At 46.6% G+C, this 71,490-nt stretch overlaps 1 protein-coding gene across 6 annotated transcripts; it reads left to right on the top strand.

Moving 5' to 3' along the window:
- The first annotated feature begins 22,660 nt into the window (after positions 1 to 22,660).
- Positions 22,661 to 68,159, top strand: ETV4 (ETS variant transcription factor 4). Of its 6 annotated transcripts, none has more exons than XM_043503455.1 (13): positions 22,661 to 22,849; positions 23,241 to 23,343; positions 23,461 to 23,554; positions 23,820 to 23,867; positions 44,973 to 45,026; positions 52,145 to 52,268; positions 53,647 to 53,721; positions 54,138 to 54,388; positions 61,713 to 61,787; positions 61,900 to 61,968; positions 63,496 to 63,665; positions 65,034 to 65,135; positions 65,994 to 68,159. In XM_043503455.1, exons 2-13 carry the CDS (start codon positions 23,287 to 23,289, stop codon positions 66,213 to 66,215), a joined length of 1,341 nt encoding a protein of 446 aa, XP_043359390.1. In that variant the 5' UTR covers positions 22,661 to 22,849; positions 23,241 to 23,286; the 3' UTR covers positions 66,216 to 68,159. The 6 variants fall into 6 exon arrangements, with proteins under 6 accessions (XP_043359390.1, XP_038241481.2, XP_043359388.1 ...); XM_038385553.2 differs by having other exon boundaries at positions 53,563 to 53,721; XM_043503453.1 differs by having other exon boundaries at positions 53,563 to 53,721; positions 63,493 to 63,665.
- Positions 68,160 to 71,490: the final 3,331 nt, after the last annotated feature.

Raw genomic sequence — 71,490 nt, 5'->3', positions numbered from 1 at the left:
ATCTCAGAGTCCCCCAGACCTCAGCTATCTCCCCTCAGTCTGCTCTGGTTCTGCTCAAAGACATGGAAAAACTCCATGTTACAGAGAGAGAGAGAAAGAGAGAGAGAGAGAGAGGAAGCCAGAATGCGGATGGGGTGTATGAATGAGTGGGTGAAAGTACAAAGAGTTACTGGCCTTAACTGGGAACACAAGGTACATGAAGTACCATCCCTGAACATTTCAGTGACATGTGGGCCTTTGAGTGCTAGATATTGCTTCCAATACTGCCATCTGGTGGTGGTGACTTATAGCACATAAATCCCATCAAACTCCTGTCCAAACGCACACTCACCACAGAAGTTAGAGAAGACCCGTTAGATCAGTCAGTCCATCTGACAGTACAGGATTGATCCCTACTGGGCATTTGCTAGTATCTTTTTCCATTACTCACAAAGATTTTCCCTGGCTTTTCCCATACAAATAAATCACTGCTCAGGGCAGATGACACCATTTACACACTGCTGCCAACATCCCTACAAGTAAAAGTGCAGACCACACACTACCTACAAGCGCAGCCTGAATTAAAGCTGTCTTTCATGGAGTCAGTCAAAAATTTTCATATGAATTTTTGTTAGTTTTTCAAAACCAAATTTTTTCATGCACAATGTGCCTTTCTTGTTTCAATACATTTTTACTGAATTTTTAAAAAATATTTTTTGCTTTCTGCAAAATCAGTTTTGGTACATGAAAGATTTCAATCACCATTTTAATAATGTTTCCTATAAAATGTTCACACCCTCCCAAAAAATCCCTTTAATTAATTGAACGTTTTTTGAAAACATGAAAAATGGGTTTTTTGAACATTTTAAAATTAAAACAAGTCCAAAATTTTACAACTTTTTCATTAAAATAGGTTTTAATTTTTTGACCAGCTCGTCTTTCAGATTTCTTTACAAGATGCATCTCTGCAGTTGGGGACACAGTCACAGTTTTTAATGTTACAAAATGTGTCCTGTCCAGATACCAACATAATCCCGACTATCCAGAGAGGAGGAGTCACTGGACAAACATAACAGAAACACAGTTTATTGGTCACCAGTGCAGTTGCTGCAGAGAGTGTGGCCCTGAGTAAATCTCTGGGGTTTGTACATTTCATGGACTCTCAGAAAATAAATGCAATCAACAGCTGATAACTACCTCTTAATCTTAAATGTGTGTTGGGAGTGAGGAGGGGGACCAGAGCACCCAGGCCACATGGAAAACCCAGAGCTGTGAAAAAAGTTCTTAGTCTCTGCACATCTTCCTCAGGCCTTGCAACATGGCTGGATTCCTGGCCATACAGAATCCCAACCCACCAGCCAACAGTCAATACCCCCTGTGCATTGTGTAAAAGCCATGGACTGGGTCTTACTGCTGTTCAGAGATTTCTCCCTTGAGTAAAGGGACACTACTGTGACAGCATGGAAGGATCCTTGCCCCTTCCCTCACCCCATGAATCAGTCCCTTTGTGACTCAGAGCTGCGTATACAGTTTCACTTACTCACTTTCTAGAGGATAAACTTGCAGTGTCTCCATTAAGCTGCAGTGCTCTAGAGCAGCGGTTTTCAACCTTTTTTCATTTGAAAACCCCTAAAAAAATTCAAATGGAGTTGTAAACACCTTTGGAAATCTTAGACATAGTCTGCGGGCCCGCAGTGATCCGCGAACCACAGGTTGAAAACCACAGCTTTAGAACAAAAAGAAAAGGAGTACTTGTGGCACCTTAGAGACTAACAAATTTAATTCAGCATAATCTTTCGTGAACTACAGCTCACTTCATCGGATGCAGAAATGACATTAGAGACTAACAAATTTATTAGAGCATAAGCTTTCGTGAGCTACAGCTCACTTCATCGGATGCATCGCTGTAGCTCACGAAAGCTTATGCTCTAATAAATTTGTTAGTCTCTAAGGTGCCACAAGTACTCCTTTTCTTTTTGCGAATACAGACTAACACGGCTGCTACTCTGAGAAATGACATTGAGATGCACCGACAGCATGCTTTTGGAGAGTGGCCTCTAGTGGACTGTGTATGTCATTGCAACCCCATCATAGTTTTCAAAAACACATGTACGGGTGTGGTTGGGAATGGGGAGGGCAGTCCTGTGAAAAGTGCTGCGAGACCTTTAATGAGCCCAAAGGGTCAAGGCTCAGGTAATGGGCACTTCAGACATACGATGGTTTAGATACATAAATGGTTCTTTAGAGTGATGCCGGAGGTTACTCTACTCTGTAGTTGGAACAAAACAGTCGGGGCTGGAGATGATTCTGGGAATAGCCAAGCAGAGCAGGTTTCAGGAAATGGCAAAATATTCCTAGGTTTTGGGGGGGTCCGGGAACCGGAGTCAGGAGAAAGGTGAGCTCTTCTGGGGGAATCTGCTCCTAAACCACTCAGCTGCTTTTGAAAAGGCCCACCTGTTTATTTTAAACACTCTGCTCTGTCTTAGAACCTGTGACTTGTTTGTTGTAGCTTCCCCACTACACAGGCATGACACTGTAGAAATAAAGGACTAGCTCTTCAGCCACTGAATACTGGGGCACCTCCACTGGAGTGAATGGAGTTAATGCCTGCTGAGTATTTGGCCCAATGCGTAACAGCATCAGAAAGAACTTTGCTAGCAGCTCCCACTGTGTCCTGAGGGCAGTTGACATGCTGTATTGAAGTGAAAATCAGATGAGCTATTAAGGAAATGAAGAAGGTGCAAACAATTACACAGCACTCAATAAAGATAAAGAAGAGGTGAGCAAACGCATTGGTGGGGAAGGTGTATGGGGCCTGTGTAGGGTAGCTAGTTGGGAGCAGAGGAGCTGTTAGCAGGTACTAGCAACTCCACCCATCATGGCTGAAGTAACTACCAAGAAAATCTAATCAATGAAATCCCTTTTAAGTTGGTTGGATCAGTGACCCAGAAAATAGCTCCCCTGCAGAAAAGGAAATGATAGTCAATAAAGTGAGAAGTCAATGGGAAAAATCTATTAAAGAGAGTGAGCTACCAGGAGACCTTTGGTGTTAACTGAAACCTTTTGGAAAGAAGCCACAAAACTCACAGCAGACTTTTAACCCTTCAAATCCCAGCTTGCCAAAGCACAACCAACATTCATGCCATGCATCTGGCAGAGGATATAATCCATGTCCTGGTTCTACCCCTGCCATCTCCTGCCAAAACCCACGTGTGCCTGCAATGGGGGATGGGGTAGGACTATCAGGCAGGCAGAACCTCAGGTTTTGAGTCTCAGTTAAAAGACCCAGGCACATTAGGAATATATTACTACTGGACAGACCCTGCTGGGATTTGAAACCCACTTTTCAGAATATACGACCCAGCAGCAACCCTGAAAGCTGCTGTGATATTTCTCTGTACTAAGGAAGGTGGTTTATTTTAGGCTGTGATTTAGGAGCAGAATCCCACCAGAAAGAGATTCCCCCAGAAGAGCTCGCCTTTCTCCTAGCTCCAGGTCCAGCTCCATTTTCCGCCCCCCTTTCAGTGTTTTTCAAATCCTAATCAATGAAGCTTCATAGACCCTTCCCTCCCCATGAGGCACATAAGTGGGGTGGACACATCCTTTAGGGGAGGATTTATTAAAAGGGATACTCTATATCCTAGTAAAGAGGAGAAGATAGAAGCTGATAAAGTACAGGTAGGAGCTAAGAGTCCTATTCAATTATATCACATGAAGGCAGACAGCTAAATATTGACACATTTTATAAGTGCTTGTATACAAATGGAAAAATTTGAAATACTTGGATAAGTGAACTTGAGTGCCTGGCATTAAATGAGGATATTGATATAACCGACATCACAGAAACTTGGTGGAATGATGATTATCAATGGGACACAGTAATACCAGGATACAAAATGTGTAGAAATTTTGTCTTGCTTGTGGGAATGGTGCTATATGTGAAAGAAAGCGTAGAGTCAAATATAGTAAAAATCTTAAATGAATCAAACTACCATAGACTCTCTGTGGATAAGAATTCCATGCTTGAATAATAAGAGTATAGCAGTAGGAATATACTACTGACCACCGGATCAGGCTGGTGCTGGTGACAGTGAAATGTATAGAAGGGCTACACAAACAGAAAACCCAATAATAATGGGGGATTTCAACTTTCCCCATATTGCCTGAGAACCTGTCACCTCAAGACAAGATGCAGAGATAAAATTTCTAGACACCATTAATGAATGTTTCTTGGAGCAGCTAACATTGGAACTCACAAGGGGAGAGGCAATTCTTGAGTTTGTCCTAAGTGATGCACAAAATCTGGTCCAAGAGGTGCATACAGCTGAATCACTCGGCTATAGTGACCATAATGTAATTAAATTTAACATCCCTGTAGATGGAAAATATCAAAGAAACCTACCACAGTAGCCTTTAACTTCACAAAGACAAACTACACAAAAATGAAGAGTCTAGGTAATCAGAAATTAAAAGGGAACAGTCACAAGAGTGAAATGCCTGCAAGCTGCATGGAAACTTTTTAAAAACACCATAAGAGTGACTCAAACTATATGTATACCCCAGACAAAAACAAAACAGTAAGCGGACCAAAAAAAGTCACAATGGCTAAACAACAGAATAAAAGAGGCTGTTATATACAAAAAGATCCCTTTTAAAATTGGAAATCAAATTCTACTGAGGAAAATAGAAAGGAGCATAAACTCTGGCAAGTCAAGTGTAATTAGGCAAGCCACAAAAGAATTTGAAGAACTTCTAACAAACGCCACAAAAACCAACAGCAACATTTTTTAAAGTACATTAGAAACAGAAAGCCTGCCAAACAATCAGTGGAGCCACTGGATGATCAAGTTGCTAAAGGAGCACTCAAGGAAGACCAGGCTGTTGCAGAGAAGCTAAATGAATTCTTTGCATCAGTCTTCACTGCAGAGGATATGAGGGAGATTTCTATACCTGATCCATTCTTTTCCAGTGAAAAAATCTGAGGAGCTGTCCCAGACTGAGGTGTCAGTAGAGGAGGTTTTGGAATTGATAATTGATAAATTAAACAGTAATAAGTCACCAGGACCACATGGTATTCACCCAAGAGTTCTGAAGGAACTCAAATATGAAATTGCAGAACGGCTAACTGTGGTATGTAACCTATCACTTAAATCAGCTTCTGTAGCAGATGACTGTTGGCTAGCTAATGTGACACCATTTTTTTAAAAAAGGCTCCAGAGGGAATCTTAGCATTTACAGACTCGTGAGCCTAACTTCAGTACCAGACAAATTGGTTGAAACTACAGTAAATTATGAGATGAACATGATATGTTGGGGAAGAGTCAGCATGGCTTTTGTAAAGGCAAATCATGCATTGCCAATCTATTAGAATTCTTTGAGGGGGTCAACAAACATGTGGACAAGAGTAATCCAGTGGATATAGGTTTCAGAGTAGCAGCCATGTTAGTCTGTATTCGCAAAAAAGAAAAGGAGTACTTGTGGCACCTTAGAGACTAACAAATTTATTTGCACATAAGCTTTCGTGAGCTACAGCTCACTTCATCGGATGCATTCGGTGGAAAGATTCCGGTGACAAATCTGAGGAGCTGTCACAGACCCCTACTGTACTTTCCACCAAATGCATCCAATGAAGTGAGCTGTGTGAAGTGAGCTGTAGCTCACGAAAGCTTATGCTCAAATAAATTTGTTAGTCTCTAAGGTGCCACAAGTACTCCTTTTCTTTTTTTCCAGTGGATATAATGTACTTAGCCTTTCAGAAAGTCTTTGACAAGGTCCCTCACCAAAGGCTCTTAAGCAAACTAAGCAGTCATGGGATAAGAGGGAAGGTGCTCTCATGGATCAGTGATTGATTACAAGCTAGGAAACAAAGGAATAAATGGTCAGTTTTCACAGTGGAGTGAGGTAAATTGTGGGGTACTCCAAAGATCTGTCCTGGGACCATGAATTAGACCCCAGGAGTCTTGACCCCTGGTCCCCTTCTCTAATCCCTATACACCATTCCCTCCCCAGAGCCAGAGATGGAATGAGCCTTGTATGCATGTGAGTAAGTGAGGCCCCTGCCAAATCTGAGTCAGTTAATTGTTCCTGTCACAGTAGCCAGGACCCTGATCTGCCCTAACAAATTCCCTCCTTTGAACCTACAGGGCCTGAACCTTTCTGTTTTGGTTGTGGCTCAGGCTAGAGCACAGAGGGGCACGTGTGCTTACACCAAAGGAAGTGTCTTATTAAAGGTGACTTGGAAGAGTCAGCCTCTGGGGGTAGTGAGTCCCACAAGGTTAACTCTGTAAGTGCCACTGCCTGACAGCAGAAAGGCCAACCCTTCTTCTTCCTCATCAATTAAAGGGAGTGGGGACCCCCCCCCAGCTTCACCCCCAGGCACCAGGGAAATGACAGGGGAGATTATTTCCAGGTTGTTGTCTCCAGTTTAATTTCCTCCACTCTAATTAGATTGTGAGCGCTTTGGGACAGGAATCGAGCCTCGCTGTTTGTGCCTGGCTTGGCACAATGGGGCCCTGAGGAGCTTGATTACTATGATCCCATCCAGTAATTCTATGCAAGGAGCTGGACTGAGAGCCCTGGAGGGCGAGGGCTTCTGTTTGTTCATAGAGCAGTGCCCTTCAAGTGTGCCTTGCCATGATCCAGAGAGCCTTGCGCTAGGGAGCGAAAACAGGCATTGGGACTGGAGTGGCCTGAGCTGGTGCAGTGTGTTGCTTTGGCTCCCCAGCTTGCTCTGCTGCTGGTGTTGGATGCTCTCCTTTGTTGATCCAACCCTGTTATGGCCCCACTCCTGTAGCACTTCTCCCCCCATCACAGCAGAGAAGAGAGCAGAAAATTAAATGCTGAAGCATTGGGACTTGGAAGTAAGAGACAAGAGGGGGGAGGAGGAGGAAGGCGTTCTAGCCCTATTCTCTTCGCAGCGGGTACAAGGCGCTGGAACGGAGGATGGCAGACTGCTGTCTGCTCCCATTTCCCTTTTTCTTCATTTTGTCTTAGCACTTCCCGAACAGACACATCTCTATTTGCTGCCACAACTGCCCTGGTGCATTATAACAAGATGACAATCAATTAACTGCTCACTCTATTGCAATAAAGAAGCCACCCAACCTTATATAACTCTTTTTAATTGTTTTCTTACATTATAACATTTTGCTAAACCTATTCAGCCATAAGTTATATCGTTTAATTTCTCAAAGTGCTAATAATTTAATGGCTTCCTTCCTGAAGACAAAGTGCCTGAATTGTCTTCTCCCATTCAGAAGATTATAAAAAAGGAGCTGGCATGAATACCTAAAAGGGCCATTTTGGCTGGAAAAGAGGTTTCTCCGAAGTCTCTATGTTGAGTCTGAGACACAGTTGCAGAGGCACAAAACACCTGTCCACTGCTGTCTCCTTGCGACTAGGGTATATGTTAATTGTAGTCAGTAACCTAATTACAGGATTGTTCTGTAAATATCGAGTCTTGCACACAGAATCCTGTGGCTGTTGGGAAGCTCCTTAGTGCCATGAACCACCCCTTGGGAATGAAAGAGGAAATTTCCTTCAAGTTGCTAATAAGACATTTCATGCTGCTTCAAAGCTTAGACAGATTAGTCCGTAATTCACAGTGCAATCACTTTACACTTTACATAGTTGTGCTTGAAAAAGTGAATTTACTAGCAGGCTTTGATTAATAATCGGCTGTCTGCAATTTAGACTTCCCTAATCCTCTGCCAATTGTATTCACCCTGTTTCTAGGAATGTGGATTGATTATACCAGTACTGTTCCTGGCCTTCCCTAGGCACACACCTCTCCTAGTTCCAGATTCTGTCTACAGATGAGTTATGATGGGGATGCCATCAAATATCCTTCTAGGAACTGGGATTGTTTCACTTAACAGTTCTGGCTCGACTTAATGCTTCAGCTCACAGGGTTACAGACCCAGAGGGCAGCGTCCAATTCAGTCAACTCTCTGACAGTGATACATCCTTGGGGATAGATCAACAGCTAATAATCGGATTACATTATTAAAATGAAATAACGTATTCGATGGTAAGAGGCAGTTGAGTCGCTAGGACTCATGCAGCCTGACCACTTTGTCTTCTTACCCTACCACATCTCTGAAGGTCAACAGGGTTATGGCAGGTAGGTTCTGGAATGGAAGATCTCCAAGTAACATCTAGGCCTGCTAGAAGTGGTGTTGCCATCACTGTCCTTTGAGCTAGTACCCAAGCAAGGTGGTGAAGGGCACAGTCATACCAGCTATAGACAGTGTGTAGACTGCGGTGTAAAATCATGGTCCTGATTCTGTGTGGTTCTTGAAGGTCCCATGGCACTTTGTGTAAGCGTTGGTGTGTGAACTCCACTGCCCTGATCAATTTACAGTTCTGCCAAACTAAACCTTGCACTGCAGTTTCAGTTTGATACAGGACTGTTCTCTTTTTCTGTGTGTCACATTCCTGCTTGCTACTAATCAGTGGCTATGTTACACACCAGATTTTCAGTGGCAGCTAGTGTGACTGTGTGTAGTTTGAGTTAGTAAGTGCTTTGGGATCCTGCAGAATGAAAGGCCCTACAGAAAATATAAGTTGTTTTTGTGATCATAATTGTAATCCATCTTTCTGTAGCATTCACAGATGGGAAGGCATGTGGTAGGAGCATGAATTTCTTCTGGTTTAGGGATTTCACTTAACAAATTCCACAAGTAATAACAACAGCTGGGATCTCATCTTTGGACCTGATTCCTGTTGATCATGACAAAGAACTGGCCTGATCCTGTAGTCCTTTATGCAAGCAAATTCCAGGCAAAGTCAATGGATCTTTTTCCGCATGAGGACGGTAAGATGATTTCTAATATTGATATGATAGATAGCAGTGGACAAATCTAGGTAATACTTGCTCTCTAGCCCTTACTGGTACTTTGGAGATGTTTCATCTGTGCTGTGATAATACGAACTCTCCCAAAAGCAGCCCAGATTAGAGAGAGAACCATTTCTATTGCTGAATGAGATCTACAAGAATTGCCACAAGACCGAGCTCCCAGTCCTAAAGTGGTGGCTGCAACAGAAATGCAATAGTTTAGGTAGAGGGCTATGTATAAGAATGAGAGCGAGAGCGTAAACTCACACATAATGCTCTTTCTCCTTGTGCTACTCCATAACGGTAAGGAGAGCTCAGCCCTGCTCTCTGCCACTCTCTTCCTGGAGCAGGTCAGGTCAGGCGTGCTCAGCAAGATTCCTGCACAAGTCACTTCATATCAGGCTGCAGGGAAGACACCCGACTGCCCAAAGGGCAAACAGTACAGGCTTGTCAGCAGAGCAATTTGGAGAGCTTTAACTACAACCTGGGCAGAGTGTGTAGTCAGGGAGCACTGCAGTGAAAGGTGCAACACCCACTCACACACCCAAGAGCTATCAGCAGGGTTTGCCCTTCAGACCTTCGGCACCACAGCGCACTCCACCGGCAACAGAGCTAAAGGAGTAGCCGAGTGAGCTGGTAGCAATAATAGGGTGCTGTTTTTGAAGTAGGGAACTGGCCACTAGCAGGGGTTAGAGCACACTCTTTGCCAGTATGTTACATGAACATCCAGGAAAATGATAACCAGGGACTTTGGGTCAGTCCTTCTGGGGACAGCCCTCTTGGGCAATGCTCATTCATCCGCTGGAGTTTCCCCTTTCACAATCAACTTCCCCTTCCGTTTCAGCTCCTTGCAGTGTCAGAAGCCAACTTGCTGTCTCCAGTCATTCGCCTCTTCCTGCAGAATGAGAGATGGAGGCAGCCCAGGCTGGGAAAGGGTTAGAGAGGCAGGCTGCTCCTTTCTGACCCCTGTGCCTGAAGGCTGCCATGTGTGCAGTTCCATCCCACACCACACACAGGCATTGGAAACGTGTCTCTGGTGTTAGGATTTCTGTGTTTTCTCAGATATCACAGCATCTTGCTAGACAAAGATGGCTAATAGCAATAGGCAATGAGTACACTTAACACCTTATTCAGGATATTCCTGTCCAGGGAACAATCGGGTATTGAAGAGTGGCTGGGCTGGTTTCACTCCAGATGTTAGGAAACCTGAGCTCTTCATCCAGCTGTGTATTATTATTTTTATAAAACGTAAAGGTCTGTTCATGCCTCCCTCCTGCAGAACAGGACTTTTTTTCAAAATTCAGTTTGCCACATTTTTAAGACATTTGCCATTTGTTCCTTTTGTGTCAGGATCCATGACTGAGAAATCTGCATTGTACTAACCATAAATGGTGCGATTTACAGGGCAAGGAGCTGAGAACCAGAACTGGCTTTTCTCAGACCAACAGGCTGAGGAGACAGGTGAATGGGTTGCGGGGGTGGGGTTAGCACAGAACGTAAGTGCTACCTAAAAAGAAACAAGCCACCAAGCAGTGAAAGAAACATCAGACTCAGGTGACATAGGTCTGATTGTTTAGGGTAAATCCATGGCTAGTCCTGAGGGTGCAAGAGCCAATTGCCCTCTGTTTTATATTTCCCTTCAGTACTTCCATACAGGCAGAATCCCAGTAATTAATCATCCTGAGTGTTAATTTCTGGGCTGGGAAGGATGGACACCGGAACCATTTGTCCAAGCCCAGTTGCTTGGGACTTTGTTAACTAGACTGGACAAACTGAAAGAACAAACACAACAGGGACCAGTTCGGGTCTGGCAGGAGGGTGAATTGGATGATCTAATAGGTCTCTTCTATCTATAACTTGTATGACTCCGATGCATCCGATGAAGTGAGCTGTAGCTCACGAAAGCTTATGCTCTAATAAATTTGTTAGTCTCTAAGGTGCCACAAGTACTCCTTTTCTTTTTGCGAATACAGACTAACACGGCTGCTACTCTGAAACTTGTATGACTCTATGATTCCTTTGCTCAGTCGGAATTTTCCCATCCTGGAGTCAGCTCCTTTTGCACAAACGACACAAGCCCTCAGTGTTTTCCCCACTCCTGAATGATGCAGTGCCCTGCAATAAGAATGTTAATGTCTATTTTGTTTCTATTTTATTTGTATGAGAGTTGAAGAAAAGATTTGCTTGCTAGCTTGCTCTGGGGCATGAGTCTTCCCCAAAGCTATTGTTGTCATTGAGGGATAAATCAGAGAATTGACCTTGCTAGTGATAAGTAGCCTCTGTTTCACATTGAGACACTTAACTCACCAATGAGGTCAGCCGTCCCTATGATAATTACTGCTTCATTCTATTACTGCATCTCTTGTATCGTAGCTTAATGGGTTTCTTTGCTCTTAAGGCAATGTGCTACCTGCTTTTTATTTCCAGCCTACGAGCTCATAATATGAGTGAAACATCTCAAATAATTGGACTAAATTGCCCAGACCAATGGGGGAAGACATCTTTTTAGTTTTAGTCATTTTTATGCTCTTGCTCTCTTCCTTGCTAATTACACCCTGGATAGAAGTATCGGGACCCAGAAGAAGCCTGGTGAATCCTGGCCATCATAGCCTGGGCATTCTTCAGAGACCAAGAAGTGCAACAACCAGTCTGTTCCCACTATTGCAAATCCTGTGCATTCAAAACGCATAAGTCATGCCTCCAACACTCATGAGATTGGCTTGAAAATCATAATTTTTTTTAACAAAAAAGATAAATTGGGGGTTCTGTTTATGGCTTTCTGGTTTATGAGCCTTTGTGGTTCATGTTTTCCACCTTTTCACTGCTACAAACTAGTCAGGAGCTGGGGTTTTAGGAGGAACACCAAATATCTCTAGACTCGCAATAAAATCTTGAGAGTTGTCAACACTGTGTTCCCATAGATTTTCCTTTGACTTTTAGCGTTTATGCTGATCCACTGCAAGACGTGAGGCTGAGGCTGTGCTCTAAAGGGAAAGGTGAATCCAGAGGGTGAAGTTCTGCTCTGGGTGGAGGGCACCAGATCAAGACCCAGCGCCCAGGGACCACTTGGCCTCCTCCTAGCTCATTGCACAGGAGTGAATTGCACCTAGCAGGAACATACAGGCCAAGCTCCCCTAGGAGGAGGAGTCATTTCTTAGAATGCTTAGAAGTGGTGAAATCTCTATAATGACTGTTCCTGGTGGGATTCAAACTTCAGCCCAGCAATTAATTAATATTATCTACCTCAGTGGTCTCCAAACTTTTTGGCTCGCGCACCCCCAGGGTGAAGACCAGAAGACCTGCCGCAGACACACCGCCGACGGAAGAAGACTGGAAGACTTACCGCAGGCGGGCCGCTGATGGAAGAAGACCGGAAGACTTACTGCAGGCGGGCTGCCGGAGGGGAACACCAGCCATGGACATGCAGAGCTGCCACTGAAGGAAAAAAACGGCAGAGTGCCATCCGGCAGCGCTTCTGCTGCCACACACCCTCTGGGACCATCTCGTGCACCCCCTGGGGTGTGCACACCCCAGTTTGGAGACCTCTGATCTACCTAACTGACTTATATGGAACTTTGCGCAGGGCTCAAAGCGCTTTGAAGAATTGCAGACTTTGGATCAGATCCTGCTTCTGCTGAATCCATGGCAAAATTCTCACTGAATTCCCTGGCAGAAAGATTGGGCCCTATATACCATAGCTACGAGGAATCAGACGGCTCTCATAAATATAGATATAGATGTAGATATAATCTCATACCATGTATGCATGCTCACATACACATACATATACACACATTTGCACAAGCGTGTCTCGTCCAGGTGTAACAACGTCCCAATCTAGACTAGAACCTCTGGGCACTACTGGAATACAAATAAATGATCAATAAAATAATAAAGTAATAATAATTAATGGTAGCCTTGCAACAGATTTTAATAAATCACAGTGAAAAATGGCATCACCATCCAGTTAGTGAAAAGGGTGACTACTATAACACACACATGCTATGTGACTCTCTCACATATTTGTTCACACTTGCTCATGGTGGGAAAAGGGAAAGGGAAGCAGTAGCTTTGTAGTAGACTGTCTGTACAACATGGACGTGACCCTGGACCCTGTAGAATCATAGAATCATAGAATCATAGAATATCAGGGTTGGAAGGGACCCCAGAAGGTCATCTAGTCCAACCCCCTGCTCAAAGCAGGACCAAGTCCCAGTTAAATCATCCCAGCCAGGGCTTTGTCAAGCCTGACCTTAAAAACCTCTAAGGAAGGAGATTCTACCACCTCCCTAGGTAACGCATTCCAGTGTTTCACCACCCTCTTAGTGAAAAAGTTTTTCCTAATATCCAATCTAAACCTCCCCCATTGCAACTTGAGACCATTACTCCTCGTTCTGTCATCTGCTACCATTGAGAACAGTCTAGAGCCATCCTCTTTGAAACCCCCTTTCAGGTAGTTGAAAGCAGCTATCAAATCCCCCCTCATTCTTCTCTTCTGCAGACTAAACAATCCCAGCTCCCTCAGCCTCTCCTCATAAGTCATGTGCTCTAGACCCCTAATCATTTTCGTTGCCCTTCGTTGTACTCTTTCCAATTTATCCACATCCTTCCTGTAGTGTGGGGCCCAAAACTGGACACAGTACTCCAGATGAGGCCTCACCAGTGTCGAATAGAGGGGAACGATCACGTCCCTCGATCTGCTCGCTATGCCCCTACTTATACATCCCAAAATGCCATTGGCCTTCTTGGCAACAAGGGCACACTGCTGACTCATATCCAGCTTCTCGTCCACTGTCACCCCTAGGTCCTTTTCCGCAGAACTGTAGAACATTTGCTTGCAGCCTGAAATTGGGTTGGCTTTGTTTTAGGCTTTATATCCTGTGCAGGTGAGACAGACCAGACCAGGGACTCAGAGAAGCCCAGGGCCAGGATCTGGGATACTGACAGCCTGGGGCCACAGCATTGGGAATATACCACCTTTCCACCTCTTCACACACTGGGCTAAGCAGCAACAGGGCTCTTCCGTTCCCTTTGCCCTGACAGCTGCTTCCAGAAAGCCTGCCACTAGCCATCCTCTCTCTAACATGCCACAAGGTGGCAGCCTCAAAGCATTACTGCAGTGGCTATGCTGGTTGGCTCAGGGTTCTGCACTCAGAAGAGTTAAAGGTCATGCTCTGCGGTAACCCAGAGGCTGTGAGGATGGTGATTCTCTGGCAATACCCAGGGCTGTTGTTATGGGAGATGATACTAATTTACATCACAGCCTCTCTCATCCTAAAGGGCTTTACAGAGTGCAGGGCGGGTACACACCGGAATCACACTGCCACTGCACGGCAGCCAGCTCTGGTGTGAAGGCTGATAACACACTGCATAGGAAGGCAGCTTAAGGCAAGGACACCAGGGAAAAGCTCCTGTGAGAAGACTCTGAATCGCCACCATCTCAATTGCAAGGGCTAAGGGAAACTTGGCCAGGCTTCATACCTGTGACACCAAGGGATCTGGGCAGATGAACTAATGCACATGCCACTTGGTATCTGCATCAAGTACTCAGGACATGTCTTGCACAAAACTGCCTCTTACAACAGTGGGTCAAAGCCAGCACCCCAGCGAGTTGGCTCCTAACGACCACAGCTGTGGCTTTGTTACAGCCTAATCTGGGATAAACCGCTACTGTGGGGCTGAGTAACATGCTCTTGTTTGGGGTGACAGTCATTGTTGTGCTCAGGGCTAGTGTCCCGAGAGTGAAGGGACTTAAGTCCTGTGCTAGCTCTTTGCACAGGGTTGAATTTCACCCTGATTCCATCTTATTCAAGGCCTATTAAACCCAGAAGCATCCACTAGGTGGCAAGCTTCTGGCCGGAAAAGAAAGGACAGGCCTTAGGGTCCCCAAATGCTTTCAGCATCCAAGTGAGGACATGTACGCTTCTTAAGCCTCAGCAAAGCAAAATGTCTCCTTGGGGCGTGCCCACTGGGAGCCCCATGTCATGTGCAAGCTCTCAGCTACAGGGCGCGCCCTAGTTCTTCCTCTGGCAGCAGGCATGGAGGAGAGGAAACCAAAATTTGCTAGACACCAACCCACACAATCATGCCTGTCCTGACTCTCCCTCCTCCCTTGGCAGAGTAGGGTCCTGTGCATTGCAAAGCTGGACCCCCTGTTCCTCTCAGTGCCTCTCCTCCCTACATGGAACTGGCTGGGGGTAGCCAGGGTGGAGAACAAAGCCTGAAGTGGCATGACCATTGGGAGAGGAGAAGCAGGTTTATCTCATTTCTCTGATTCCTCCAGCCAAGATCAGTGAGTGTGTTCATGGAGCACCCTCCAAAGGAGAGCAGAACTATTCTCCTTTGGGGCTGAGAACATGAGCAGGGACACATAGGCCTGTGTTGCAGAGAGCATTTGTCTGCAGAACCTCTGCCTTGTCCCCTTCCTTCCTGGGGGCTCTGATGAATGTGCATGGAATGCACATGGTGAGTTTCATGCTGTGGAAGTGTGAAAGGCCGCAGTCAGTTTGGACACACGAGTGGGACAGCCACCTTCTCAACACCCTGCAGTGTCAGAGAGGAAGGGAAACGCTCCCATGCAACAGTCTGCCACTTAAATCATAGAATTATAGGTAGGGCCCTACCAAATTCTTGATCATGAAAAACACGTCATGGACTGTGAAATATGATCTCCCCCGTGAAATCTGTCTTTTACCCTATACTATAAAAGTACCCAATACTATATGGTAAAACTATACAAAATACATGGCATTTCTCAAACTGGGGGTCCTGACCCAAAAGGGGTCACGAGGCTATTGTAGGGGTCATGGTATTGTCACTCTTCCTTCTGCACTGCTGCTTATGGCAGCACTGCCTTCAGAGCTGGGCATCAGGCCAGCAGCTGCTGCTCTCCAGGTACCCAGCTCTGAAGGCAGTGCAGAAGGAAGGGTGGCAATACTATGACCCCCCTACAATAGCCTTGCAACCCCCTTTTGAGTCAGAACCCCCAGTTTGAGAAACGCTGAGTCTTAAGGGCTTTACATGTTTATAGCTTGCTGTTTTCAAATACATATTCATGTTTTGTTACAACACTGTGACATTTAAGATTTAAATATCTGAATTCATGAAATTCAAGATTTTTAAAATGCTATGGCCATGAAATTTACAAAAATGGACTGTGAATTTTGTAAGGCCCTAATTATAGGAGGTGGTGATGGGAAAGGCCTGTTGGGTCATTCTGTCCCTCCCTGAGGGCTCTGTGCAAGATTACACCTTACAGTACCTTCTCCAAGGCTTCCTCCACTCTCAATGGAGCTTTCGCCACTTCCATAATCTAGGGCACACCGTGAGGAAATGTTTCCTGATATTCACTGAGTCACGCCTAGCTATGCCCTAACCCGTTTCTTCCCCTCCTTGCCTTTTATGCCCTTCACATAACTGTAGATGGTTAACATCACCTCCCTTAACTGACATGAAAAGAAGTACTTGTGGCACCTTAGAGACTAACAAATTTATTTGAGCATAAGCTTTCGTGAGCTACAGCTCACTTCATCGGATGTATCCGATGCTCAAATAAATTTGTTAGTCTCTAAGGTGCCACAAGTACTCCTTTTCTTTTTGCGGATACAGACTAACACGGCTGCTACTCTGAAACTTAACTGACATGTGGCCACATTGTACATACTCATCCTTTAATATCCCTGCAGACCCCTGATATTTGTTGACTAGCTGGCTTAGTCACCTGTTCTAGATCCGAATGAACTAGAAACCAGATTCGCTGGTATCAGGCCCTATAATTTAATCTTCCCATCCATCGAGTCTGAAATGTGAGCCAAGCTTGTACTGAGGCTGCTTCTAGCACTAACAGCCTGTCTGGTCCAGCAAGCCATGGCTCCATCCCTTAATCATAAAGTTGTGATGAACTTTAAAGGCACCCCTTTTCTCCAGCCAGTTTGGCTTTGACACTGGCGTAGGGTGTCAGAATTCTGTTTCCAAGTGGAACTGAACATGCCAGATCTGAAACCTTAGCAATGAAGCAAAGGTTGGTGTTCCAGTAATATAACTAATAATTGACATTTGACACCACCAGTGGGATGGCTTGGGGAGACCACATATAACAGACAGGACCTGGATGACATAATCTTTGTCTGAATTCAGCTTTTTTATTAAATGTTTCACACCAGTTCTAACATGGGTGCTGTCACTATATCACTGTATAGTAGACATGCTCTGAGCTGAGTTAGGGGAACAGTGGTTAAAACAATAGCAGCTCCACAAAGCCTGGCTCTTTAGCTCAAGTATAGAGGCTCATGTTTTCTGCTCTGGAGATGCCTGGTGTGTCAGCCAAGACACAGCCTCATGAGTCCCATCCTCACGTCTTCTGGGGTTTAAATGAATGTAGAGGCCTGGCTATTGCTTCTCAAAGAACTGCCTTCCCCAACCACAGCCATAGCACATACAACAGTGCCTAAGGGGGGGAGGGGGGCCTGTTGTAGCAAAATTGCACCTTGGAGGTAAGAAAAACTTGTGCACAAGCAAAACAGGAAGGCATTTCTAATTAAAGCCTTGGATCATTTTTCTGACTCAGACCTCTCTGAACTGGCCTAGATAGACCCATAAGTAGAGCAGAGAGCAGTCTCTAGCTCCCTAATCAGTTTAGTTAATTCTTTAAAGTGATTTTCTTTGAGATGTGGATTTTCGAGGAATATGTGGAGAGGCTCTGTCAGGTGACAGAAGTGGCTTTTCTTGTTCCTCTTTCCCTACCTATCCTGGCATATGTGTGTGTGTGTGTGTGAGAGAGAGAGAGAGAGAGAGAGAAGCGCCTGCATTGTCAGTGTCGAATATTCACACCCGTGGAAGGCAGTTACGCTTGATGCTGCATTACGCTGCTGCGCACCTTGTGTGTCATTCATGCCAGAGCAAAGTGGGTGCACATTGCTGCCTGTCTGATCAAGGAGTGTTTTACACCCAATTTGCACTGGGGTAAATGATGACACAAGGTGCAGGGCCACAGAGAGTCAGCCCTTGCCTATGGCTTTCAGTTCCAAATGTCTCAATTTTCAACCATTGCTCCCCCTACCCCTCCCCAAAATGGAAAAAATTATACAATAAAATGTAATTGTGGGGGAGGGAGCTCCTAAAAGAGGCTGAGCCAGAACTTGAGTTGCTCTAGTGACCCTACAGTAAATAAAACATCATCTGCCTCCCTGTCTTCTGCACTACATTCCCTTGTAGTAAAGGGAAGAGGCCAGAGGCTCCAATTTCTGTTCTGTTTTTTGCCCTCTTGAGATTTCCATGTCCATTTTTCTCCCTCATCCTGGCTTTAGGGGGTTTTTTTGGCAGCTCTCAGAATTAGATTTTATTGGACTGAGATTTTCATAAGCAAATATGAGCCAAAGTCCTAGTTAATCTTGAAATTCCTCAGCAGGCAATACCCTGGCTTACAAAGCACTGCTCAGCCTCTAGCCAGGAGGGCCCTTGTGGCACATAACACCATTTTCTGCCCTTCCTTAGTGTGAAAAGTAACAGCCTTCAACACCTACTTACTAATGTGAGTGGAGTTCCGCTTAGGAAAAAGTTTGTCTTCACTGCACATAACTGCACCTCCCTCCCTTCACCCCCTTTCAACTACAGGCCAATGACTTCACTTCCTTAGGGAATGCAGACTCTTTACCCTGAGGGTTTTTACAAAAAAGAGAGAAATCTGCTCCTGAATATTTAGGGCTTGATTATCTTCTCATTTGCACTGTTGTAAATCAGGAGCAGCCCCAATGAAGCCAGCAGAGTTATACTGGGATAAAAACTGCTGTAAGTGAGACAAGACCCCAGGCCCTAAAACTGTTGTGAAGTCCAGTTCACTGGAAAAACTTCTTTTCTCCCTCCAGGCTGGGTACAGGTGATGGGGAAGGGAGCATCACTGATTGATGCTGTCCCCGTCCTTACCCCCTGCCAGATGTTTTCATAGCAGCCATGAAGCCACCCACTCATTCACCTGCCTTACAGCTGGAGGAAGAGTGTTTGACTCAAGGGTGCTTGAGCAGGGGGACACAGTGGCAGTAGGAAATGGGATGCAAAAACAGAACAGATAGGTGGATGTTTGCAGAAAATCATGGGGAATTTCCTGATTTTCCTGCAGACTTTTAAAGATTCTTTTGCAGCCTGGTCACTCATGCATTCACTGTCATGCCCCTTAAAGGCCCAGGCTGCACTATAAACAAAGCCATGGTTGTAGGCCACTCTTCATTACCTGTGCAGTCAGGAATAAACATGCTACAGCCATGTTAGGGAACTACTTTTAGCCTCAGTCCATATCAGGTTTAAAAACATAGTTTTTTAGAAGGCTTTTCTATGACCTCCCTCCCATCACCATGATGCCAGAGCACCACACAAACATTAATGATTTTATTCTCTCCAACCTCCTGGGAGGTAGAATTGTCCCCATTTTAGAGGCATGAAAAGATTAAGTGACTGGCTCAAGGTCACAAAGGGAGGCTGTGGTAGAGCTGGAAATGGATCCCAGAGCTCCTGAGTCCTAGCCCAGTGCAGTAATCACAGGACCATCCTGGCTGGGATGATTTAGTTGGGGATTGATCCTGCTTTGAGCAGGGGGTTGGACTAGATGACCTCCTGAGGTCCCTTCCAATCCTGATGTTCTATGATTCTATGATTCTTAATAATGTGTAGGATTAATTCTGTAGTATCAATAATGCAGTTTGGTTCCAGCTGAAGTGCCAAAGCAAAATGCATTGTAACCAGGCGCTGACATGATTGTTTTCCCACTGTAATAGGTTCTTACGACTGGCTTCAGTCTTCCCCTTCCAAATACTGTAATAAGGGCTTGGCTGCTCAGGAAAGTCATACTTGTGTAAGCTAAGGTGTGAATTTAATCTGCTGTGGTTATACTGGTATAATTTCCTGTGTGGCCACTCTTATTCTGGTATGAGTGACTATTTTTAGTTTAGCTTTTGTTGCTTGGGAAAAGGTTTAAACTAAACAGAAAAATGACACTTTTATACTGGAATAAGAGTGTTCCCATGGGGTGGGGGTGGTGGAATTATACTGGTATAATGATATTGGCATAACTGATGAAACTTTCCCATGTAGACAAGGCCTAAAAAGCTGGTCTTTGCAAAGTTCTCTCTTGCCAGATGATCTGTACAGCAGTTGGGGTACTAAGCTTTGAGGCTCATACTTCATTCAGGTGCCTGGGTTGCTGGGAACTGACATTCACACCTTGGCTTCTGCTGCTGATCTTTGGCCTGGAGGAAGGTCATTCTGCAAGGTCATTCGACCAGGACCAGGGCATGGTTATCCTGGGAAGGCTAGACATATCTCACCAAAATGCTGTGATGGCTCAAATGAAGAGTCCACACACTGGATCTGAATAGATGCAATCTCCACCCCCGTCTCTTCAGAAAGAGTCTCATCTCCTGGGAAAAGAAGTCAGAAGTCTTCCATGCATCTTCTGCCTTCCAATACACTGCCCACTGGCCTGCTCAGCACAGCTGGGCATGGTGGGAACACGGAAGTGTTATAACCACGCCCACCCTGGCATCCTGTGTATTATCTATCATTTATATTGCAGTCATGCCTGGATGCATCAGGGCACTATTGTGCTAGGTGCTGTACAACACATGGTAAATGATGGTTTCTGCCCCCAAACAGCTCACAAGCTAATACATATGAATGACTGTGGGGGAAACCCCTAGTCTCCTGTGCTCCTTTTGATAGTTCTCCTGAGCCAATGGCTCATGAGGCTGATGTGATCAAGGCCAGTCAGTTTCATAGTCAATGGTACAGGGGAATGATGACTGCCCTAACCAACAGATCAGGTAGCCATTTTGCAGCTCGATGAGTTGGAGGTGGCTTTGATAGGAATGCGTGAATTTTTCTTTTGAAATGAAATGTCTGTTGCAATTAATCCTTTCAGGTATTAGGAGAAGAGTATGAAATTGTGTAGGTGAATGACAGGTGGCATATTTTAAGGTAAAAGGCTGGGGCTGCTCTGTTTGTCACTATTAGAGCCTTGGAGTCTCTGATGTTAACACAGTCGTGTGTGTGTTTGTGGGTGGGTGCATGTGAGAGAGAGAGAGAGAGAGTGAGTGTAATACAGTAAAGATTGCTAGGAGGACCGTTTGTATTTTTCAGAGGTATGGAAAGTAAAAAGAAGATGTTTACTGAGGCCTCTTCTTCCTCCTGCAATACTGCTACTGCCAGCTGGTTGGGAAATTAAAACACTGTAAAGCAAATAAATATTGCAGTAGAAAATCCCATCCGGTTTAGAGGTCAGAGTGTAACCATATGTTGAAATCAGAGCTGAAATAACAAAGGTTCCATTATCTCTCACCCAGGAAATGTGCCACCAGTAAAAGTCAAGTTGTTGTTTTACAGCAGTCTGCACAAGTAAGAGTGAATAGCATGGGTATCTGGTGTTAATTATTTTAAGCACAAATGGAACAGATAGACCAACAATAACCTAACTGGGAGGGTTCTTCTCATTCAGTCTCATCCTGACTATTAAACACAGATTAATATTTATAGCCTGTTTGTTGTTATGGAGGTCACAAAATAGTTAAAAATTCATGGAAAATAAAACTATCCAGGCAATTTGCCTGAGCTGAAATCTCAACAATGTAATCTCCTGCACTGAGAACTGAGTTAATATACTAAAGTCCCAACTAAAGTACACAACTGCCACGGTCCTGGGGAAGAGAGGAGGAACTATGCTGAAAGATGTTAATTGCATGATAGAGTTAAAACATTGTTCAGTCTTGTCTGTGCAGACAGTGTTGAACTGTGATTGAGCTATGTTATCAGATAAAGCTACAGCCTGATTTGGCAGAAGGGTTCAAAAATGTTTGACTGTTATGCTAAATAACAGTCTGATGCATCCACATACCAGAGAGAGAGAGAGAATGTCTTGCTCTAATCTACCATACTGAGATTCCACATTGATATTTGTGATGTGCAGAACATGTCATTATGCCTAGTTTTCATACTTACAATTATAAAGACTCACCCCTTTTTCTTTCTTTCTTTCTTGAATCTCTCTCCAGTATCAATCTTTGTCTAGGGGATAATTTCCCCTAGAACAATATCTTCTTGTAACTGAGTCCATGGCCCCATGGAACTCTAAGGAGAAATTTAAAAACTTTAGTCCACATAGGTTTATGAAAAACAGTTATTTATTTGGATATGCAAATGACATTTGAACAGGTAAATGCAAGAGATGGAGCACCTGGTTTGCACACACAAATGTTGACTGTACATGCAGGTGTTTATTTCTGGGTGTGCAAACTCAGGGACTGAAATTTTATTTTATTTTATTTTATTGGCACTAAGTTATACCAAAGAAATTGGTGTTGAAAGCCACGGTTGCCTAGCTGGTACAACGGGACAGAAGAAGTGATAAATGTGAGTGATATGTTCAAAGTCTCACTGAAACTTTAAAAAAAAAATCCTTCATAACAGGAGTGTAGATGCTTTAAAAGAAAAGGAGTACTTGTGGCACCTTAGAGACTAACAAATTTTGCTTTAAAAGCTGCTTTAAAATGACCCCCACGTTGAGTGTGAGTTGGCAAGCCTGGATGTGTGTAAGTCCTGAGGGAGTCTAATGGTGTGAGCCGTGCGTACGCCGTGCCATGCACAAAACTCAGCTCAGCACAGCTCTGGCTCCCCGCCACTTGCAGACCTTTATGAATGAACTTTGGGAGTTTTTTTATGAATGGGAGCCCCAGCCTTGAATGAATCCCAGAGTGACGCGATCTGATTGGCCCTGGAAGCCGTAGCCGCTCCCCCTTCTGCTCTGGGTGAGGGCCAAGCCGAGCTGTGATTGGCGGGCGTGTCCCAGCCCGGGGCTTCATTCACAAAGTCAATGAAACAAAGAAGCAAGAAAGCTGAGCCTGGGAAGGAGGAAATGCACCAATGGGAGGCTCCTCCCGGTCACACAACTGTCTGAGCCGCCGGCAAAGCGAGCCCTTTCCCTGGGAGCGGGACTGGGGGAACATCTGCACGCACAGCCCTCGGGGCTGAGCCGCTCCGGGAGCCCCGTCGCAGGTGAGAGGCCGGGGGGACTGGGCAGGGGTACAGGGTAGCAGTTTCCACTGGGGAGCGAGGCATCACCCCACCTCTTCGCACAAGTTTTGCCAGATGCAACACGAACGACGCCTCGTTGCACCTCACACCCAGCACTGCAGCCGGGGAGCAGGGAGGGGGCGGTGGGGCTGCTGCTGGTAACCTGCCCCCAGGGTCGTTTTAGGAAGGGGCTGAATCTTCGAGCCCCGCTCCTGTAGCTAGGACAAGCCCGTGGGGGGGCGGGGAGGGGACGATTCCACGAGGCCCAGCCTGGGACGTGGTGGGCTAAAGCAGGTGCAGCCGAGACTAAGGGGCGCGCCTTGCTTGCCCCCCAGCCCTTGTGAAACAGGTTCCCTCTGCCCGTCTCCCGCAGGTCGCTGCGCTGAGCTGGCTGCTCCATGCCCACGAGGAGTTAACGTATGGACGGGAGGATGAAAGGGTACTTGGACCAGCAAGTGCCTTACACTTTCACACACGTGAGTAGCGCTAGAGCCCCAGGGCCGAGGCTGCAGACAGCGCCCAGCTCTCAGCCCCGGGGAAAGGTGGCCCAGTCCTGACATGACTTTCCCAAGCTGGTTTGTCCTTTTCTTCAGAAACCGCCCGGAAATGGGACCCTCAGCAGCCGAGCTCTGATGGGCACCAGGAGACCCATGGACCCAGGCTTAGCACCCCCTCAGGATTCGGAAGGTAAAGGCAGTTGCAGCACCCCACTGGCAGTGGGGGGGGGGGTCAGGGCTCATGGAGACAGTGGGTGGAGGTAGCAGGGGGAGGGACAGGGCTCATGGGTAGGGAGTAGGTAGGGACCAGACCCTCCCCTCCCTCTGCTTCACTCCCCTATTTCCCTGCAGTGTTTGTGTTTCTTTCCCATCCCACATCACCAACCCTGGAGCATCCTGCTGTCAGTCCAGCCCAGGCCAGCCTTCAGTAAAGGCACCTTTCACTTTTCTTGCAGACCTCTTCCAGGATTTGAGCCAGTTTCAGGAGACTTGGCTGACAGAAGGTAGGCACCCATTCCTCTTTTTGTTTGTCTCTCATTTGTTTGTCTTTGGTGTTTGTTCTGTTCTTCCTTTACTTAGTTTGCCTAGTTCCAAACATTAAATATATTTTTCAGCCTGGCCAAACTCTGGTCTTGTGTAAATCAAGGATTATGAATCACACTATTGTGCTGGGTATTTGCTTATGAATGGAACTTCGCCCTTGGCCCATTTTCAGTGTCTGCTGGCAACTGCTGGGATTTTGTGTTAATTTGTCACTTATCTTTGTTAATTGCCAAAACACTGATGATTTCTTTAATAAACAATGGAATGTTGCCTTTAGTTTTGGGAGCAAAATGCTCTTCTGCTAATTCAGAAAAGCCAGTGCTCTGAGGAGGTTGTCTTGGAATTTCTTTGTGTCTCTAAACTGTGTATTTAGTTTTGTTGTCTAAACTGTTTTGCCTTTTGACTTCAGCACTGAAGGGAAATTATAAAATCTCTATTAGCCCAATTAATTTAAATTGCAACTAATTCTAAGTGGTCTTTTGTATTTGCTTTAACTGCAACGCTACCAGCGGCCTGTCCTCTGAAAGAGTTAAAATGTTTGTTTAATTTACTTATTAGCTGAAGAAGTACTCTTGTGTCTCAGAAAGCCCCTAGTATGTTGTTGGTACTTAACAAATATTTAATAATAATATTCTAAATACATATGGTAATCTGAGCAGCAATCTTTCCCCTAATTCTACCACAACAAGAAAATATACTCCTGCAAAAGCAGGATTTTTTTAAACAAAAATTTGTCAATTGAATACAAAAAATTGGCTTTTATTTTTAAAAAAATGTTTTCTATTCAGTTAAAACCAAAGTGAGAAGACTTTTTGATCAGGCAACGTTCAGGAATGCAGGCTTCATGGACACAAAATATCATCTGGAGGCCAGTCCAGGATTATAATACCCATTGTGTTCATGCTACAAGGGAAAAAGAGGATAATTTGCTTGAAGTCCATCTATGTAAATACCCTTCATACACTCAGATTATGAAAATAGTTCTTTTAACTCTCAAAAACTGTAGAGGTGTTAGTAAAAGGACTTCATGTCAGACTGGGTTCTGGTGGAGTTTCAGTTCTGGGCCTTCTGCTCTCTGATAGTTGTTTTAAATTTGACACCATTAAAATTGGACGAGCTTGCACAGAATCTCTTGTGCATGCCCCGCAGTAACTAATTTGTGAAATTACTAAAGGGGAAGGAGAAGCCACATCAAGGTCTCACTGCTATGGACAGAGATAAGATATCATTAGATAGTAATGCAAACCACAAAAAAATAAACTGAAGAAATTATGACAGGTTCCAGAGTAGCAGCCATGTTAGTCTGTATTCGCAAAAAGAAAAGGAGAACTTGTGGCACCTTAGAGACTAACAAATTTATTTGAGCATAAGCTTTCGTGAGCTACAGGTCACTTCATTGGATGTTTGGAAAAATATTTTCCACCAAATGCATCCGATGAAGTGAGCTGTAGCTCATGAAAGCTTATGCTCAAATAAATTTGTTAGTCTCTAAGTTGCCACAAGTCCTCCTTTTCTTTTTTGCGAATACAGACTAACACGGCTGCTACTCTAAAACCTAATGGTTAGAGTGCTGGACTGGAAGAAAGAACTTCTGGATTCTGTTTCCCAGCTTTTGTCACCAGCTTTCTGTGTGACCTTGGACAAGCCAATTCACCTCTCTGATCTTCAACTTCCCCACTTGCAAATTCGTAATAAATATTAATCCTTTGCACGTCTATTATAACCTGCCATTCCAGGATCTCAAAGCACTTTACTGACAGTGATGAATGAACCTCTGTGAAGTATGTATTGCAATTCCCCTTTTGAGGCATGGAGAATCTCAGAGACTTGCTCCAGGTCGCACAGCAAGGAACAGACTCCAGGTCTCCTGATACTTGGTTGCACGGTATAACTGTAAGACCACACTCCCAGTCATGGGTGATAATATGGACCCACTTTACCCAGGCAATAAGTGTTTGTAAAGTGCTGTGTCATCTTTGGATGAAAATGCAGAGTTGTTATATTTGATTATTGAATATTTGGAGATGGGAAAATGAGATTTTTTTGCAGGGAGGAGTTGGTGGACTGGGGTAGACATTTCCCTTCCTCTGCCAAGGAAAGCAATGGATACAGTATATATTAGGGAGCGAAGAGAAGACCATCCATAATAAGTCTGTGAAGCTGCCTGCACCATACCAAACCCTACGGACTTTCCATTCTCACCACCTCTTTGTCTTTCATAAGATGCAACTTCCAGCGCAAAACTAAAGAGAAATCTTGAGCTTCCCAGTTATTTATAGACCACCTGCATTATAAGAAATGACCAACTATAACAAAAATAATTGTATTTATTTGTAAAAAAGTGAAATGCTGTTTCTGTGGACACAGTTCTCCTGGAAACTGCTAAACTGCTAGTATTTTAAATCTAGCTCACTGAGTCTAGTCAGAGTCCAACTGGAGCCCTAGTTGAGATTGTGCATATGCTTTAACAATCCGGGTTCCGTTCCTTAGACTGTAAGTTTGTGGGGAAGTGGCTCTTCAGCTAATCTGAGAAGCTGTAAATTTGTAAATGAAATAAACAAATTGCAGGCTGAGGATTTAAGTCCCAATTTCCCTGAGGAGAGCTCCTCTCTCAAGCAGGCTATTATTTGTTCTCCGTACTCGCATTCATTGACGTGTTTGATAATCAGTTATTATCTAATGTCTGTGTATGTGGAGCTATCTGCTAGCATTTTTGTATCAGATTTAGACAATTCTAAACTACAGACATATCTTTGAACAGTGCAAAGGAAAACTGACAAATTTAAGAATTATGAATAATGTGAAAAAAGTGAAATTTTTAAATATTTTATATATTTCCTGCCTCCACCTCATGCAGTTGAGAAATATAGCTTTGTGCTAAAGGCTTCCTGCAATTACTTTTAAAATAAAATACCGCAGGAAGGAACCAACTTGTAAATATAAAATCAGGAATTAGTTTGTGCCAAGCATCCAGCTATGCACAAAATAAAAAAATTAAGTATGTAACTTAACTTTGTTCTACAATTAGTTTAATTCAGGAGGTTTTTATAGCAGCAAATAGGGCCCAATTTCCACATTGCACTGGTATAAATCACCAATCTCTGTACATATGTAAGTCTTTTTTAGCAGACACTGGAATCTTAGGCCTTATAACCACAACTTTGACGCTCTTTTCCACATCACTTTCTGTCTGAATTGGAGTATGTTAGAATGAAATGTGACTCTAGCTGTAGATAACTGTGGAACTAGTTTTGTGCCAAAGCTTTCATAAACGTGACTCAGGATTCAAAGATGCAAAAGCTTCCCCGGAGAAAAGTTTCTGTACTTTCCTTAGTTGTCTGTGCTGACTCCATCTCTGTTTTTAGAACCAGTGGGGAAGCAGGATGGGGGAAATATTCTTCTTTGTGTGACTCTGGTCTGAATGTGTTGGTTGTAACCCTAGGGAGCCCGTAAGTGCTATGGGATAAGATGGGGCAAGTGTTGATGGATTCAGGTTAAGTGACTAAAATAAGTCAGGAGAGAGGCTATGAGAAGCCTGTTTAGTTCCCAGCTCTCTTGGAAGCACATCTGGTGGCTTAGGGGCAAAGAGGTTGGAAATAAATTTCTTGGTTCTGTTGCAGTTATGTGAGATGGAGAACAAATTTGGAGAATTATGTTTCTCATGTAAGTGAAACTGACTGACAGCTCTGGCTTCAGGGCACGGGGCCTGTTGGTGCATCTTCCCACTGCCCTCCTCCAGCCCTACAGGGCAGTAGCTCTCAATCTTTCCAGACTCCTGTACTCCTTTCAGGAGTCTGATTTAGCTGGTGTACCCCCAAGTTCCACCTCACTTAAAAACTACTTGCTTACAAAATCAGACATAAAAATACAAGTGTCACAGCACAGTATTACTGTACAATTGCTTACCTTCTCATTTTTACAATATGATTATAAAAAAAATCCATTGGAATATAAATATTGTACTTACATTTCAGTGTATAGTATATAGAATAGTATAAACACATCATTGTATGAAATTTTAGTCTGTACTGACATCACTCGTGCTTTTTATGTAGCTTGTTGTAAAACTAAGCAAATATCTAGATGTGTTGCTGTTCTCCCTGAAAGATCTCTGGGTACCCACATGGGTACGCATACCCCTGGCTGAGTGCCACACTACACCTCAGAGTTGCATTCCAGCCATTCCCCTTCTGTTTGATTCCTCCATCTCAGAGCAGACACCATCCACTCTGTGGGGCTGAGATATGGACCATTGCCCTTTGTTCTCTGTTACCCTGGGTAAAACTGTCAGCAGCCCAGGACAGGCAGCTGGCCATGATGCTCTATTAAAAATAACAGAATAGACACAGTCTCTCCGGGCAATAGACTGAGATCCTCAAACTCAGCTCATCTGTTGCTGAGACTGAATTTTAACCTACAGTCCCCTTGGTGCTATTGTCCAACTACTGCGTGGAACCTGGGTGCCCTCGTCAGTCACTTGCAATGACAGAGTTCTCAAAGACTGTTCACTCTTTGAATTCTGTAGGAATTTTCTTTTCTTCACTCTTGGTTCCACTTAGAGCCATGCAGATTATTTCAAATGACAGTAATTTGAGCTGGCAGAGTTTTACTGGCTCCAGTCTAGGTTGTTACTCAGGCCAGTACTGGGTTATTCCCTACAGTATATTTCTGGGGTGCTTTGTCCAATCTAGTTTTAAGTGCCTCACGTGGCTGGGTTTCCACCCGTGGATGTAGCTGGCACCTAGTCCTACTATTGTAGCATTCAGGCAGCTGCTAGTCCTGCCTTACCTCTGTCCTTTAAAGTGTATGGTATCTATCCCACTTTCTGCAGTGCAGTTGAAAATAGTTTTGTCCATTCAGCACTAGCCGCCGAAGTGTTTTCAGCAGCAATTTGATAGAGGCTTTGGGGAACAAGCATGCGCAGCTGGTACTCGTTTTCCTGCTGTGCAAAGGCCCAGGAAATGCTTTTAAGAAATAATAATAAAACATTAGCCAGGGCTGATCTGTCTGGTCTGTATTGTCTCAAAGACTATTTCGTTTATGGCAATGGGCAGGTGCTTGGTCCTTTGGCAGATATCTTATGGACATGCCCTTTGCGGTCTCCGTACTGCACTAGTGACCCGACGGTGTGTAACGGCAGGTCTGTCTGAGCGAGGCTCAGGACTCTGTCCCTATTTGTGTGTTCCAGAAAGCAGAGTTAACACTTAGCTAAGAGGAATTGGAAGAGTGGGCAGTGTGCACACAATCGCTGGTTGCCACCCTGATTCCAGCTCTGTCCCTGGGAGACTGTCTTGGGCTCTTACTGAAATGTTTCCTGATATTCAGCCTACAACTTCCCCTGACCATTCAAGTGAGCTGGTTGGTTTTAGTTCTATCCCCTGGGATCACACCCTAGTTTTCTCCCATCCTATGCTCTTCAGAGACTTGCAGCTGTTTTTCATTCCCTCCTGCCCCCATCTACATTACCAACATTTTCCTCTATTTCACCTCCACTAGTGGTGCCAATGCAGAGAAGGATCTTGATGCTGCCGCTGTGGTCACATAGACCTGCTCTGAGCAATGTTGGCATCAAGGTGTTAGTGCACTAGCAGCTGCTGGAGCCCTGTTGATACTGGAGCCCTAGGGGAGCTGGACCCTTGGGAGCAATGGCAGAAGCAGCCATAGTTGCTATTTGTCCAAGCAATGCACATTTACCTCTCATCATTGCTTTTTGTGAATCAGCTCGGTTGTGCTGCACTTTTTAGTTCCTGTTGCTTTATTGGCATATTCCTGGCTGGAGCAAATGAAATGTCACATGCTCTTGGAATGTTAAAAACAGGTTACAAAAAATTTGTACCAAAGGAAACTTTCCCATCCTAGGTTTCAGAGTAGCAGCCGTGTTAGTCTGTATTCTCAAAAAGAAAAGGAGTACTTGTGGCACCTTAGAGACTAACAAATTTATTAGAGCATAAGCTTTCGTGAGCTACAGCTCACTTCATCGGATGCATCCGATGAAGTGAGCTGTAGCTCACGAAAGCTTATGCTCTAATAAATTTGTTAGTCTCTAAGGTGCCACAAGTACTCCTTTTCTTTTCCCATCCTAAGTGGTGTCGATCAGAGAGCTGTTCATGCACTTGCTGCTACCGTCTCTGCCCCAATATGGCTCCTGCTGGAGACACAATAAGTCCCCTCCTGCCCCCCGTGTGTCATGGGGCAGTTAGGATGGTCATTTTAAATTACACTAAACCACCTTTTTTATGTCAGTGTTTAAGAGTTACAGCAAAAATGTGCTCCCTGCTGTGCAACAAGAGTGACCTCCAGTGGCAATCCAGGCTGCTCCTAAGTACGGTGTCCATGGGCCTGTCCCCAGGGAGCACTTTCAGCTCTTCCTAGTTCAACTTGCATCTATGGTCAGCGATACATATTTGTCATTGTGAGTCCCAACAGTTGGGATTCCAGGTGGGATCAACTCCCTTCCAGCAGGCTGGAACCCTCTTTGCCGGGTTTCCTGCAAAGCTTGTTCCTTCGGGTTTTCTCAGCACTATCACTCTACTGCTGGGAAACTCAGAGGGGCAGTTCGCTTCAGACAGTTTCTCTGTTCAGTTCCCTTTGAGTCACTTCCAGTTTTTCGTGGGACTTTATCGCCCCTCTCCAGAAAGGAGGAAGCTGTGCACTTCATTTTTGGGGCTGGTGAATGGTGGGGCTAACAGCTAGTACCCCTGGGGTGTAGCTCTCTGTTTAGCAGCAGTAGAATCTGACACTGGTCGCTGCAGCTGACAGGCCAGGTCCCTGCACTGTCTTCTCCACTTATCTGTGATACCAGGGAAATCCTTGTCTGGTTTCACTCCCCTGCATGATTTTCACTAGCCTTGAACTTTGGTTTGTAGAGTTAACTGGAAAAAAGAACAAAACAACTTGCGCAAAAACTATCAGTTTGCAAGTTTCCTAACTAGGTTTAAATGCGGACCCCTAGATCTCTCCCGAGAACATACCTCCGCAACTAGACACTGTGCTGCATCTTATTGTTCCTTAACCTGCAGAGCCTGATGTCTCCACGCCTCAGCTTCTTGACAATACAGATGAAAAACTTTGGATATGGAACACTTTCAGCCCATGAGGAAGAGCAGCATTGTTCCAGCCCGGCCTGGCAAAGATTAGTGCTATTGTCTCCTTTGGTGTCACTGTCAGTTTCCCCCCGCCCCCATTAGTTTCTGACAAGACTAGAGGTGGTGGCAGCATCTCTTTAATCTGTTATATGCAAGTAATACAGTAGCTGGTTGTTTAGACCCAAAATATTGCCTAAAAGTTATAACTTCCTCCAGGCCATAAACTTCTCTTTTTACCTGTAATAAAATAAACTCCCTGCTCTAGCCAAGGTGAGAACACTAGCTGTTATTTTCTAGTTCCTTAAGAAACCAAGTGAGTTTTTTCCTCTTTCTCCTGCAGCGGCAGCAAAGAGACGCTATTCTCTGAGCTGGGCTGGCTGATCTACCTCACTGATGCTGTGAACAAACTAATAGTAATAATATGTATTATTATCTTTAAATTAGGCTCTGGGTCCTCCCCGCCCCTTGTAGGTGTAGGTGCTGTCTACATTACAAAGTGCAGCTATGCTGTGATCTGTTTTCAGGATTCATCTATATTAGAAATACCACCAAGATTTGCCTCTGACAGTGACATTATCTGTGGACCTGGCCATGATTAGAGAGCTCATTTGCTCTTAGATCATAGTCCTGTGCGCTGCCCACTAGATCACTCTTAGAGTACAGAAAATGAGCTATGTTCCTTTCAGCTCTATTAGACACACAAAAGTTAGTTTTTTCACATAAAATCCATCTTTCCCAAGTGGACAAGGGCAAAAGCCAGTAAATACATCATGTTTCTCCCTTTGTTTGTAAAACCCAGTTCAAAGTTCTCATTGCTTTTAGAAGCATCTTTTCAACAAGAAAAGCAAAGCTGTATTCAAAACACACAAACCACTAGCAAGTGAGCAAATTTGATCTTTGCTGTCCAAATCTAGCATTTAAAATGCATGAAACAGAGCACATGTAAATGTCGAGAATGTCCATGTTGCTTATAGAAAAGGAGTACTTGTGGCACCTTAGAGACTAACAAATTTATTTTAGTCTCTAAGGTGCCACGAGTACTCCTTTTCTTTTTGCGAATACAGACTAACACGGCTGCTACTCTGAAATCTGTCATGTTGTTTATCTCTGCTAGGCAAAGAAATATATATTTTCACTAAGCAGAAGGAGTAGGGTTGCCATGTCTCTGTGCGTATGTGATATACATTTTTCCTGCATCATAGTGCCATGATACAAAATATATTTCAGGGAAATATCCCATGGAAATCGAAATGGATGTCGAGAGCAGCTCTTCTGAATCATGTTGTGATGTAACTTTTACAAGCCTGGTCTTAAATACTCACAGTGAGATTGCAAGTCTCAATTTCTGAACTGCACAGTCTTTCTTCTAGTACTTTAGCCTCATTTAGACTAAAGTTCAGCACCTTCTCCTACAACTTCTTGCTAAGTCTCCTTTATTTCTATTTTTAAAGTTTCTATAGGATTTTGATCGTCTCATTTTAAACCTCAACAGATGAGCTGCTGCAGTCTGACTCTCATTTTCCTTACAGATTGTTCAAATTTATATTTATATACATATGGATATTTTTTTCCTCTGTGGTCTAACTAGAACATCTCACCATAGTCAGTGGCTTGGTTCCTTAATTTGTTTCATACAGAAATGCTTAAAGGAATACTGTCAACTTGAATCGGGTCTCATATTTAATTTTTATTTTCTTTTTTAAAAACCCAAGCTTTTATAAAAATGTGAGAGTAAAATAAATGTTTCCACCATTTTAAAAAAATTTCAGACAAACAGGTTTTTTGGAAAGGCTCAAAACCCGAGCAATGCAGAGCCATAAACCTGACAATGAAACTAGATATAAACAAAAGATGAACCATTGGCTAAGTCCACATAAATTGCATCCACAATTTTTTTAAAGGGTAACATTAAAATCTATTAATCTATTCTTTGGCCCCATGCTATTTAATATCTTTATCACTGACCTGGCTAAAAACCCCAAAGTCATCACCAATAAAGTTTGCAGATGACAGAAAAATTGGAGGAGTAGTAAACAATGAAGAGGACAGATTTCTGATTCAGAGCGATCAGGATCACTCAGTAAACTGGGCACAAGCAAACAATGTGCATTTTAATGTTGTTTTTCAAGAAGATTTGCTCTAGGAATTATTTTGGGACAATTCTATGACCTGTGCAATATAGGTCAGACTACACGATCACAAGGGTCCCTTCTGGCTTTAGAATCTATGAGTCTCCTCACCCAGCTAAGAGAAATACAAAAAGTGAATAAAGAGCATAATATTCCATAATATTGAGTGTTCCTAGTAACCTAGGGAAATAAATGTACCTGCTTGAAATTTGTTTTCAAGTTCTAAAGTTCTGGGGCCTAATTATCCCATCAGCAGGATCAGTCAATGGGAATTGTGTGTGTTCTATTGACAGGATAATGGGGGGCAGCTCCATGTCCCTCTAGTTCTAACCTCTTCTTCCATTATTGGAGCTTTATCTGAGGGATAGGGCTCCGTGTCTGTCACGGAGGTTGCAGAAGTCACAGATTCTGTGACTTGCCGCGACCTCCATGACTTCTGCAGTCACCAGTGTGGCTGACCCTGTGCTCAGGCAGACCTGGGGACAGCCACACCGGCCGCTGCTCGAGTTGCTCTGCAGCCAACTGCTTGGGCAACCCCGGGGCCAGCCACACCGGCCATTGCTTGGACAGCCCCAGGCAGCTGGCCCCGGGGACTGCCTGAGCAGCGATCCTGGGGATGGTAGGAGCAGCTGCTGCTCAGCAGCCCTGGCAGCGATCCTGGGAGCTGCCAGAGCAGTGCCAGTTGGGCAGCCCCGGGGGTGCCCAGAGCAAGCAGCCACTGCTCAGTGGCCCGAGAGGCTGGTGCTGTTGACTCCCACCCGCAGAGCAGCGGCCCTCCCTGTGACACCCCCCCCCCCCCGCAGCAGTGGCCCCCCACCTAAGTTTTAGTCAGGGATATTTATAGTACAAGGCCGTGAATTTTTATTTATTGCCCATGACTTGTCCATGACTTTTACTAAAAATACTCCTGACTCCATGCATCTGACGAAATGGGTTCTAGCCCACAAAAGCTTAGGCCCAAATAAATTTGTTAGTTTCTAAGGTGCCACAAGGACTCCTCATTATTTTTCCTGACTAAATCGTAGCCTTACTGTTGGAGCTAGCAGTGATAAATCTCGTATGGTGCTTCTGGCTGCTCTAACCCCTTGCAGTGAAACTTGATGTAGGGTGGTGGTTCTCAGGTCCCGTCATAGAGCTTCGTTACCAGGGTGGTTTTGATGCAAAGGATTCTTGCTTCTTGCCCCACTCGTATTTGTGTGCTCTTGATGTGTGTGTTCATTTGCTCTGAAGATTGTCTAAAGGCCTGGTACTGATGATGTGTCAGTGCAGTGGAACTGGACAATCAGGTGCCGGTTGGAGGGACTATGTATCCTAACCCTTGTCCTATGGCTTTGCTGTGGGAATCATAGGCGCCGACTCCATGGGTGCTCTGGGGCTGGAGCGCGGCCCTGCCCCCACACCCAGCTCACCTCCGCCTCGGCTCCACCTCCACCTCCTCCCCTGAGCGCACCACATGCCCACATTTCCCCCCTAGCTCCCAGCGCTTGTGCCACAAAACAGCTGTTTCACATGGCTGGGAGGGAGGGGGAGGAGGGGGAACACATCACGCTTGGGGAAGAGGTGGGGCCAGGGCGGGCATTTGGGGAAGGGGTCCAGTAGGGGCAGGGAGCGGGTGGAGTTGGGGCAGGGACTTTTGGGAAGGGGTTGGAATGGGGGGCCAGGGCAGGGGTGGGGAAGGGGTGGAGTCAGGGCAGGGCGGAGGGGGCGCGAGCACCCACTGGCACTGGGGAAAGTTCGCACCTATGGTGGGAATATGATGAAAGCCCCTCGAGTTGTGTGGCAGCTGAGGCCCCCTTTGAATCCTGATGCCAGCCTCATGGAATCTGTGGCAGGTTCTGTTTGGGATGCTCTGACCTCCGGGGTGGCTAATATGGGCTTCAGCCACTGCTTGTACTTTACCTGACTGCCTGTATCCTTCCGATTAGCATCCCAGATCGCTCTGTGTGACTCCTTGGGAAGCAAAGCATCCCTGGTTTCTGAACAGACAAGTCTGGTTTCTCGCCTTCAGGCCTCACTCTAGATTTCTAGGGAGGAAACTGGAGCTGTGCTTAGCCTTATCCTGTTAAATTTGCATGAGTGATGCGATGGAAACAAGCATTCGGAGGAAAAGGAGTATCTTTTATGTTGTGATAAACCTGCCTTGATTTGCCTACTTTTTTTTTTTTTTGAGCAGTTTGTTCTGAACCCAAAATGTGGACTTTTGCCTCCAGTGAAGAAAGATGTGGAAATCACCCCGCCTTCCCTCCCTACACATTCACCCATGCCTAACTACTGGGAGTCTTGGACATTCTTAAAAAGAAAAGGAGTACTTGTGGCACCTTAGAGACTAACAAATTTATTAGAGCATAAGCTTTCGTGAGCTACAGCTCACTTCATCGAAAGCTTATGCTCTAATAAATTTGTTAGTCTCTAAGGTGCCACAAGTACTCCTTTTCTTTTTGCGAATACAGACTAACACGGCTGCTGCTCTGAAATTGGACATTCTTGATTGCTAGAGAATATGTCGACACTTACAAGCTTACAGCAGCACAGCTGTACTGATACAGCTGTGCCTCTGTAAGATCTTCCGTGTAGCTGCTTCCCCAAACCACCCCCAACAAGCGGCGGTAGCTATGTTGGCAGAAGAGCATCTCGCACCGACATAGCGCAGCTACAAAACGTAGCTGCTGCTTGTGTTGATTCATGGCATTAACTCAAGCCAGCTCTTTGAACCCTGGTGAAATGAAAAGAGTCTCAAAATTCAATGACAAGCTACACAAGTGTTGCCAAAGTGTAAAGGTGATGAGAGAGATCATGTGTCTCTCAGAGTTGTGTACAGCCCGAGCACCTGCCCAGGACAGGGTCTCACAGTGTATCTAAGCCTTAGTCCCCTGGATCCAGGGTCCTTGAGACTGAGTGATGCCTGGCTTGCCAGAGCTGCTAGAGGGCAACATGCATGTCTCAGCAGCTCCAGGGAACCAGACTTGGAAACATGCTGCACTGGCTCACAGGGAGCACCTTTGTGGGGACTTGTGATGTGTTTATAACTTGTTGATTGTCGTCCTGACCTCCTCATTACTGGCAGTTTTCTTTAACATTTTGCATGTTGTACCAGCACGGTGCAGCCCTACGGGGGCAATAGTAGTGGGACAGTCTAATGCAGATGAGATGCCAGTGTGTCTAGACTTGTTCAGACAAATGCAGGTGACTAAAAGGATAATTAGATCTTCTGCTTTGGCGGAAAAGCAATAGCTCTGGAGGCTTTTCATTTGAAAATTGAAGGCGTATTCTTCTGTATGAGAAGGTAAGGTGGGAAGGTAAACTTAGGGTGAGTGGTGTTTGCACAGAATTGAATGCAGATGTGCAGCTATTCTGAGGAAGTTTGTTGGGTGTGGGCGCTGCAACTCCAGATATGTTGCTTAGGGCTGAAATCTCTGCACAATGTAAGCTCAGACTGACTGGAAAAGAGTTAGTTGTGTATTGGTACAAGGGCCAATTTCTGAGCAGCAAATGCTATGCTGAAACCAGGATTTGATTCCTATACTGATTACCTCAGTCTCTTTGCTGGTCTTAGTAGCTCACGAATAGCTCACGAAAGCTTATGCTCAAATAAATTTGTTAGTCTCTAAGGTGCCACAAGTACTCCTTTTCTTTTTGCAGATACAGACTAACATGGCTGCTACTCTGAAGCCTTAGTAGAAGTGTGTCTTCTCATCCAGAAATTAAGGGTGTTCTAGAATAGATACAGCTAGATGTTGTTGCTTTTGAAGACAAAGCTGGGTTGGTACCTTTATTTTTTATATTTTTGTCCCATAAGGGAGACGATTATGAAAGAAGAACTTCAACAACACTGTACATCCTAGGTTGAGGGCAGTCTATTTGAAGTTAGGCTGGACCAACATGGCTCTCAATACCTGGAAAGACACTGAACAAATTATTAATCAATTTGTTAGCATCTAGAGGATAATAGGGTTATAAGGAGAAGCAAACTAGGGAAATGTGGTCTAGAGGAAATTACTATAAGGTGGGTGCAAAGCTGGCTGAATGACCGTATTCAAAGAGTACCTATCAATGGTTTACTGTCAAACTGGGAAGATGTATCTAGTGTGGTCATGCAGGGGTCTATCCTGGGTCCAGTCCTAATCAATATTTTCATTAATGACTTGGATAATGGAGTAAGCATATACTTATAAAATTTACAAATGACACCAAGCTGGGAGGGGTTGCAAGCACTTTGGAGGACAGGATTAAAATTCAAAATGACCTTGATAAACTGGAGAACTGGTCTGAAATCAATAAAATGAAATTCAATAAAGTCAATGCAAAGTACTACACTTAGGAAGAAAAAATTAAATGCACAACTACAAAATGGGGGCTAACTGGCTAGGTGGTAGTATTGTTGAAAAGAATCTGGGGTTAGAATGGATCACAAATTGAATATGGATCTATGTGATATAATTGCAAAAGAGGCTAATACCATTCTGGGGTGAATTACAAGAGCATCATATGTAAGACATGGGAGGTAATTGTCCTGCTCTACTTGGCATCGGTGAGGCCTCAGCTGAAGTCCTGGGTCCAGTTCTGGGCACCACACTTCAAGAAGGATGTGGACCAATTGGAGAGCATCCAGAGGAGAACAACAAAAATGATAAAAGGTTTAGAAAACCTAAGCTCTGAGGAGAGGTTAAAAAACCTGGGAATATTTAGTCTTAAGAAAAGAAGACTGAGGGGTGACCTGATAAGTCTTCAGATCTGTCAAGGGCTGTTCTAAGGAGGATGGTGATCAATTGTTCTCCGTCTCCTCTGAAAGTAGGGCAAGCAGTAATCAGCTTAAACTACTACAAGGGAGATTTAGGTTAAATATTAGGAAAAAATTTCTAACTAAGGCTAGTTAAGCACTGGAATAGGCTTCCAAGGGAGGTTGTGGAATCCCTGTCATGGAAGGTTTTTAAGAACAGGGCCCTGGACTAGATGACCTCTCATGCTCCTTTGAGCACTACATTTCTATTCTCATATAGCTACAGCAGAAGGAAAATGGCACAAATAACCTGGGAGGAGGGTGTGTCTACAGACTCATTATAATTGGAAAATCTGACTGAATTACTCCTTCTCTGAACGTTCGAGGGGAATGTTCATTAAAGCTCTTCCTAGCAAAAAAGAAAAGCAGAATAAGAGCAAATCCCTATCTGCCTATTCCCTGAAACCGAAAAGACTTATAACTGAAAGGGTGTCTATCTAAGGTATTCGTAGAACAGGAATGAGCTGTAGCATTACGGCACTATTAATATAAAGTTGGTAGGCTGGAATACCCTTTCCAGGGCATGCCATAGAATTTGCTGTGTCAGCTCTCCTGGTTAAGTGGTTTAGTCCTTGTTCCTTTACTGTATATGTTTTACTCTATTTTATTGTTATTTATATTGTGATAGTGCCTAGGCAACTCAGTCATGGACCAGGGCCTCTGGTTCAATCCCAGAACAAAGAGACAGTCTCTGCCACTAAAAGCTCACCGTTTTATGACCAGAAACAGGTATATACAAGTAGGCAGGGAGCACGAGATAACAGTGAGTCACCAGGAGTCAGCATGATAGGCAGCTGCCCAGCACACCAGCTGCCTCACCATTGTCAAGCTTTTCACAGGGCTCGTGGCGAAGGAGGATTCTAGGATTTAAGTCTGTTTAATTGAATGTATGTGTTAGTTGTAAGAAAAGTTGAAACAATAAAGCCTGAGAGGGGTGATTAAGATTCTGACCACCCTACAAGCTTGTAACCAGTTAGTGGCTCCAGAAATGATTTGTGACCCATAATGCACAACATGGTTAAAACTTGCTTACCAACCAAAGTGGTGACAGTGTTTTGTCCCTGCCAGAGCCCTAGTCTGGCGCACAGTTCATCACACAGTGGACAGGACGCCCTAACTATATTTGTGTAACCAGTTTGGCTGGGCCCACTTACTCCCAGCTGCCTGTGCAGTAGGTTTCCCCAGGGTGCGTTGTTCTGTATGTCCTCTGGGCACTATCTCCCCTACAGAGCACTGATTTTCCCAGCATGCACTGCTACAAACATGGTCATGATACAGAAAATTTGCTGTGTGCAGACAAAGTGTTACTTGTAACCAGCTATGGCAACTGCACATCTACCTGGGTACAAAATCACAGTTAAGCGCTGCCGTGCAGAGAGGGCATACATGAATTCATGTCTACTTGTCTCCTGGTGCCTCAACCTGAGTTGAAAACCATGAAAACTTACAAATTTATGCTTTAAAGAGACTCAAAGAATTCTTATCAGAAGAAAGCAAAGAGCCGTTGTCCCTGGAAAGGATTCTTCATTTGTTCTAGATTCTTCATTTGTGTCTCTGGAGTAGAGGCCATGGGGATCTCTGCACATGAGGTTTTACAGCTTTCTCCATAGTCTAAGCTTTCATTTAAAATAATAATAATAATAATTAATAATTCTAGCCCTTTGGGCTGTGGGGAGAAATCAGAGTGTAAACTGTCTAGCTGTTCTCTTTTCATCCCTGCAGACAAGCAAGTGTGGCTTGATGAGGCATTAATTCTTGAAGTCTTGTTATTACTATTGAGTTGCTAACGCTGTTAATCATTTCATTGCTCTTCGTGCTCCCACAAGATGGGATGGTCCCTGGGGGATGAGGCTGCAGATATTCAAACACTTTTATCAGACAGTTTCTGGATTATTCAAAAACCACAGAGGCACTTGCTATTGTCGTTATGATGAGTGCTGTTTACAGTATCTTCAGCAGGAAGTGCAGGCCTCCTGTAGTGAGACTGTGAGCTGTTTAGTGTTGTCTTTGCGAAGAGAGAGGTCAGGTGTTTGGCAGATCATATAAAATGACAATATGCTACAATTTTCTCCTAAATTTCCCACTTGAGAGATCATACATTCAGAGGGGAAGAAAAGAGTACTAGTGGCACCTTAGAGACTAACAAATTTATTTGAGCATAAGCTTTCATGAGCTTCAGCTCACTTCATCGGATGCATCCAATGAAGTGAGCTGTAGCTCACGAAAGCTTACGCTCAAATAAATTTGTTAGTCTCTAAGGTGCCACTAGTACTCCTTTTCTTTTTGCGAATACAGACTAACACGGCTGCTACTCTGAAACAGAGGGGAAGCTTTCTCTCCCTCTCTCCCACACATACGTACAGAGTTTAAATGCTTTCTCTGAAATGCTCCTTCTCCTGTTAGTAACTTACAAACTCCAGCCTTCCCCACCAGTGCCAAGCAATCTGCTTTTTCTGGAATGATTGCTTTTCAAAGACTACGTCCGTGCAGAGACATAAATGTTTCTTGCTTCTCTCAGGACCTTGGCATATCGTTTCCAACTTGAGTTTCTCAGTCAGTAGCTATTTGTGTCACAATGAATTCTCTAAGATTCCTGGGTATTGGGAAATAATGAACCCTAGTTAGAAAGAGCAAATAATCCTAAATAGTCATCTTGACTTCGAAGAAAAGAGGGAAAGAAACGGAGGCCTGATCTACACTACAAACATAGGCTGACAGAAGCCACCTTATGTCAACCTAATAGTGTGTGCGTCTACACTACTGGGTCCCTACCGCTGACCTAATTCGCTGTAATGTTGACTTAAGTACTCCACCTCTGCGAGAGACATAGCGCTTAATTCGATGTTGATGGGTCAACAGAGAGGTGATGTAGACACAACATTGTGTAAGTCGACCGAATTAGCCTCCAGGGGGTGTCCGACAATGCTCTGGAGACTGATTGCTCTGGAGATCGTTTTCAACTCCGCTGCACAGCAGCCAAGTACACAGGAAACAGCACCTTTCCTGTTAAAGCCCCGGGAACTTTTGAATTTCCATTTCCTGTTTGATCAGTATGGAGAGCTCACCACCACAGCTGATCATGGTGACTCAATGCCCCAAACATGCTCCAGCCTGAAAGTTGTGGATCTTATTGGTCTATGGGGAGAAGAGTCTGTGCAGGCACGTCTCCTATCCAGCCGAAGAAATGTAGACATCTATGAAAAGCTTGCACAGGGCATGGGAGAGAAGGGCTACACCAGGGGCACGCAACAGTGCCATGTGAAAATCAAAGAACTTAGGCAGGCGTACCAGAGGACAAGGGAGGTGATCAGTCATTCTGGTTCTGCACCACTGACGTGCCACTTCTACAATGAGCTGCATGCGATTCTCAGCAGTGACCCCACCACTGCCCCCAAACGCAATGTGGATACCTCCCAGGAGTCTGAGTCTGGGCCATCTTAGGCAACAACGAGGAGGACATTCTGGACGAGGAGAATGTGGGACAGGCAAGTGGTGGATCCATTCTCCCCAAGAGCCAGGAGCTACTTTTAACCCTGTAGCCCAGCAAGTCACAGGACAGCATGGCGGCCTAGCATGATTCTGGGGAAGGCACTTCTGGTGAGTATGCAATTCCAACCAAACTGTAGGGGTTACCTGCTCTTATACTTTATGTTTAAGATGAAGAAAAAGTGAGGTGCAGTGGGAATCTGCTTCCCAGTGGCCACTCCAACTATGCAGAGGGTGCACCCCGGAAAAGACTGTTTATGTGCACAGGGATGGTCTGGGAATCCTCCATGGACACCTCCAGGAAACTTTTGGAGGTACTGGGGAGGACTGCTTTATTTCTTCCACCACGGTTGAACACTTTCCCACGCCACTCCAGTATTAACTCTGCTGCTTCATTGCAGCACACAGCATAGCAGCATAAGGACCAGTTCTGTACCTAGATGCTTGCAGCATCTACTCCCTTGTCACCTCTGTCATCCTCAGGAGAGTGATATCACACAGGGTCACCTAGGGAAGACTGTGGAAGTTTTCATTATAAGTGCTCAGACCACAAACAATCACCCATGGTGATTTCCGAGTCCCTCAACTATGGTTTCCCTAACATGCCAGTGTTTTGGTTGGCAGGGAATTCAGAATCTGCAGGCCCAGGGCAACTGTTGCTAGCAGTGTTAAGGGAAGGGGAGGGTGGGCTTCTTGTGTTTTCTTGTGGCCGCAACACCCCCCCCCACACACTTTGGAGCTGCCTCAGATAAAAAATCTCAATTTGGGAGGCTTAACGCTGGTCCCCAGTCTCCAAGCATCGTCCATGTTGCTAAAGGGAAGAGGCATTGTCCATTTACCCACCTGTGCTCCCAATGCGCGTTTCCCGCAAGTCGCAGTACAAGGCCCTTCGCCCATGCCACTGGACCATACTCACCATGGCAGGAACAGCAAACAGGTTTACTGAATGGCTAGAGATTCTGCTTATGTTCTTGCTTGCACTTGAGTGTAATAAGGGGAGGGATATTTAAATAGCATCCTTGTACCAGACCCCAGGTATGCACTGACAATGGTTGCCTTGTGCTTTGCACGCCTTACAGTGGAAAGCTTGGCCTTCAGCACAGCCTCCACACCAGCAGAGAGGCTTTCGCAGATTAGAGGATGGAAAAAGAGACTGTGTGATGACTTGTTCAGCGAGATAATGAATGCATCTGGGACAGCGGACCTGGAGCTCAGAGCCTGGAGGATTTCATTTTCTGAAAAACGACATGGACAGAGAGAGCAGGAGAGCATCCCAGGAGCATGAGCGGGTCATGCAGAATGAGATGCTGCGGATTATGAGGAACCAGTCAGACATGTTGGAGCGTCTGGTTGAACTTCAAGAAAAACAGCATGAGGCTAGACCCCTGCAGAATGGCCTGCAAACATCGCTCTATTCCCAATTTCCCTCCCCCAAATGTTCCAGGAGGTGGTGGGCGGGGGGGAAGATGCAGTATCCCTTCCACTCAACACCAGGGGAAGGCACTAAGAACAAAAGGTGGCCATTCGAAGACCTTTGATGGGCAGGACTTCTGTGCTTTCACAGACAAGCTGACTTGGTTTCTCCCCTCCCAATTTTATTTCACCGTTTGCCCAAGGTTAAATTATTTCCCTGCTCTTTCAGTTTCTTTATGTTTGTGCAATAAAAGTCAATGTTTTGAGAATGAAATACTCTTAATTTATTGCAAGCATGAGGGTGTGTGGGGGAAGGGGAGGTGCAGGGAAAATGATGCAACAGAGGAGATGGTATGGGAAGGCACAACACAGATAAACAGTGCACATTACTGTGGCTCATTACTGAACCAGGTTTTCAAATCTCCTGGAGACAGAGCTCCTCACTGGGTTCTTCTTTTTGCCCTGGTATCTGGCTGCTCAAAATTGGCTGTCAACCTATCTGCCTCCACACCTCACCCCAGCAGAAACTTCTCTCCCTGGGCCTCACAGATATTGAGCACACAGCAGGCAGCGATAACAATGGGGATGTTGCTTTCACTGAGGTCTAACCCAGTAAGCAAACTGCTCCAATGACTCTTTAAATGCCCAAAGACACATTCCACCACCGTTCTGCACTTGCTCAGCCTATTGTTGAACCGATCCTTACTGCTGTCCAGGTGGCCAGTGTACGGCTTCATTAGCCATGGGAGCAAGGGGGGCTGGCTCTCCCAGGATCACTATTGGCATTTCAACATCATCAGTGGTTATTTTGTGATCAGGAAAGTCCCTGATTGCAGCTTTATGAAGAGACCAGAGTTACTAAAGATACGTATGTCATGCACCTTTCCTGACTATCCCACATTGATGTCGGTGAAACGGCCCCTGTGATCTACGAGTGCTTGCAACACCATAGAAGAGTATTCCTTTTGGTTTATGTACTCTTTGGCAAGATGGTCTGGTGTCAAGATAGGGATATGTGTTCCATCTATAGCCCCACTGCAGTTAAGGGCAAAACCATCCACTATGTCCTGCACATTGCCCAGAGTCACTACCCTTCTTAGCAGAAGTCTATTAATGGCCATGCACACTTGGATCACAACAATACCCACAGTGGATTTACCAACTCTGAATTGACTCCCCCCAGTCTGGCCTTGCAAGCTTCCTCAGAGAGATCGCCACTCGCTTCTCCATGGTCAGAGCAGGTCTCATTTTAGTGTGGCTGCACTTCAGCGCTGAGGAAAGATCTGCACGAAGTTCCTGGAAAGTGGCCTTCTGCATTCAAAAGTTCTACAACCACTGCTCGTCATCCTGCGGTCATGCTTGTCATAGCTGCATAATGATGCGATCCCACCAGTCACTGCTTGTTTCCTAGGGCCAGAAATGGCACTCTACCATGTTCAGCTGCTGTGCAACTGCCAGCAGCAATTGGGAATTGTTTCGTTCTTTGGGTTGCAGCAGGGCTGCTTGAATAATATCACAATGTTCCATGCGGCGGCTCCTGTCTCAGCTCTGGAAATACTGCAGGATAAAGCTTGAGGTGTTTGTAATGCTCACAACAAGAGTAAATAGCTGAGCTGGGTCCATGCTTCTTGGTCTATGGCGTATGCGTAGCTAAGCCAGGCTTTCAAAAAAGGCACAAAAAAGTATGGGTTGAATGCCGTTGCTATCAGGATAGGGAGGGAGAAAACTACATCATATGAGGTTGAAGCCATGTTCCCATTCTCATTCCCCCCTGCAACAATATTTTGGTCCCATGAGTCATTGCAAGCCCTTCCCAAAAACCCCTGCAGCTAGTTGCACTGTTTTGTGTTTTGATGCAAGGGCTGCTAGTGAGGACGCACTCCACCGACACAATGAGTGTGGTATAGACTCACTCAACCGACTTAATTACTGCGGCGACTGGATGTCGACTTAAATTAAGTCGACCTAACTTTGTAGTGTAGACTTGCCCTGAATCTGCAGCGGGAAGAATTGCATCAATGTGCTTGTAATCCCTAAGGGAAACCAGCCCTAAAGAGCCTTCCAGCCAAAAGCTCTGATCTTACACACACAGACTCATTTCTGCCTTACTGTTTAATTACAGCTTACTAAGTGCCAAATCTAATTCTCCTCATCTCTCTTTCTCCCTGTTTGCAGCTCAGGTTCCAGACAGCGATGAGCAATTTGTGCCTGACTTTCATTCAGAAAACTGTAAGTACCATGGGAATGCGTTTATGGGGAAGGGGCAGGAGATGCTTAAACCAAACAAATATATCAATGATAAGATCACTGTGCCACATGGAGAGTCAAAGCAAAGGCACTAGCTGCCTCCTGCACCACCCAAAGTAAAGGGATAGTGACCACTTCTCCCCTTCTTGAGAAGACAAAAATATCCCTATCTAATCCCAGTCAAAGGCATTTGGCACATTCCCCTAACACTGAGGTTCCAAGGCTGTTGGCGTTTGGTGGCAGATGTGTATGGTGGTTAATTGGGCAATTCCAGCCAGCTAAGGAGTGGCATTGGCATGAGATGCAAAGGTGAAACCTTCACCTATAGCCACTAAGTTGAAGGAAATTGGCTTGGATGGAGATGTTCTCACTGGAGGGAGAGGAGAAGAGGGAAAATAAAAAAGGAGGGGAAATCCATCTTTAGTCATAAGTCAATTATTTTTAGTTAGGATGTTATTTCCAAAGCTCTTGAGGTGGGACATTAACAGTACGGAATTGGGGTCTGGGTTACAAATGCCATCAGCTCCTTTAAATCTCTGAAGTCTGGAGTCTGAAGGCACGTACCCTCCTTTGGCTATAAATGGAAGTGTGCTAAGAGCTCCCTTGACATGTTGGGAACCTCCTAATTATCACTTCTGCTGGGCTCTGATAATCAGCTTTGGCACCTGCCACCTGGGCAGGGGATTGGGTTAGGAGCTGGGTACTGTGTAGGGGGACTTGATGCTGCCCAGATTGGAGACACTGTGAAAACTGAACTCTCCTGAGGTCGACCTGCAGTGGAACAATCAGTTTCCTTAATAGATCAATGCTCCAGCCTGATCCTTGTGTTTTACCAAACTTCAATGAAACAATCACATGGGTGTGTTTTCCCATGTGTGTGGGAGCATTTATATCACCCACCCTCATTCTAACACCAGAGCACTTCTGTTCACAAAGGAGGGTCTGATACAGAGCAGTTAGTACAGCACCAGGGAGCTGTCTCTGTATAATAATGGTGCTCAGTCCTTGCAGAGCACGTCCATCCTCCAAGGGCTGAGCAGGCCCTAAGGAACATCCCCAGGAGAGATAGCTACTTTCTAGGTGTGGATCTAGATGCAAGGTCACATAGGCGTCACTGGCAGCGCTGGGAAAAGAGCCCAGGAGTTGCTGACTCTCCATCCCTTTCTCCACTCCAGGAGGCCCCTGTGCTGACCCCAGCCTGTGTACATGGCACAGGGTGGTATTTTGGGAGCCTAGCTAGATCCTCATCAGAATTAACCTTGTAACTGGGAGCCATTGAACCTGCTGTCTGTTGTCCTGTGCAATTGCCTGTCCCATCCAGCTGATGTTAACAGACTGTTCTGAGTAGGGAGTCTGTGTTCCAGGCTGGCTGAGAGAGCCCAGAGCCTGGAGTGTCAGAGCTTCAGGAAGCCCCACTCCCCTCTCCAAGCCCCTGCACATGTGAACATCTCACAGTAACTGAGAACAGAGGGAGATGGATGTTTAAAGCCCTTCCAGACAGCTCTGTGCTTTTGCAGGGACAATGCTCCTCACTCCCCATCAGCTCCAGGGATGGGTTCCCCTCCCCCTTTCTGTGTCTGCTCATGAAAAAAAGGACAACGCACTTTTTCTGATTGCTCCCCTCTCGCCCTCACTGGGATTTGGCTTTGCAGCACTGGCCCAGCATGTGCTCTAAGTCATATGACTTCTTTCTTCCTCCCGCTGACCTGGAGCTGAGGAGAGGGCTCGTCCCATGTTTCATTCTGAATGAATGAGCCAGTTGTAATGTAATAGCCTGTTCCAGCTATTAGGGGCCGGAAAGGGTTGGCCGCTCCTAGCACACTTTACTTCATGAGGCTTGAATGGAGCTCAGTGTACTGGCCAGTGGGGTTTTTTCTCTCCCTTGACAGCAGCATTTTTGTGGCTGGTTCTATAGTTTCTGTTTACTCTGTAAAACGAATTGAGCTGTCACAGACAGAAGGGGAAGGAATGCTCCCGAGCTATGGAAAGAGACGTCTCTCCTCCACCCCTGCTCCTGGGACCTGCACTGTTTGCACAGATGTCATGCTTCAGACACTGAATCTCTCCCAGGTGTGGGACAGGCCCTGGGGGCGGGGTTGTGGGTGGAGAGGACTCTCTCCTGTTTGGTTGTGCAACGAGCTATTCATGAGCATGCCACCCCACTGTGATTGATGGATGCCTCAGGTTTGGCTGTGGGATCAAGCCCTCAGCAATAAGGACTAGGAGCCTCCCTGCTGTTGCAGGTGTATTTATTTGTGTTGATTTCTACCTGAGGGTCTGGATCCCTTGGGGGTCTGGAGGGATTTGAGGAATAAGCACATGGGCTCTTCTCTGGGCTGAAAGTCAGAGCAGGTAAAGGGGGTGAGGCTCCAGGTGCCCATCTCTCCCTCTGATTGAGAACGGATTTGTTTGGAATGACCAGGCATGGCCTAGAGCCACACAGAGGTGATAAGCTGCCCCCTTCTCCAGTCCTGGGATGCCTGCTTATTTACAGTTGAGGGGTCACATACGTCACCTCCACAGAGAGCTTACTTTGGATTTGAACCCAGGACCTCTAGTATCACTAGCCAATATTGTACCCTTAAGCCATTGTAACAGGGCCATCCACCTCCTAGGCCTCTCCTCTCATGGCCAGAATGCCCTCTGCTATGCCCTGCTACCAACTTCTGCCCTCATCAGGGCCCCTTAATAGCTTACAAGCCACAGGTAATTACAACATTCCCCTCCTTGGCTACCTATATTGAGTCCTTACATAACAGGCCTCCAGGCTCCAACCGCAGTTCAATCCCTCTCTCCCTTTATATAAGGAGTTCCCAGCCCTTCGTCCCAGAGCTAGGCCCCAGGTCAACATCTTTCAGGCTTTAGCTGGGAGGAGCTCAGCCTCTCTCACTTCCAGTCCCTAACTCTTCTCTTGGGCAGGATCCTTAGCAGGAGCCTCCTGCTCACAGACCTCTTGAGCTCCGAGTCTCACCCCTGCAGGAACCATTCACACTCTCTCTGCCACAGCCTATGCTTCCTTCCCTCATAGGAGCCTCCTGCTGCTCTTTATAGGCAGCCACCCTGATCTCTCCCAGGAGTGGCTCATTCCCTCCAGCCCATAATGGGTGAGCCACCCTATTATAGTCTCCAATCCACTTCTACCCCTGGTAGGTTGTTTATGGGGCATCCAAGGCAACATCTTCAGCATCTCACAGAGCAGAAGAGAAACACCAAGGGCCAACTCTGCTTTCAGCTACAATAGCATAATTCCAGAGTAACACAAAGTCATTGCTCCAGATTTAGATTGCTATAACTGACAGCAGAGCTGCTTCCAAGCATTTGTTTCCAGCAATATCTGCTCATGAAAATAGGAAAGCTAGTACCTAAAATGTTAGAAATGAAAAACAAACAAACAAACAAAAAAAATCCAAGCCTTGTCCTGGAGAGCTCTCAATGGCCAGGCTCCTAGGTGCTCAGTAAGGCTTCAAGAATGCTCAAAGGTGCCTCCTTGTGCAGCTGAAGAGCAAAGGTGGCTGGGTTGGAGAACGACTGCTGGGGTGATGGAAATAAAAAAAACTGGGCAACTCTTGGCAGTAAACTAGCCTGACACAGTTGGGGTGTTGCTCTTGTTATTCCTGGGGGGATTCTCAGGGGCTTGTTCTCCCACGTCAGGGGCACTAGGAATTTCAGAATTCACTTTGACCCCCTCTTGTAGGGGGTGAAGTACGTCTTGCTCCCTTCACCAGCTGCTGCAGGGCAGAGTGCACAGCACAATCCTCATGGACAGAACTCAGCAAATCAGCCAGCATGGCTCATCTCAGAGAGAGGTGTCTGCTGTTGGCAAAGGGCCTGGCATGAAGTTGACTGGCCAATTAACATTTCAAGTTACTTAGTGCTCAAATAAACTGAGCAAGCCATTCACAGATCAGTACTTAACCTTGCCTAGGTTTTTAGGGTGATTTTTAAGCATCTGAACCCCTGGTAAGTGAAATGGTATCAGCTAGAGTGGATGGAATTTTTAACTAGGTTTGAACTGGTGATTGAGGACCAAACATAGACCCGGTGCAAGAGTGCACATCTCTCTGTACCTAACCCCTCCACTCCTTATGCTTCTTCTTCCCTTTTCTCCCCTCTCCTTGTTGAATACTCAAAATGGGGCATAACCCATGTAGCTCTTTCCTTCCTATGTCCAGCGATGACTTGAAGGCAACAGTGGAGGCAAAGTGAGAAGGTGCTTACCTTGTTCATAGAGCTGCATGTGGCCCTTAGCCTGGGACATGCTCCTCGGAAGAGCCTGTAAAGAGATTTTGCTCTCTGCTGGATTTAATTATGCATAAGAAGTAACAATATCCGCATCCCACTTCCTGACCCTGTAAACTGCAACCCACGTTTGTTATTCATTACATTCTAGCCAGCTCAGAAATATTTCTTCCCGCCTGCATCAGGCCAAAACCACTGGCTGGAGCGATGAAGATGGGACAGTGCTCTTTCTTTAAATAAGGAATGCTTTAGATGAGTGTGGAATCAACCAAACATGCGCACATACAGAGGACTACGATTAATTGTTTTCCATGATCACTGAAAGTAGGATAAGAAGCAATGGGCTTAATCTACAGCAAGGGAGATTTAGGTTAGGGATTAGGAAAACTTTCTAACTCTAAGGATAGTTAAGCTCTGGGTCAGGCTTTCAAAGGAGGTTGTGGAATCCCCAGCACGGGAGATTTTTTAAGAACAGGTTGGACAAACACCTGTCAGGAATAGTCTAGGTTTACTTGATCTTGCCTCAGTGCAGGGGACTGGACTTGATGACTTCTCGAGGTCCCTTCCAGTCCCTTCCCTTCCACAATTCTGTGATTCTATACCTTTCTGCAATGGTTCATGCAGTAACATGCTCCCCACCCCCATCACTCACTGCTCTTTCCCCCTTCCCCCCCCCCACATCTGTGCACACACTCCTATGGGGGGGCTACTGCATCTCCTCTGCAAATTCACTCTCTGGCAGACTAGCAGCTTGGACCAAACAGGCTGCTTGTTTCTCCCTGCCCCTCCTTCAGCATGGAAAGAAAAGCCACAACCCACCATGCCACTGCTGCAGAAACCTGGAGCAAAGTGGCAGACACTTGAGCTGTTGCAGGATGAGTGGGGTGCAGAAATGTAGGCACATGTGTGCACTGCAGCTGGGAGATGGGTAGCATTGTCCTTCCTGCTGATGTGTAATGTGCTAGCACCTGTCCAGAGAAGTGGTGGCACATTGAAAATTAGACGGGACAAGACACTAGGGAGCACTGGGTCCCCGAGAGATGAACTGCATGTGACCTAGCTGGGCTTCGCCAGCCCTAATTAAAACATTAGACTAGAAAACCTGCCTTATAGTGATAGACTCAAAGGAGCTACTTAGCTTAACAAAGAGAATGTTAAGGGATGACTTGATTATAGTCCATAAGGACCTTACTGGTAAACAAAGATTTGTTAATGGGCTCTTCAATCTAGCAGGAAAAGGTCTAACGTGATCCAATGGCTGGAAACTAAAGCGAAACAAATTCAGACTGGAAATAAGGTGTGTGTTGTTAACAGTGAGGGTGGGCATCACAAGCGAACTCTCTGGCTTGTAGCTGCCTACTGGCTCTGCCTGATGGCTTTCCATGCTGTTGATGTCAGTGAGGAGCTGTTGGTTTGTATCTGATTTTTGCTCCTTATCTGTAGGGATTCTGGATAAAGAGCATTTCCTAAAGATCTAAGATAAAATGCACTACTGGCAGACTGATTGTGTGACTTTACAGTACACAGTGCTTTGCTGAGCTGTCACTCACTAGGCAAACATTTACCTGGCTACATTGGACCTTTCTCCAGACAGCTGCAACCCAGAACTCTGTGTGACCTGCACTGTTTTCTGTTCTAAATAGATATTGAAAAATAAAAAGGAGAGTGTTGGGGAAGCAGTGGTTATGTCTCCTTCACAATAAATATCTCCTCCTCCCAGCTCCATGAGCAGTATCTGTGCAAGAGGGCACCAGGGAACATCCCTAATTGTTGTATGTCGTCTGAACCCACGCTGTCAAATGTCACATAGCATGTAGCCGGCTGTGTAATGGTACTGCGGGTGTTAGTGAACTGTGTGGTTACACTTAGCTGGTTCCCAGGAGACAACCTGAAATCGCTAATGTTACAAAGGGGCATCTTGTGATACTGCGAGTTAGGAAGGGGTTTTAATCTTCCAGATTAAAAAAAACAAACAAAACTCCCTACCACTGAAAGCTTTGACTTCTGACCTGTGAGTACAATGGTCCTGTGTGATGCTGTCTGTACTGACCTTTGGTCAGAGACCTTGGATAAAATTTTCAAGATCCTCTAAGTGACTTAGAAGCTGAACTCTCATTGAAAGTGAGTGGTATTTAGACTTTTAACTGTCTAAGTAACTTGAAAATGAATTTAGCCTCCTAAGTCACTAAGGGGCTCTTGAAAATATTAGTCCTTGTTTTCTTCTGCATTGGTACGGCACTAAGGAGCGAAGATGGCTCAACAAGTATAATAATATTTCCCTACAGACATCCTTCAGCAGCCAGTGTAGCCGTTTCTATGGTAACCATCTTAAATTGTTTGTCCTACAGGACAAACTAGCATATCATGAAATGTACCTCATGAGACTATCAGTACAGTATGGCACAATGTAACAACATGGCGATGTTACACACAACACACTGTTAGCACCCATATAAACCTGAGAGAGGCTGGTTTGCATAATGCAAAATCAGACCTTAGGTTCTAGGTGTTGAAAAGCAGAATATGAATGTGTTACCCTTTGGGTTATAACACAAAATAATTAGACACCCACACACCATGTCACCTCTCCCCTGAAGGGCTCAATATGAACCTAACTAAATATTCGGACAGCAGGTAGTGCAAACAAAAGGTAGGGAGGGGTATTTTGGACAGAGTTCGGGAAGCTCCAGAGAACAGTTGTACCCATTGTTCTTCTGCTTCACCTAGAGCCAGGTAAGTAGGTCAGGCAGTGTGTGCGCATGTGTGTCTCAGTTGCCATTAGTTTCTCCGCTGGCACAAATGCCATCTCTCCAGGCCCAGGAGGAGTTTTGACTTGACTGTTTCTTTCTCTCTCTCAGTAGCTTTTCACAGCCCTCCTGCTAAAGTTAAGAAGGAGCCACAGAGTCCCTGTTCTGACCCAGCACTGTCCTGCAGCCATAAGCAGCCATTTCGGTACCGCAATGGCGAGCAATGCCTTTACGCCAGGTAATGCTGCTTGCATGCAGGAGGGCGGGAAGGGTAACTAAAGGTGAGGGAGTGCTACTGCAACATGTCCTGTTCGGCCCCTGGGTCTTTTCTGACATGCTAGTGCAAACTGATTGATGAATTACTTCCTGTTTAATACTGCACCCCCACAGCCTCCTCATATGCTAGTTTATTGTGCAGTATCACACCCAAGAAAATCAGTGCCAGACAGGAACAGATTTACCATGAAACAAACCAGACAGTAGCATGGGGCCCCTAACAACAGGGGGGCCGCCAAAATGCAGGACAAATATCTGACAACCAGTCCCCAAGTCCCAGCTGGCGATGCAGCAGGGCTCAGGCAGGCAGGCTGCCTGCATGCTGTGGCTGGTGGCCCCACACCACTCCTGGAAGTGGCCAGCTGCTGGCATGTCTCTGCATGCCCCTGGTGGGGGAGGCAGCTCCATGCGCTGCCCCACTAACTCTAAATCCGCCACTGGTGCCAGCAAGTTTACTTGTTCAAATAAAACCCTCCTAATGTAGCAGTGCTCTGCTGTACCCTTGTTCTCAATCCCTGCACAGTCCCCTTGCATCTCCTTATTGGTGTCTTGGCTGCCCCTAACACTTAGAACAATTTCCCTCTTCTTGTCTGCCAAGCACTTTCCCTCTACTCCTTCATCCCTCCTTTCCCCAGATCCTCCCTATACTGACTTCCCCACCACTCCTCTGCACCTCTTTGTATTTGTACTGTAAGCGCTTCACCACCCAGGCCTTGTCCTCCCATTCATAAGAACATAAGAGCAGCCACACTAGGTCAGAAGGTCCATCTAGCCCAGTATCCTGTCTTCTGACAGTGGCCAATGCCAGGTGCCCCAGAGGGAATGAACAGAACAGGTAATCATCAAGTGATCCATCCCCTGTCGCCCAGCTTCTGGCAAACAGAGGCTATGCACACCATCCCTTGCCCATCCTGGCTAATAGCTCCATGAACTTATCTAGTTCTTTTTTGAACCCTGTTATAGCCTTGGCCTTCACAACATCCTCTGGCAAGGAGTTCCACAGGTAGACTGTGTGTTGTGTGAAGAAATACTTCCTTTTGTTTGTTTTAAACCTGCTGCCTATTAATTTCATTGGGTGACTCCTCTGTAAAGTGCCATTAGTTTGATCAAGGAGAGTGATCAGTAATAAGAAAGACGGAAGTTTACTCAGAGCGCTGCATTGCCAGGTGACTGCCTGTGGCACGTTCTCCCCAGGTGAATGGAATGGGTCGCTGTCAGGAGATTGTAATATTCCAATATCTGTTTGACTGTCCCAGTGCCTATGACCAAACCAGACAAGTTGGACTCAAGTCCCCAAACCCAGGAACCCCGATACAGTCACCGCTTCAACATTTCCCTAGGCAGGACAGGAGCTTCCTGAGCCCTCGGGGGCCGTCCCAACCCACATCCAGCCGTGGATACCTCATGGAACACAGGTGAGTGTCCACAGCAGAGGCAAGGTGGTAGACAGCCTCCAACGAAAGGGGCTGCCCTCCCCAAAGTTCCCTTGAGGTTCTCCCCCCTCCCCCCCATATCTGAATCAAAGCTGTCTCTTTCCAGCAATCATAGACCTTCCCTCTTGTTACCAGCCTCGGTCCCAAACAGCTGCCTTGTGCCCATGTGGGGGAAGTCTATTGTCTGAAGCCCATTCAGCTCTATAGCCGTAGCTTCTATATGACCTACAGCTATGCAACAACCCCCGGGAATACCTTGCTAGAGCTGTGCATGTGTGTCTCTTTTGATAAAGCTACAACCCTCTAAAATTCCTGTTCCTTCTACCACTGCATACGGGTCTCAAATAGTTTGTGATTAGGGAAAGCAGTCACCACATCAGCTATTTCCCTCCATTTAGCTCCATCTACCAGCCACCTACGGAGATGTGCCGTTCCTTCCCCTCCTCTCAGGGCATGGGCCGAGACGCTCCAGTTGCCTACCAGCGCCAGATGTCCGAGCCCTGCCTACATTACCATCCGCAGGACTTTAAACAGGAGTACCACGACCCAATGTATGAGCAGGCAAGCCAGCTGGGGGGCAGCAGTGACCACTCGTACCCAGGAGGAGTGGTGATCAAGCAGGAGCAGACAGACTATGCCTATGACTCAGGTAGGGCAGGAGAATTATCCTGACTAAAGCAATACATGCAGGCCAGATGCTGCTGGGTGTGCTGGCTCCTGGGGAACCTTCTCGCTGGCATTGTCACGGGATATGGTGCAGCAGCACATAGGTGCTTTGGCTAACAGCCTCCTTCCCCCTGGAAAACCTCCCCTCCCTATTTCCACACCTTGAGGGAGGTTTTCTGAGAGCAGGAAAAGAGCTATGAGAATGATTCAAGGTTGGAAAACATGCCTTAGACTGAGTGAGAGGCTTTGGAAGCCCAATTGGTTTAGTTTATCCAAGAGAAGGTGAAGAGGTGACTTGATCCCCGTCTATACGTACCTGCCTAGGGAAGACATTTCTGACAGGAAATGGCTCTTTACTCTAGCAGAAAAAGGCAGAACAAGACCCACTAATTGGAAGCTGACATGAGACAAATTCCACCTGGGAAAAAGGCACACATTTTTATTAGGGTGGGTGATTAACCATTGGAACAATTTACCTAGGGCCATTGTGGATTCTTCATCCGTGAAGTCTTTAAATCAACACGGGGTCTCTTTCTAAAAGACAAGCTCCAGCTCAACCAGCATTTAGAGGTTTGATAAAGAAATTACTGGATGAGGTTCTCGGGCCTGTGCTATGCAAGAGGTCAGACTAGATCAGGGGTTCTCAAACTGTGGGTTGCAACCCCATTTTAATGGGGTCGCCAGGCCTGGCTTAATCTTGCTGAGGCCTGGGACCAAAGCCCAAACCCTAGTCAGCAGGGCTGAAGTTACAGGCCCCCAGCCTTGGGCTGAAGCCTTTGGGCTGAAGCCTTTGGGCTTTGGCTTTGCACCCCTCCTCCCCCACCAGGGGTGTTGGGGCTCGGGCTTTGGCATTGGGCTCCCCCGGCCCGGGGCAGCAGCGTTTGGGTGGGGCTCAGGCTTCAGTCCCCCCTCCTGAGGTCATGTAGTAATTTTTGTTGCCAGAAGGGAGTCACAGAGCAATGAAGTTTGAGAACCCCTGCACTAGATGATCAGAATGACCCATTCTGGCCTTGAACTCTGTGAATCGATGAATCAGACTTTCCAGGCTGCAGAAGGAGAATTCCCCAGCTGCAGTTGCCCAGTAGGTATTTATATTGTTAGTGTATTATTTCTATTTTAATATTGCTTAGGGATTCTGGTCAAAGAGCAGGACCGTATTGTGCTGGGTGCTACATACACACATTAGATGATACATTGCCAGCCCCAAAGGGAAAGGTGACAGAGCATCTCAGAGGGTCTGCGGGAGATTACAGGTCACTAGGCTGCTCCCCTAGTCTGTCCTCTACCTTTCCCTGAAGCCTTCGATTACATCTCAAAGAGAGGTGTGGCCTCCCTCCCCCCCCCCCCCCCGTGCCTGAACACTAATTACAGGAATACTGCCCTGCCAGAGATTCTCGTGGCCCTCAGAGCTGGGAAATTAATGAAGGCTAATGCACAGTAATGCATGTTCTTTACTAGCCTGTTATTGACAATCTTAAGTGGTGAAGCAGCCAGAGATGGAGGCCAAGAAGCGTAATCTCTCTGCCTGGCCTTAGTCGGCCTATTACAGAGGACATTCCACGGGCTCTCTGGAGCAAATTCCTTTCTCCCTGGATGATAAAGTGGAGGATTTTTGGAAAGCAGGGACTTTTGAGATGATGACGAGTCTATAATTGCTTAGAAAATGGACTGCTGCCCTGCCAGTTTCCAGTGAAACCTCAGAACTGCTTGGCAGTATTGGCAGGGATGCCATGTCCTGCCTGCTCAGCATCCCCAGTGGGTTCTGTGCTGCCCACAACCCTGCAGGGGTGGGACAATCCTGCACTATTGTGATCAATGGCAAAACTCCATCAGCAATGCAGGACTGGGTCCTTATTGAGCCCAGTTTGTAAAGAGTCATGGAAATGCCTTGGAAAAAAGCTGAAGTCCTATATTCAGTCTGATCCATGCCCCACAATCTGCCTGCTAACAATAACAATAAATGATAACTTTTGCTTCCTTAAAAAGATCAGAGAATGTTTCCTGGTAGGAGTTCTGACTCTTGCAATCTGCAGAAATGCTCTGGCAGCTGGCCAGGCTGCAATGACTTTCTCTTGATGGATCTGGGAACATTGAGCAGGACTCTTGCTTTCTGGATGTATTTTTAGTCATGTTCTGGTTGGATTCCAAGGGTGAGTCCTCAAAAGAAGGAGCCCTTTCCTCTGGATCCAGACCTGTGCATGGGCAGGGTAGGTCACATCTGGTTTCTCTGTTCCTTGAAGAGTCCTGGGGTGCCTTGTTGTCTTCTGACCCCTCCCCCAGCAATGCACAATCACTAATCCAGAGTCCCCAGTGAATGAATGAGTAAGTGACAAAAAACAGAGAGGAATGGAACTCTGTGTGTGTTCCTCACACCACAACATATGAACTGCCACTCCTGATCAGACCAGGGGTCCATCTAACCAGGCTCCTCTCTGCAACAGTGCCCAGCACCAGATGCTTTGACAAGCGATGTAGAACACCCTATAATGGACAGTTATGGAATAATCTTCCCCTATCCCCAGGCACTTAGAGGTTGGCTCATGCCCTGAAGAAGAAGTGTTTAACACCCCTATAAATTTATATTTTTAATGTAACTCTGGGTAGTCTCATGATTTACATAAATGTCAAATCCAACTCAGCTCTTGGCCTCAAAATATCATGTGGCAGTGAGTTCCAGATGCTAAGTATGCATTATGTTTAAAAAAAACCCAAGAAGGATAGCATCTTAGGAGCTTCATTTGCCCCCTTGTTCTTGTGACAAGGTGGGTGAGGGAATATCTTTTATTGGACCAGCTTCTGTTGGTAAGTGAGGCAAGCTTTTGAGCTACACAGAGCTCATCCTCAGGTCTGGGAAAGGTACTTGGAGTGTCACTCACTTGTTCTGGTGTCATGAGGTGGGTCAGAAATGAAACACTTGTTAGTGAAGACCACTAGGGACTTCAGTGTGGCTCTTCGTTTTGCATGGAAAGTGCTCAGATACGGTGCTGATGGGAGGCTGCTATTACTCCCTATATAAGAGTGTGTTGGTGAGCTATTTGCAGCAGGCATTGATATCCAGATGACATGTTCTCCCACCCCAAAGGGAGGAAATGTGATTTCCTAGTGTAATGTGATTTCTCTGGTCGTTGTCAGGTGGGGTCGAACCTGGGACCTCTAGAGCTTAGTGCATGAGGTAAAAGCCAACTGGTTGTTAGCTAAGGTCTGTAGAGCAGACTCATTCTATCTCTCTCTTTCTAAGTGGTCTCGGTGCCACTAGATGGGCCAGAACACCACACCCAGAAGGTATGTGGGTTACACTAACTCTTAGGAAGAGCTTTGGCCACCTAAGAGGCAGCAGTGGCCAGAGGGAATAGCAAGTGGGTTCTGCAGAAAGCGGTTTTCTTACCCGGGCCAGTGTGGGCCGGGGCACTGGAACAGTTTGTATAGTTGGGGTGCTGAGAGCCATTGACCCAAACTGGAAAGGCTGTATATAATGGAAACCCCTTCAAGGGAGGCAGAGAGTCTTGTGGCACCTTATAGACTAACGAACATATTGGACAAAAGCTTTCGTGGTGCTCCCATATGTCAGTTAGTCTATAAGGTGCCATAAGACTCTTTGCCGCTTTTATAGCACCAGACTAACACAGCTACCCCTCTGATACTTGACACTTCAAGGGAGCGGCTGCACCCCTAGTTCCAGCACCTATGGTGTGCACGCTGCAAGCTCCCCTGCATTCTGTTTAGCTCTCTGCAGACTTTGCTGTGTTCAGCCTTGCAGAAGTTGCACAGAAATCCCTTTGTCAACAGCTGCAGAAGGGAGTCCAGTGGCTTGGAACTAGGACAGACAATGCACTGCGGTCTCTGCAGCGCCAGTGACCTTCAAATGCTAGAGGAGCTGGAGCACTCCTCCCCAGTGCCAGGGATTGCATTACATAACCTTGAACCGTGCTCCCGCCCTGCAGCTTGGCATACATTGCTCATCTCCCTCTGAATGGAGTCAGAGGAATTTCATTCACAAAATGGAGGGCTGGGGAAGGAGCTGAGCTCCCAGTTGGGCTGGCAGTGGTGTCAGCTTTCACCACATGCTTTCTTTTCATAGGCAGCTGACATCAGCCGGTGGCTGGTAACATGAGCTGGTGTGTTGCTGTCTGACTGCTGCCTGGAGCGAGTCAGGGACAATGAGAAACGACTCCCTCCTTTGGAGGTTAAATCGCAAGATAAACCAGCTTTGTTCTGAGAAGCAAATCTTTTCTTTTTACATCTGTGCCACTAATACCAAACTGGAGGATGGAAGCCACTCCCAGCACAGCTGGGCCTGTCTGCTGCGCTAAGCAGAAATTTCTAATCAGCTGGACTTACTATCTTCCTCTTAAAAAGAAAAGGAGTACTTGTGGCACCTTAGAGACTAACAAATTTATTAGAGCATAAGCTTTCGTGAGCTACAGCTCACTTCATCGGATGCATTTGGTGGAAAAAACAGAGGAGAGATTTATATACACACACACAGAGAACATGAAACAATGGGTTTATCATACACACTGTAAGGAGACATGTACATGGCAGAGGGGCATGCACATTGGCCAAACTGGACAGTCTCTACGCAAAAGAATGAATGGACACAAATCAGACGTCAAGAATTATAACATTCAAAAACCAGTTGGAGAACACTTCAATCTCTCTGGTCACTCGATCACAGACCTAAGAGTGGCTATACTTCAACAAAAAAGCTTCAAAAACAGACTCCAACGAGAGACTGCTGAATTGGAATTAATTTGCAAACTGGATACAATTAACTTAGGCTTGAATAGAGACTGGGAATGGATGAGTCATTACACAAAGTAAAACTATTTCCCCATGTTTCAGAGTAGCAGCCGTGTTAGTCTGTATTCGCAAAAAGAAAAGGAGTACTTGTGGCACCTTAGAGACTAACAAATTTATTAGAGCATAAGCTTTCGTGAGCTACAGCTCACTTCATCGGATGCATCCGATGAAGTGAGCTGTAGCTCACGAAAGCTTATGCTCTAATAAATTTGTTAGTCTCTAAGGTGCCACAAGTACTCCTTTTCTATTTCCCCATGGTATTTCTCCCTCCCACCCCACCCCCCACTGTTCCTCTGATATTCTTGTTAACTGCTGGAATTAGCCTACCTTGCTTGTCACCATGAAAGGTTTTCCTCCTTTCCCCCCCCTGCTGCTGGTGATGGCTTATCTTAAGTGATCACTCTCCTTACAGTGTGTATGATAAACCCATTGTTTCATGTTCTCTGTGTGTGTGTATATAAATCTCTCCTCTGTTTTTTCCACCAAATGCATCCGATGAAGTGAGCTGTAGCTCACGAAAGCTTATGCTCTAATAAATTTGTTAGTCTCTAAGGTGCCACAAGTACTCCTTTTCTTTTTGCGAATACAGACTAACACGGCTGCTACTCTGAAACCTATCTTCCTCTTGGCTCTGTCACCTCCACAGCAAGCATCCTGGGGGAAGTCAGGGGTGAAGACCCAGTATCTCAGAGGATGCCAGAGCTGATCACAGCACTACAGAAATGTTTATTAATAATCTCCAAAGGGGGCTGCCTGGGAACCCAACCAGTCAGGGATCAAAGTTAGTTTCTCTCAGTGAAAAGATTCCAGCAGACTCCTGCCTGAGGTGTGGGCACATGCTGCCGTGATCCATACTAGAATAATCCCCCTTTGAAGAGAGAAGGTTGCTCCTGTTCTCCTGGTGTTTTAATGGCCACTTTGGACTGGTTTTCATGAGCAAAAATAAATTCAATCACATTTCCCACTGGGGTTCTGAATGTATCTCTGTATCCGCCATGGAGACATACCCCTCACTGAGTGCCTCCGCCCAGACATGGGTAAAAATGACCTTGCTTCCAGCAGAATGGCTTTCGTGAAACTAGTTTATGCCTGTAATAATGTACAATGCAGACTGCAGTCAATTCAGTGTACCCCTAACTTTAGCATCAGCAAAACAGTGCTGAAGGCAACTGCATTATACAAAAAGGCATGAGAAAACTCTTCCAAAGTATCCAGTTAGTTCCCTCATTCCAGCCGGGGCTGGAAAATTAATGTATAAACTACAGTAACCAGTCATACTGTATGTGCAGTATGGAACCTTTAAAACCACTGCCCTCTTTCACACCCACCTTGTTTTTACCCCTTCATTTTTTTTTTTAAGGCTCATGAAAACTCCCAATCTTTGCATGCAGCTATCTCAAATTAACACCAGTAAGACCCCAAGTGCCTGCAGCAATATATCTGAAACAACTGTCCATAGTAGCAATATGCAGCAGGGGCCCTACAGTCCATAGCTGCACTGTAGCAAAATAAGAACATAGGAATGGCCATACCAAAGGTCCATCTAGCCCAGTATCCTGTCTTCTGACAATGGCAATGCCAGGTGCCCCAGAGGGAATGAACAGAACAGGTTATCATCAAGTGATCCATTCCCTGTCACTCATTCTAGATTCTGGCAAACAGAGGATAGGGGACACCATCCCTGCCCGTCCTGACTAATAACATCCTCTTCACCTGTAACAATCATAATGCAGTCCAGTGTCACACATAGGCGCCGGGGCTGGGAGCACCCAGGGGGAAAAATTGGTGGGTGCTCTGCACCCACCGGCAGCCAAGCTCCCCACCCCAGCTCACCTCGCCTCAGCCTCCTCTGAGCGTGCCGTGTCCCCGCTTCTCCTCCCAGTGCTTGCCGCCGCAAAACAGCTGTTTCACAGCATAACAAGCTGTGGGATGGAGCGGGGAGGAGCGGGAATGTGGCGCGCTCAGGGGAGGAGGCCGGCAAGAAGCGGGGCCAGGGCAGGGATTTGGGGAAGGAGTCCAAGAGGGCCAGGGAGGGGGCAGAGTTGGAGCGGGGACTTTGGGGAAGGGGTTAGAATGGGGGCAGGGCAGGGATGGAGTCGGGGCAGGGGGGAATCGAGCACCCACCAGCGCCAGGAGAAGTTGGCGCCTATGGTGTCACATCACCCTAAACCCTAAATGAAGGAGAAATAGCAAACAAATTTAACCTGTGTTAATATTTCCGTTCTCTCTCTGTCATCGTGGATGAAAACAGTGCTTTGGGTGGTGTCACAATTGCACATTAATTTAATCCATGGCTATTGAAAATGTGGTGAGAGGACAAGCCCTAGAACCAGTCTGAGCTGGAGCAAAGATGGGATCTGGAGTCTCAGTTTTCTCTTAGGAGGGCACAAGGCTAGTGGTTGGCTCGGCTGCTTCAGGGCCTGAGGCTGTGATCCCGTATGAAGAGCAGGCCGGCTCTGATGGGTGTTGTGCTTGGCAGTGATCTGTGTGTGTTGATCATTCTGTAGATGTTCCTGGCTGTACTTCCATATACATGAACGCTGAGGGGTATCAAAGCCATTCAAATACCGAAGGGACATTAGGTAAGAAACCTCCATGGCTCTGTCTCCTCTTCATCTACTCCTGCAATGGACCTCGCTCCAGTGCTGCAGTTTGTCTGTGTTCTCTGATTGCATCTGCTGCTGTGTCTTCCAGGCTATGGCTACAACAAACAGATGAGGCCATTTGCTGATGATGTCTGTGTCGTCCCGGAGAAGTTTGAAGGTCAGAGAGAAACCTGTGTGTCTTCCAAATCTTGGGGTAGGATGAGGTTACCCCAGGCCCTATGTAGCCATGTGAGCGGGCATAGTCAGACTGCCAGCTCTGCTTACCCTATTTGTGACCCTATTCATTAGGAGATGCCGCACCTGGATGTATGAGTCATGGCTGATGATGTGCTTCCTGAGAGTTTGTTTTCTGAGTTTTCATAGAAGCAGACAGACATTTCAGCAGTTGAGTCCAGATCACTGCAGTTGGTGGTGAATTTCTCCTCCTCTTCACTACTGTGCAAACTGAAATGTTGTAGGCAAACACTTGAGAGATGCTGATTTCTGCACAGTAGTTGAACTCAGGACCACCCAGCCAGTGGCCCCGTTTCCCAGCCTTGTTATTGGTGTTGGGGCCCAGTCCCTCTTGATTACAGTCCCAGCACTCCACAGACACCCCCAAACCTTCTCGCCAAGATCACTGCCCTTTCCTAGTGCCAGCTGAGCATGGCACCCCAGGGCCTCTTTACCAACCCTGCTTCAGTTTACAGTAGTCCCGATACACCCCTAGAGTCACTGTGTGGTTGTCAGTGTCACTCTGAAGCCAGGCGGCAGTGTGTCTAACATGGGCTCACTCACAGTAATGGAGCTTGGTCCTGATGTGCAGCCTGCCACCCATACTGGTCAGAGTGTGTGGGATTGCCCTGGGATGAGACACAAGCTGAAATCATTCCAATGTGCTTTCCTGCTGCAGGAGTCAAGCCTGAACATGTAAATGCTTCGTGCCAGAAGCCAGGCCCGGCATCTGCCCAAAATCTTGGCACCTGTATTTCTCAGCCTCTCTCCTCGTCCCCTTTGGGATTCGCCCACCCCCATTGGGACCCAAGGGCCAGCCCTGCCTTTGTGAACATTAGAGGAGGAGATTACCTAATGGGCTTTGATGCTGGGCCTCAGCCAGCTGGGCTGTCTGCGCATTAACAGCAGTTCTGAGCCTGGGCCTGAATGAGTAGCTAGTAGGTGGGGGCCAGCCTCTGAAGGGGGCAGTGAAGCTGGGGGGAAAGCACATTTGGTCTAAAGCTCTATTTCTGCAGAGTTCTCTCAGAAATCAGAGGGCAGCCGGTTCCTTTAGCATCCATCTCTGGAGGATGGGGCTCCCCTGGGAGTGGATGCCATGTCCTACTGCATTAGGGTCTTGTTGCATTTACACTGTGAAGTGATCTCTGACCTACAGTAAAACTCTCCCAACTTCTTCCAATTAAACAAAGAGCAAGCAACTCTTTCGGCTGGCTTGTCACACAATTCCTGCTGCACTCTGGGCTCTGACTTTCTAACCAGATTCTCCTCTTGGGTAGACAGCAGGTGAGAAGAGGTTAGTCCTCAGGCATCCCTGTAGAAACCTCTGTAGGTGGCCTGGAGCTTGCTTTGTCTTTTGTGGCTTTCCACCGAGAAGCCCTCTCTGCATCTTCCTCCCGTCAGGAGAGGCAGAACTGCTGGAGGGCAAGGGAAGGGACATAGCAAAACCCTTTGTGTTTGTTCTGCTCAGCAGGAGACATCAAGCAGGAAGTGGGCGGGTACCGGGAAGGACCCCCATACCAACGTCGAGGCTCTCTTCAGCTCTGGCAGTTCCTGGTGGCTTTGCTGGATGATCCCACTAATTCCCACTTCATCGCCTGGACCGGCAGAGGGATGGAGTTCAAACTCATTGAGCCTGAGGAGGTGAAAACTCTTCAGCTTCTACCCATGGAGCAAGAGAGGCCCCTGGGCTGACTTACTGATTCTGCAGATTCCTGAGGGCCAGGGCCTTTGCCACACGTAGAGCCTCCTGCCTGCCAGTTGCCCTAAGAGTCACCACTGATGCTGGGGTTTTAGAGGAGGAGGCCACGGCAGCTGAGTGCCAAAAATCCCAGCCTTATGATGGCCGCGCCCATCATCTGAGTTTCAGCAGGTGAACAGTCTGGGTCAGTGGGTCCCAGATATAGGAGATGGCAGTTTCCCCTCCAATAGCTCCCTCATTAGGATCTCAGAGTTGCTAAAGGGAACTGCAGTTGGTGGGTTTCTCAGCTGTTCTCCTCCTTCCAAGAGGTTTTACTCTTGGGCTGTCCCATGTTGGTTCTGTGCCACCTATCTCACGTTTAGTGCCCAATGCTGTCTCTGAGATCCGGGGCAGGAGTGTATCTCATTGATCATAGCATTTTAAATAAAAATCTGGGAGAAACCATGTCCTAATCTGGGGATGGATGGTTCGAACTGCAATTAACAGAGATATCATTTCTAGTGCCACCATGTTCCAAACAGAGCAATAAACTCTGATAATAGCTGGAAAATGTGTCTGGAACATCCATTAATGTCAGGATCCGATTTATGGCTGTGTTTAGCAGCTGCTCTAGCTAATCCCCAGGCTCTTACGAACATATGCAGTGCAGATGGGCTGAGTCACTTTGCTGGGTCATTTCACTATTAACATTCGTTTACAAGTGTTTTCTCAGCCTCATTTTTGTATAATAGTGCTCATCATTCAAGGGTGAAGATGGTTTCAGGTGAAGTGGCCCTTTCCCAGTGCTGACCTGGCTGTGGGCATGTCCCGCCAATATATAGGCACTGGCTAAAAGTGCCAAGCACTTCGCATGTAGACTGCAGTAACTTGTGACCTTTTTATCAGCTACTCAGCACCCAGGATTACCCAGTATTCTCAAACCCCTTACTTTCTGTCGGAATGTTGGGGGATTGAGGAAGGGAGTTTGTGGGCCAGTGACAATGTTTGCCTCCTGATGGACTTTTCCATCAATACAATTGCCACAGGGACATTTGCACTCACACATTCTCTCAGTGATGAAAGGAAGCTTCTATTTATCAGCCTTGCCCTCCTTGTTCGCTGCAATGAAATGTGAACGATGCTGTATTTATTAGTTGTATTCCATTGTTTGCCTACTTTAAATTATTATTTATATTACCTTTTGAGCAGCATTCTTCCCTCAGAAAGGAATCACATGGAACATCCCCCAGACAGATAAACACAGGCATTTGTCATGCACTCCTTTCCTCAGAGCTTACAGACATTAATGCACCCTGCATTTTGTCCTGCAGGTGGCCCGGCTGTGGGGTATCCAAAAGAACCGGCCAGCCATGAACTACGACAAGCTGAGCCGGTCCCTTCGCTATTATTATGAGAAGGGCATCATGCAGAAGGTCAGTTTGTGATGGGATCCACGTTCTATGCTCGTCCTGACACTTGTCTTGCTTGAGATTGGAGGTTTGGCTGGCTCATGGCAAGTTCTGAACCCCCTGACTTCCTGAGGTTCCCTCTTTCCCTGTAACTCTCTCCCTGGCCCACCATTCGCAGAGCAGGAAGCAAAGAAACAAGACCCACTGAGGAAAGGTTGAAGGAGCTGAATCCAGGCCTCCTAGGGAAAAGCCGATCAGGGGGTGGGGTCATGCTTTCTCCATGTTTGCCTGCATTGGGGAGCAAGGTGGGGATCCTCTCAACAACAGTCAGGGCGCCTGTCATGGGATTAGTTGGCAAGGGAGTCTCTTGTTGTTATTAGTGCTAGTTAGAGTTATAAAAAGGCTAAAGGTAGTACCTATCCATGTGCTCTGGGCACCCTTAACATAGCCTATAAATACAGCGTAAGTCCAGCAATTGAAGATAACCCACGACAAATCCTGGTCCTCATCGAATGGTTCTCCGACCCTACAGTTAAAAGACTCTTTCCCACCCTCCCCATTTCCAGCCCCCTAAGAGAAAAGCTGTGCCTTGCAACGTGCCCTGCCTGCTTATCGGGTTGTGGTGTCACCATCCCTGGAGCTATTTCAGATGGGACTAGGGCAGCAGCCACAGAGGATGCTGGATGAAGTGGTGAAAACTCCCTCTCTGACATGGGGATGGTCTAGAGGAGCCCAGGGTCTTTCCTAGCTCTGTGGGGTCCCTCTCATCCCCCACTGAACTACTCACATGCCTATGGCTGCTGTCATTCGCTGGGTGCAGCTAGCTGCATGCCAACTGGGTGGGTCAGAGACTGTAACATTCACCTTGTCTCCTCCCTGCAGGTTGCTGGAGAGCGCTATGTGTACAAGTTTGTGTGTGAGCCTGAAGCCCTTTTCTCCCTGGCCTTCCCTGACAATCAGCGACCAACCCTGAAAGCAGAGTTTGACCGGCAGATCAGTGAGGAAGACACTGTTCCTCTCTCCCACCTGGACGAGAACACGGCTTACATCCAGGACCTTGGGAGCCTCCCTTCCCAGCCTTACAGCAAGGGTTACCCCTACTAATTCCACCAGGAGCCCGCTGCACAGCCATTGTGTTTGTATCTATGGAGACGTTTATTAGTAATCGATCTGCATAGAAGCTTTCCTGGGCCAGCTTGGGCTCCACTAGACTCTTTGAATAGCTGCCTTTGAAACAGGCAGAGGTGATGCAAGCCCATCCTTGGACAGCTAGCCAGCATCTGAGGCTTTGAAAGACATTGGCTGCACCTCATTCACCCAGGATATGGCCCCAGACTTGGTGCAATGGAACTGGCTCTCTCACCAGTACAGAAACCTCTCAGTGCTGCCAGAGCAGAACAGCAACAGCATCCAGAGCCAGTGCTGCCTCCAGTCAGTTAAATGTGTGATTGTGTCACATCCCTGCATCGATTCTGTCCCTGGCTTTGACCTCCCGCTGAGCAGGGTAGGGAGGAAATGGGACCCTGTTGAACTCTCTCCTCTGATTTAATGATTCTATGAAAGCTGTTAATTCCCTCACTTCCCCAGACACACATACTCCTACAAAGCATCCCCCAGAGACCCAGCCCACCTACAAGCACTGTTATTACCCCCACTACTTCTTACGTGCTGGGGACAGGCCTGTCCCCAGCAGGGCAGTAGGGAGCTGAAGGCTTCAGCTCACACTTGTTCCATACAAACTGCATGGCAGGAATGTGGAACATTTCTTCCCTTGGATGCATTTGCTCCTGTCTTGGTGCCTTCTTGCTCAGGATGCTTCATCTCTGGGCTGTTTAGTGTTTGAAGCCTGTTGTCATACTGGCAACGACAGGAAGGGGACCAGCTGCCACCAGCCAATGCTGGCGTGGTTCTAGTCTGCTTGACAGGAAATGTCACTGAGGGTGAGCCATGGAGCCACTGGACTCCACTGGCCTGGAGCATGGCTCTGAGCCAGAGGAACCTTGCAGATAACTGGGAATCTGAGGATAGAGAGCAAAGCCTGAGATGGGGTCCGAGGAAAGGGATGCTGGTGCCCATGGGCTCCAATGCCCAAGCCAGTGGCTGGGCTGCTGATTGCTCCTGACTGAGCAGGGGCTACCTACAGCAGCCAGACTCTTCAAAACTGAAGAGCTTCCACCAAAAACATCCTCAGCAATTTTGAGAGACCCATTAGCGTTAGTCAGACCTGCTGTCCCTGGGCAAGTGGGTAAACCCTGGAGGTTAGAAAATAATCTCAGCCTCTGGATGTGAGGCATTTGCTTTGCAAAAAAGCCACACTCTCCTTGTTCATTTGTATCTGGCCTTCCCAGAAGGGCACATGCGAGGGGTAAGGGAGGAGTTCATGAGAAGCTGTCAGGAGTCCCAACTAGTTAATACAGCACGGGCTGCATAACAAGAGATTGTTATGCAATCTCTCACAGCCTTCTCACTGAGAGGGCCCCTCCCCTGCCCCCACTGTGCTAAGCAGCCCCACCCAAACACAACCACAGCAGGATCAAAGGAGCAGCAGTGTCTGTGTAGTGGAGCTCAGCTCTCCTTGCGCCCTGCTGCTCCTCTGGCTGACTTTCAGGCTCCTGAGGGCAGAAAGGTGTTGGCTCAGCCTCATGCGGCAGTTTGGAGGGAAAGTTTTTTATATTGCTTAAGAGGCTGATTTCCCAGGAACTTCCTCTCTGTGCAGCTAGCAGGGATCCTCGCTTCGGCCCCAGGTGCAATGTCTGGAGGGGAAGCTCTCTGTGACCCACAGCATGGTGGGCATGTTCCATTTACAAAGTGCTCAGCCTGCTCACTGCCCCCTTGTGAGAACCTCCCTCCTCCTCTACTGGCCCCACCCCTCCTCTGGCCCTCTGCAGCCTGCAGTCCTCGCCCTGCTCACTTCTCCTGTGGGAAACACACTTTCTCCATTGCCCCACGAGTGAAGGAGAGGGGGAGCTCTTCCCATCGGCATCACTTATTTTTATTATTTATGAGTGTAAAAAAATACTATAATCAATAAATTGGTCTATATCTTTGGCCGGTGCCCCTTCATTCAGCTCCCTGGCTTCTTCTACCTTCCCTTCTAAGCTTGCTCTGCTTGTCTCACTGGCATCAGCATGCAGCTTTGTATGGACTGATTCAGCCAGATGGGGGATGTGCATTTATTTTCATGTTAGGTGTAGGCCAAGGTACTGTAACCGCCGGAACCCTGTGGACTAGTGACCTGCTCCTGTGCAATCACTTGCAAAGGGACAGTTCCCACTCAGCAGCCTCCAGTTCCTTGTCCTCCAACCCAAGTCGTGTCTGCCCTGCTGCAGCCCACTCCAGAGGGCGAGACAAGGACAGGAGCAGTGGCAGATCATGGGCTCGCAGTACAAGCTGGACACGTGCAAGTTTTATACCAAATATTTGGGGGGATGTTTTTTCTCACTGTGTGTTTAATTTTTGTACCTGGCTAACAGCATTTGCTTTTTATGATTTGCTGTCAACTCTCATTGATAAACAATGTACATTATAAGACTGCGCTAGCACCAGCTGCCTAAGATAAAGGTGCAAATTCTCCCAATGCTATAAACCACCATTTTGGGTCAGCCCCTGTTCAGATAAAGCCTTTACAAATTACAGTGCTGGGCATTACAAAAATCCCTTCCTACAATCCCAACCCATGCATGATTCACCCTACAACCCAGCACTGGCTCCAGTCTTACTGGGCCATTGTCAGGGTGCTGAGAGTTGCTTTACGAATATACTAGCTGCAAATGTTTTCATGGGAAATGCTGTTTGAGCTGTTCAAGCCTGCCCAGGGCTGGCTGCTGCTGGAAGGAGGATGGGGGCAAATATTAGATTTATAAACTTAATATTAAGTGAGAAAATTGAGTGTTTTGTTTTGTTCCCTGCCAGGCTGTGCAGGCAAGAAACCCAGAGTGAATGACTTGCCTTCACACTGGCACCATGCTAGGCTTCCTCTGCATGTTAAACTGCTCCTGTCACAATACCACGTAAGTCCCTGTTTAAAGGGGAAGTCGGTGGTCCAGCAGAGCCTCTCCATTGCAGGAGGGCTGAGAGAGTGCACATGTCCACGCTCAGGAAGAGATTGTGATACCTGGACAAACCTTTGTGGCTTTTCCAGTCCTCAGAGGTGGGCTCTGGCCTCAGTGAGCACCTTTGGATTTGAGTGCCTGCATAGTGCATCCCAGCAGGAGTCCTGCACTGAGGGAGCTGGGCCTCCGTGCTTTGCACAACTGCCTGGGTGGCGGGAAGCAGGTGAGAGGGCAGTGGTGGGCTGGGGAGAAAAATATACCAGGAAGCAATGGGGCAAGAGAAGAAATGTGTTTCGTAGCTTGTCATTTCAGCACAGGACGACTGGAGACGCTGGCTGGGCTTGTGGGGGTCTGGTCTTGCGAGGGTGATGCTAGGACTCTCCCTTTAAACTTGGACAGGCTGGGGTTTTAATGTTGTGGTAATGCCCAGAAGAGGGAAGGTGCTTGTCATGACTCCACACTCAGCAGACTCTTTATTCCCTCCCTGAGCCTGTCTGTATTCACCATCCTCGGACCCGAATAAAAGAACCCACTGTGCTTCACCCCACCCTGTCTCCATGTTCTCTGTGTGAGGATGTTAGCAGACGGCTTCTCCCCCTGCCTTGGCTAAGAAGCTCTAGGCCTGGGGGTTTCCCCACAGGAGAAGGACTGTCCAGAGTCCCACATCCTCCAGTCCGTTTCCATGACCACAGACCTTCTGTCCATCTTCCGCTATAGAGTGCCGGGAAGGAGGGAACCCTGGAGAGTCACAAGCCAGGTGAATTTACTTCTGAGCTGAATCTCTCCTGACCATGGGCCTCTTGACTCTCATCGCAGGCAGATGCATGGGTTCGGAGGGGTGGAAGCTCGTGTTAAATAGGAGGGTTGAAGGGCTAGGAGGGCGGGAGTGGGTGGGTGCTCCAAAGGTGGAGCTGTTGAGACTTAGCACAGGAGGGGACGCTGCCAGCTCTAGGCTGGGAAGGGGGGGCCCCAGCAATGCATCTCTCTTGCCAGGTGTCAGTGCGGCTGGCCCCGGCCCCATCACCCCAGTTCCTACCTGACCCCAGGCACCGCGGCAGCCACTCCAGTTCCCACAGGTCCTGCTCTCGTTTTCATCTGTCCCCACCCACCTGGCGCAAGCATGCAGTTTACAGGGAATGACACACGAGGGTGCACCCCCACAGTATTTCCATTGCAGCGGTGCTAGCCTCCACTTCCACAACCTCCGTGCTGGTTTTATCCCCCGCATGCTGGGTGAGAGCCTACCATACTCCTGGATTAAATGCTGACTTTAAGGCTCCTGAGAGTACAGCACAGTGGGGCTGTGAGCTGTGTTGTAATGCACATGTACAGCTACATCCCAACCTGGCATTCAACGTTACAGAATGTGAGCGCTGCATGGGATTCTCTGTGCTTAGTAAAGCTTATAAAGGTGCTCTGTGTAGGCAGGGCACTGGGGACTCTAAACTCCAGCTGAGAGGCCAGGGCACCAATGTGCAAGGTGTGGGATCTGCAGAATCACTGGCTGGAAAGTCCACTTGTTTCTGTCCTGGCTCTATAGTGTTTGCAGGGGTGGGGAAATCCCTGCTCTGGAAACTCCTGGTGTGTTCTGTGGCCCAGTGGCTCTTGCCTGGAAGGAGCTATAGCTGCTCCTGCTGCAGAAGCCCCATCCGGCAGTGAAGCCAGGAGCTGGGTTTGTGGTGTCCCCCGGGGTGTTGCTACAGGATGAAGAAGGAGCAGACTGAAGGCTTTGGGGGACATGGGAAGAAGGAGAGTTCATTATTTCAAGAACTATACCTGTATCAGCCCAGCCTGCCTCAGCGTGGTCCCGAGGGCACTGCCGTCCGGCTCAAGCAGTCATTGTTGGGACAGTACACAATGAAATCAGTAGTTTCCTGCTGCACCTGGAGCCAGGGGAGTAGCTATCAGCCTCTGCAGAGAACATCCCCCACATTCCTCTGTGCAGTCCCAGGCTGATAAAGGCTCCTACCATTGGATCTCAGCTCTGTTATTTTAATTAAAATTGTTTTTCCCTGAGCCTGCTCCATACCATCACCCTCTTGTTGGAAAGTGTCACTGTGAGCACTAGGGGTGAGCATGGGGCCATCTTATGGCTGAGCTCCCAGACCCTAGCTGCAGAGCTGCCCGTATAATAGAATAAGGTGCCATACAGGCAGTAGCAAGCAGGATGACATCACCCGAGTGCACAGCAGAGGTAATAGAGAAAAGCCATCCTGGGAGGATGCCAGAGGCATAGTCATCCCCTCAGCTGAGCTTCAGAAACAGCCTAGGAAATGCTGGATCCAGCCAGCAAATGGCACAGGAGCCATCTCTAAGCCCAGGAATTT

Source organism: Dermochelys coriacea, chromosome 27 (genome assembly GCF_009764565.3).
Source record: "Dermochelys coriacea isolate rDerCor1 chromosome 27, rDerCor1.pri.v4, whole genome shotgun sequence".
NCBI classification, from domain to species: Eukaryota; Metazoa; Chordata; order Testudines; family Dermochelyidae; genus Dermochelys; species Dermochelys coriacea.
The sequence above is the reverse complement of the archived record's forward strand: the minus strand, read 5'-3'. Positions and strand labels throughout refer to the sequence as shown.

Bases quoted from the DNA above. Each gene is read 5' to 3' on its own strand.
- ETV4 (XM_043503452.1), top strand. From the start codon at position 23,287: ATGGACGGGAGGATGAAAGGGTACTTGGACCAGCAAGTGCCTTACACT. The intron at 54,389-61,712 runs GTAGGGCAGGAG...ATCATTCTGTAG, and splicing joins AGACTATGCCTATGACTCAG to ATGTTCCTGGCTGTACTTCC. The intron at 61,969-63,492 runs GTCAGAGAGAAA...TGTTCTGCTCAG, and splicing joins CGTCCCGGAGAAGTTTGAAG to CAGGAGACATCAAGCAGGAA.